Below are 72,089 nucleotides of genomic sequence, written 5' to 3'. Positions count from 1 at the left end.
ACCTAAGGCTTCATTAGGACGCATAGCTAATTTTCCACATTGTGTGACCAAATCTATAAAAGTCCGGGGAGGTTGAAATTTTCGTCGTAAGTGAGTGATCAAGTCCTTGACGGTAGGGAATCGTTTACCAGTAACGCTCACACGAGCAGAACCGACTAACTTGGCCAATACTAAAGGAACGAATTCCTGACGAGCGGCGTCCGACTAGGTAGAATAAATGTTCTCTAAATTTTCTATAAAAGGTCCCAGATCGTCGCGGGAGCCATTATAGGATGGTACGGTTTGGAGCTGGATTAATACCTCTCTTCGGGGGGAGAGCAAATTCCGTTGGAAACATTTAAATAAACGGACACATTTCCGCGGTGGCTACCATTAGCGGGTGGAAGAGGTGGAAGTCCGGGTGGTGATCGTGTAGGGGTAAAAGCCATTTTATATAGGAAGTTAGTAGAAAATTGTGAATAAAACTGTGTCAAAAAAAGCTGTTTACACCCTGAGGAAATTCTATGGGAGCAGAACTTCCTGCGAAATCCCACTGCTGTCACCAGATTTGTTACGTACTGGGTAGTAATGGCCGCCTATCGGTCGAGTTTCGGCTGACATGACACTACAGTCTGGGTCAGTAGAAACGCCGACTGAGCTTTCCGACCCACAGTACAATATACTAAAGTATTACACTCCGAGCGGTAAGAATGTAATGAGTTGGCAAGATTCGGGGTGAATGATAGTATGTATAAACATACGTTGGAACAGCAGATTTGATACAAAACTATGTATTTTCAGGTATTACAATTATACTTACAGTAAACGCTAATTATGCTGGAGCAGCATTCGCGGGCTTATTGACTATTCGTCACAACTATTAGAGAGACTAGACTCTCTTATGGTTATGGGTTACTCGCACTATTTAACTATGATCAGTTCGTAGTAGTTGTTGTTATCTTTCAGAACGGTACGTGTTAGGCACGACTGAAAGATACACACTCGCGATGATTTCTACACGACTTGGTTCGGATTTACTATTACTAGACTTAACTACCAGTACACGGCGACTGGGCAAGAGGTTTGTTAGAATACGGTGGAGTACTCTGCTCCCGTGGAACGAACACTAGAATTACGGCCTTGGAACGCGGATGATGCGGCAGCGGCTAAGCTTGCACAGAATAAGACTCGACTTGAGGGTCGCGGAACTCGCATATATGTAGGAGGCTTAATAGGTCATGTGTCGTCAGTAGCGTAATGATCTTTCGACACATGACAACCAAAAAGTCTCCACATCCACGGCCGACGCCCAAGGTTTGACGCATTTCCGGAAAAGAATTCCGGGTGTCAGCAATGTGCAATACTATCGGTATTGCACACGGACGCGTGCGATCTACTTTGGTTCGGCGAGGTGGCTGACCCCTACGTTACAATAGCTACAAATAGGGGAATAGCGTAAATATGAGAGGAAAGATTCGCAGTAAGTTTCGATGCTGGATTGGGGAAAAACATTAGCGTGAGCCATGAGAGGGGCGGAAGGCTAGCTTCCTTCCTAAAAATTTTTGGTTTTCGTCCACCTCAAAAACGCGGGACAATGGTACGGCTCTATTTCTGAACCGATTTCAATGTTTTTGGTATTGTTGGAATCGTTATGTCTGGCACCTCGTCATAAAGAAGCCCGCTTTTTTATTTGTTTTGCGTTTAAATATTATTAATGTGAATTTTTAAACAATTTTATTTTTTTTCATTTTTTGGAAAATAAGGCTTTTTATGACAAGGTGCGAGTCCTAACGGTTCCAACAAGTCTAAAGTCATTAAAATCGGTCGAAAAATAACGCTGGACAATTCTTCCTCGTTTTTCGTTCCGTAATGTTGGTTACAGAGGGCTTGAGGAATCCCGTTAAATATCAACGTAGTCGTCAGTTTAGTCGGAGAATTTTCTGGCGATGGCGCGAATCATTCGAAAAGTGGAGCAAATAGATGGTACCCAGCTCTATGTCCTATAAAAATTTTTTGTGAGGAATATGCTTTCTACCTATTCTATAAATATGACTGATCTGGTTAGTTATTCGCGCATGCGCTCAAACAAAATGAACGATTTCCAAGGTAAAGGGGCAATTTCATATTGGTTAATTGTAATGTTTATATTATGGGATTATGTCATTGTGAGCAGGTTATGATTTTTATCAAATTGATAGTCAGATAAGTATTTCATTTCAAATATTGATATAAAAGTTGCTTAATTTGAAAGAAGTTGATTCATTGTTCTACGTTTGTTGCAGATTGCTTTTATGAAACATAATTTTCAATGGAATAAAATACATCATTATTTTTATAGTCCAAGATAGATTAATCGCTAGATAGCTTTGCCATGGTTTGGTGACAAATATATAAAAAATAATTAGCTATGAAGGAGCAACGTACAAATTGAATTGCGCATTAAATAGAGTAAAATTCTGTCACCGACTTCCCTACAATATCTCAATGTCAGATAAGTATCTTATTTTGCATATAAAGTTGTAATAAAACTTTGATTTTCCAATGTAAAGAATCTTTTATGCTTTCTGCTATGTTTTTTTTGCAGATTAATCCTAATATATACGAATTGAAGATTATTTTTGACATGCATTAATTGTTTAACGGATATCATGCAAATAAATGTTTCAGAGGAGAAGGATGAAATGTATGGCAAATTAAATAAAAGCAGAATTAATCATTGTGCCTCAAGGATCTTAAAATTCTGTATCTCTGTTAGTAAGAGCGACCATTAATTATAGAGAGAGTATAAAAAGGTTACACAGAATCCTAATGTTTATGGACTCATAATAGTTTTTAGTACAAGGGTTTGCATATAAGGTAAAAATATTAGAAAGTCCAAAGTATTAAGGTAATTTTACATTTTTATTACTTATATAAATTGTTGCATAGTTTGGTGTTATTTCTAAAATAAATCAATATTATTATCCTCCTACAGGGATTGCATTAAGCTTTTCTTTAAAAGTCGATTAAAGGCCTTGAAGGAATCACAGAGAAGAGAACCAATATGATATTTAAAACATAGCTATTAGCACACACAGTAGAGCTCTAGTTACTGCTTCATAAGGACATTGGAATAGTACTATAAAAAGTATACCTGAAATAATTGCCAAATCTTACACAAAACTGGAATTTAAATGCACGTGTAGCTTATGGATTTAAAATTTCTTTTGTCAATAATCTATTCATACATGAATCTGTGAAGAAAAATTATATATATATATATATATGATCATGCAAGTGGTCAACCTCATGAGGATCTCTTAATACCTCTTTTAAACTAAATTAAGAATAAGTAATTATTTGACTTCAAAAGCTTTCCAGTGAACGTGAATTAACAGTTACATAACAGATATATTAAAATATCCGCTACTGATATGTAACTAATACCTAAAATCACAGATGACTTATCGATTACATATCTATTATATAAAATGTTTTACTTTGGATTTACCGGGTTATGTTTCAATAGTAGCAGGCATATATGAGATTCTTTTCAGAATGACAAGAAAGTTATTTTTTTGCAAGAAACTTATCTATTCTATATGCTCAGTTAAATTGCTCGGCTTTGTTGTATGGTTTAGGCATTGCCATGCACATTAGATGTTTGTACTTGTTCGCAAAGTTAAATAGTGTATAGAAAATTCATGCTTCACGTCAATTGTGATCAATCGTCACTTCGTTCGCTCTCGTGATAGATCGGAGAGTCATTAGACGACCGCCCAAGGGGGCGCCGAGAATCCGAGTGTAGCGAGAGGAGACGCTCTCTCTGGCTTGGGACACAGAAGCGAACACACTATGTATCAGGACCTTAGTTCGTAATATACATAATAAGTTGATTTGCAATAATCACTTGCCTAAGTTCGTGGGTAGATTACTATTAAATAAGCAGGATTCGATATTTCACCAAGGTAAATTGTTTTTAATTATACGTTAATATTGTATTGGTTGTTCGAGGGTTTTTCTTCTCTGCCTTGTTCGCAGGGTTTTCCCTCAGTGTGTCGGACATTAAACAAGAGTAGTTTTCCGATCAATGCGTTCTACAACAAGTTTATTTAGTACAAGATTCTCCTCTCCCATATCCTTAGATGACATAAGTTGCTTATTAAAAATCTAACAGTTGTCTTCGACTAGTGCTATTGTATGTACAATCCTTTTAGATTCTCATTCTTAATGCGAGGTGGGGCTGTTACTGGAAAAGAACAATACGATCGACTTTCTTTCAGCAATCTTTATTCGCTCCTCTTTGTACATTTGTCAGGCCCCAACTGTCGCCTTTGTCCCGCCTCCTAGCGGCCTTCGCTATTTCCCGCGAAATTGAAAATCTTGGCCCTTACAACTCGGCCTCCATGACTTAGTTCGTCCCGGACTAGCTCAATCAGCCCCATGTAACAACTCTTTTTTTTCGTATCTTCAATACGAATCGTCTTATTACCTTAATCCTACATAAGTATATACAGAATTCGTCGTAGTATAATTTTAACATTTCTTTAGGCAGACACGGGAACATTTACATTCTTTATGATAATAATCCTAAATACAACTATTTACATTTTGCTTTAAAGCTAACGCAACAACAACGCTCTCTTTTCCGGTATTTCTTCCTTATGAATGCAAGTAGCGATACTCATCACCCATCCTATCCCTAGGCACCTTTGCCACTGGTTTCGTTACTGGAAGGGCACCAAGGGCGCATATTAGCTGCTACTCATACTCCAACATATGGCCTCTGACTAATCCGGTGATCTTCGAGATCTCCAATCACATAACGATCGTTCCTTAGTACGCGGAGGACTCGATACGGACCTTCCATATACGGCAGTAGTTTCCGCGGTGCGCTCAATGTGTTGTCGAAGTTCCGAATCATTATGTAAACATCCACAGCGTATTTTCATATCTCTCGATGTTTTTGGTCAAAGTACGCCTTATTGTATTCCTGGGACTTATTAACCCATTAACGTCCAAAATGTCAAAATTTCTTGCACGTTTTCAAAGTGATTTTTTCCTATGTAATTGGCGTTGAAAAAATTCTTGAACCACATATTCTGATGTAAAATTGCATGCTCTTTCAGAATCCGTTGCCAGAATCATGATAAACCTCACAGGAAAAGAGATATGCTCGATTTAAACATAAAAAACACCTAAACTTTCGAAAAAAAAAAATTTAGGATTTTTTTTCGAAGTGTTACGGTGAATATATCACCTTGCGACCGTGATCAAAGGTGATCATGGGAGTTGAAGTTTAACAGGGAATTTTTTTGTTGACCTTGAACCATCGCTTCTTTACAAAATGGCGGAAAAAACGAATTTTTTTTTTCAATCTTCATCAACTTTTTTCTCGAAATCTATGGTCTTTAGAAAAAAATTCATAAAAACAAAAATGCCTTAGAATCGCTCGAGGAACATTCTCAAATTTTTTCAGAATTTTTTGAGACAATTTTTGATTTTCCGGGAAACTTGTGAAATGGAATTTTCAAAAATTGTCTCAAAAAATTCTGAAAAAATTTGAGAATGTTCCTCGAGCGATTCTAAGGCATTTTTGTTTTTATGAATTTTTTTCTAAAGACCATAGATTTCGAGAAAAAAGTTGATGAAGATTGAAAAAAAAAATTCGTTTTTTCCGCCATTTTGTAAAGAAGCGATGGTTCAAGGTCAACAAAAAAATTCCCTGTTAAACTTCAACTCCCATGATCACCTTTGATCACGGTCGCAAGGTGATATCTTCACCGTAACACTTCGAAAAAAAATCCTAAATTTTTTTTTTTCGAAAGTTTAGGTGTTTTTTATGTTTAAATCGAGCATATCTCTTTTCCTGTGAGGTTTATCATGATTCTGGCAACGGATTCTGAAAGAGCATGCAATTTTACATCAGAATATGTGGTTCAAGAATTTTTTCAACGCCAATTACATAGGAAAAAATCACTTTGAAAACGTGCAAGAAATTTTGACATTTTGGACGTTAATGGGTTAATTCGTCTCTCTGCCTTTGCACGAAGGTCATCGAAATCAGGAATCATGTAGGCCTTGTTTTTGTCCAAGTAATCCTTGATCGAGTCAGGAATTCTCCCTCTTTGGATGAGATCCCTCAGCAATCGCCACGGGGTATAGCCGGTAGATTTGTTGATCGAGTTGTTTAATGCGAACTCCACCTGATTTAGTACTTCATACCAATGACGACCAACCGAGTTGTCCACCAGTTTTCTTAGCATTGATCCCAATATGCGGTTCACGCGCTCTACCTGCCCATTCGCTCTGGGTCATCCAGTCGTTATTAGAATATACCTGACGTTTTCGGCTTCTAAAACTAGGATAACTTATCCGACGTGAAGCAACTACTTCGATCGGACATAACACACCTCGGCCTAACAAAATCTTGGAAGAACTACTACAGGCTTTTAATGGCCTCTTTACTATTGGTGGTTCTTGTGGCATATAATTTTGTAAGAGTAGTGTAGCTATGCCGATACTGGAACAGTGGCGAGGGGGGTGAGACGCGCGGGGGTCCCCGTCGCGAGGCGGGAGGTGTCCCCACTCCTCTGACGTCATGCCCCCCCCCCCCCCCACTTGGTTAGAATATGAGTTCCCCCACTCCGCTGACGTCACAGTAATTTTTTAATTGCTTCACGAACGTGTCACAATTTTAATATAAGTTTAGGGACTGCATTGACCCCCACCACTTATGAGTTCCCCCACTCTGATGACGTCAGGCCATATTCTTTTTAATTGCTTTAGGAACTGCTCTAATTTTTAAGAGAGAGAGTGAGTGAGTGAGAGAATAGCGGTCTCGGATGTGCTATTCGGCTGAGCACAGCGCTTCGCGCTCGCCGCGACCTACAATGGATACAATCATCTATTAAATATTTTTTCTATATACGATTGTCTTTCTTCTTCCATGGAGAGCGTTCCAGGAGAGAGAGAGAGAGAGAGAGAGAGAGAGTATAGCGTTTCACGCGTATCTGGACCTAGTCCATTGTCCTAACACGAGGTAATATATCTCAACTATACCCCCTCCTCTGATAAAACCCCCCTAAAGCAGTTTTGGTGCGATCTGCAGAGTGTGGATTGACACACCATGTGTTTGAAACTCTACTACTACTACTACTACTATTAATTTGAACCCCCTATGTAAGGATAATGGGGATGAAGGAACATAGATTGGTAGGAAAATAAAACGATAGATTTAGGGAAAAAAGCCCGAAGGCATAAAAAACCCTTTTTATTTTAAACAACATTGTTGGAGATCGGAGTGTAGGTTCGAGCGATCTGGGACTCTCAGGCCGTCTCGCTCCTGCTCACACTTTGTCTCTCTTGGTCCTACCTCCAATTAAGGCCGACAGGTGGCCCACAGCGTAGAGCTCTCTCTCGCTGTTACTATTTGGGTGTCTTGTACATATTAATACCCAAGAGTTCCGTCTTATTGCGGCTCGTTTCAGTCAGTCTAGGCTCTAGACTCTGTCAAACTTTTATATGATTAGCAGCTTAGCCATTCCTCCCTTCCTGCGACGCCACTAAGTCTCTTAGTACGCATTTCTGCTCCATCGTTGATTTCTTGGGCTCCAAGAAATCGTCTTCCTTTCTCTCTATCTTCGTTGCCTGGGAGTCTCAGGTGCGGGGAATCCTGTCCGGGGACCTGGGGACCACAGGGTTGGGATTTCGTAGTTGTAACTTTGGGTGGATTATCAATTTGCGGCTCAGTCTCCTTTGGAGCACTTTTTGATTCTTTTGTATTTTTTTGCAATCAAATAAACTGATTTTTACCAGATTTACTGAGCGTTGTTTTTGTCACCCTAGAGCTTTCCTTCCTAGACCTCCTTGCGGATATCGCCCAATCAGCTTTCAAACAAATTTCTGGTCCTTCGAACCGGATATAACCGGTACATATTCAATTGAGTTGAATTTTGATTGGTGATTCTTCGAGATGACTGGGGGAGTGTCTCTGGTGGCAAAATGGTAACGCAGGAGGAAATACTCATGTGCGCAGGTCACGTTAGTCTTTATTGCTCAGAATTAGAACGGCTACTGGTCAACACCAAAAAGCGTGGTATAGGTAATTTTACCATCCCTTATATAAATGGTCGTCTGGCTAGTGCCAAGGAAATTCTCGCGAAAATACAAACGAATCATGTGACGATTACTAATCATTTATCGGAAAAAGATTTGCAACAGTTTAACTATACGACGCAGAATACTTATGAGCGAGCTATAACGGCGTATTTGACTGCGGAAGAATACATTTTAGAGCAAATCGAGAATTTAAGCGGTGAGCAAGTCGCTCCTGTCACTGCAGGGCAGACCCATGCTCCCTCGTTGAAACTTCCTAAGTTAGATTTACCCAAGTTTAGTGGTGACTATTCTGTGTGGTCAACCTTCTATGACTCTTTCAAATCAATGATTCACGATAATTCGACATTACCAGGTGTTCAAAAGTTTCATTATTTAAAGGCATGTCTTCAAGGAGAAGCTAGCTCAGTAATTCGATCCTTAGCCGCCAGTAACGATAGTTACTTAACAGCATGGAATGCATTAGTGACTAGGTATACAAATGAACGAATTATTACGTCCAACCTTCTTAGCAAACTAACGCTCATTCCGAAAGTCTTCACTGACAATCTCATGTCCATGAAAACACTACGCGATACAACTATAATTGCGCTTGACTCGCTGAGGACATTAGGATATCCAGTTGATGGTTGAAGTGCCATATTGGTCCACATTCTCTCAAACAAGCTAGATCAAGTTATCACTGTGGAATGGGAGAAGGAAATAAGACGTGTATTGAAATATCCTTCTTTCACTCAGTTTTTAGAGTTCATCACCGAGCAGATTAATATGCTCGAATCTATTAGTAATAAATTCAAAGGTAGTAAACAAACTACTGATAAAACTTCTCGTCCTAAGTCGTTGAAATCACTTAACGCAATCGTTGATAAACCAAAATGCTTTTATTGTGACGCGGATCATCCTCTCTATCAATGCAACAGCTTTATTGCCTTGAACCCTCAAGCCAGATATAAAGCAGCGCAAAATAACTCACTTTGGATCAATTGCTTGAGACCTGGACATTCGATATCGTCTTGCCGAAGTAATTCTCGGTGTAAAAAATGTTCCAAGGCACATCATACGCTTTTGCATTTTGAGAAACAACCTAATCCGACGCCTCAACGTAATTCATCTCAAGCTGCTGCACCCACGAGTCTTCAAACCATTGATCAGTCTTCGACTTCTATTGTTGCTCATGTGAGTGCGATGGAAGAACGCACGACACTCCTTGCTACGTTTCTCGCACGTGCTACAGCACCAAATGGCCGTCAAATTATTATTAGAGGCTTAGTCGACCCAGGTTCACAAACGTCGTTCATGACGGAAAATCTAGCCCAGTTATTAAGAGTTACACGCCGCAAAGTTAATGCAACGATTTACGGAGTCAAAGGAGGTGCGGTACATAACGTCTCGAGCAAAGCTGAACTCATCTTACAGTCAGTTAAACACGATCAGGCCTCACTCAAGGTGACGGCATTAATTTTAGCAAAGATCACGAATTATAGTCCTCGGTCGTATTCACCTCTTGAATTCCCTCAATTAGGTTCTCTGGACCTAGCGGACGAATATGCTTCTGCTAAAAATCCAATTGATATTTTAATTGGTGCAGATTATTGTCCTCAGCTCTTACTGAATCAAGTAATTCATTCATCGCACCATGCGCTGAGAGCACAAGACTCGTTATTTGGCTGGGTTGTGTATGGTACACTTGGGTCGCACGTGCATGCCACAACGATAACCGCTCTTCATTGTTGTGACCTCTATAAAACACTTCGAGACTTTTGGGAGATTGAAGACGTTCCTAGCATCCATAGTTTGACCCCTGAAGATCAATTATGCGAGGACATTTTCGCGAGTAACGTTACTCAATTACCGTCAGGCCGCTATCAGGTTGCATTGCCTTTCAATACAGAGTCCTCCAAATTGGCACTGGGAGCCTCTCGCAGCATTGCCGAATCAGCCTTAAAGCGAGTTCTCTGTCGTCTTAACAAATCTCCTGAGCAGTCTGAAAGCTATGCTCAATTCATTAGAGAATACGAGCAGCTAGGACATATGGAGAAGGTCACAACAAACGCGATTGACACAGACTCCTTGGTTTACATTCCTCATCACGCCGTTTTTAAGCTCGAGAATGGAAAGCAGAAAATACGTGTCGTATTTAACGCGTCCGCTAAAACTAAGAGTGGTCCATCACTCAACGACGTACTCTTAGTAGGGCCAAACTACAAAAAGATATAACAGCTATTCTTATGAATTGGCGTGATTATCGTTTTGTTGGCGTGACAGATATTGTTAAAATGTTCCGCCAAATTCTAATTCGTCCGGAAGACAGAAAATTCCAATCGATAATTTGGAAAAATGAATCTGGTAATACTCAAACATATCAATTAAACACGGTCACATACGGTACCGCACCTGCACCGTTTTTAGCTTCACGGGTAGTGCAGGAACTCGCAAATCAATATGGTGATGACTTCCCAGATGCCAAGTCCATCTTACTTCAATCAATTTATGTTGATGACATTCTTTTTGGAGCTAACAAACTTGCGGATTTACGCGATATCCAATCTCAATTAGTTCAGTTTTTGGATAAAGGTAAATTTGAGCTCAGTAAATGGGCCTTCAATTCAGCAAGCACAGCTCTCAAAGAAATTTCTAATGATTCTAGTAACGCTAATCTTAATTTCAATAGCGAAAATCTTAACGAAACTAGCAAAGTGCTGGGCATATCATGGAATACCAGCTCTGATTCATTTCAGTTTATAATCTCGCCTTCTTCCATCACTAAGTTAACAAAGCGCATGTTACTCTCGGAAAACGCGAAGATTTACGATCCTTTAGGCTGGATCTCACCGTTCACCATTGTCTTAAAGCAAATAATGCAATCCACATGGTTGCTTAAACTTAATTGGGATGACGAGGTTCCAGAGCCTATTCAATCCAAATGGATGTCTTATTACTCGCAAATGTGCGAATTAACAAAAATCACCATCCCGCGCTGGAATGGTCAACTTAGCGAAGCAGATAAATTAGAACTCTATGGGTTCTGTGATGCTTCAAATGTATCCTACAGTGCTGTGGTGTATGCCAAATTTACCAATAATAATAGTCAAACCTCAGTCAGCCTCGTAATGGCAAAAGCCAAAGTGGCACCTCTTAAAGCAATTAGTATTGCTCGTCTTGAACTAGTCGCCGCTGCTTATTTGACTAAACTAATGGTTCATATCAAGTCATCACTTAAACGTTAAGTGCATGACATTTTTTGTTTTTCTGATTCACAAATCGTGCTGGCTTGGATTGCACAACATTCGTCCAAATGGAAAGTTTTTGTAGCCAAACGAGTCGAATATATACAATCAAGCCTACCAGAGGCTCATTGGTCTTATGTCAATATTAAGTCCAATCCTGCAGATGTCAACTCGCGAGGAATTAATCCAAGCCAATTAATACACTGTGCGCTTTGTTGGGAAGGACCCTCAATAATTCGGGAAATGTCATCGGGAAATTCTCCTTTAATTTTTGAGACTAGCGAGGAAATAAAGACCTCGTCGATCTATTCAAATCATGTCAAACGAGATTTACCGTCATTTCTTTATAACTACTCGTCGTGGACAAAACTAATCCGTGTTGTTAGCTAGTGTTGCGATTTATAGTTCGAGCGCGTAGAAAAAATGTTTGTCAACACGCGCACGTGTCAGCTCTCGAGCTACGCACTGCAACACTGCGTGTTGTGAAAATAATTCAAGCTGCTGCCTTCTTAAACGATATCTTGACGTTGCAAAGCAAAAAGTCAGTTCCGTCAAGTTCACGATTACTTTCTCTTGCACCATTTTTAGATGCGTAAGGAATTCTACGAGTAGGTGGGCGTCTGCAACACTCATTTTTGTCAGACAACCAAAAGCATCCCATTATTTTGCCAACTAATTATTTAATCGAGCTGCTCATTCGACATATACATATCACGACCTTGCACGGTGGTCTACAGCTTACGTTAACAGTATTGCGGCAAAAGTATTGGGTGATCAATGCACGAAACGCTGTGAAAAGCATAATACATAGGTGCGTCACTTGCGTTTGTCAGCGTGCCAAGCTAGGAACACAATTCATGGGATCTTTGCCTACTGCTCGAGTAAACCGTAGCTATCCGTTTGAACATACTGGCATTGATTACGCCGGGCCCTTCCTTGTAAAACTGCATCAAGGCCGAAACTCGAAATCAGTTAAGTGTTATATAGCTGTTTTTGTATGCATGGCTACTCGTGCCATCCATCTTGAGCTTGTCTCCAAATATGATACGGATGCATTTTTGGCGGCTCTAGCTCGTTTTACTTCACGTCGTGGTAAACCCGCGGTGATTTACTCTGATAACGGGTTAAATTTTCAAGGAGCAAATAAGGAATTGAAACTTGCATTCCAAAGCTCTCTGAAACATGTGCAATCTATAGATTTTGAACCTATACGCGAAATAGAATGGAAATTTATTCCCGTGGCCACTCCTCATTGGGGTGGACTATGGGAGAGCGGAGTACGGAGCGTAAAACATCATCTAAAGCGTGTTCTTAGGACTTTTCTTCCTACGTACGAGGAAATGACCACACTAATTTGTCGTATTGAAACCTGTCTAAACTCCAGACCTCTTTCTCGCTTACGCGATGACATTGAAAGTTTAGAATGTCTAACGCCAGGGAATTTCTTGGTTGGTCGCGCTTTACTCGCTCCACCCGAAATGTCCGTTCTAGATTTAAAGGAATCTACTCTAAATCGATGGCAGAAAATCACTCGGATTACCGAGCTTTTTTGGCTAACGTGGTCCGGCGAATATCTGCAATCATTACAATCTCGTCCAAAATGGCAAATCAAAAATAACGATTTTCGTGAGGGTGACATCGTTATAATTAAGACTCCAAACGCTCCACCTTGCAAATGGAACTCAGGCCGAATTATTCGTTTAATAATCGGTTCAGACTCAGTAGCAAGAGTAGCTGTGGTTCAAACAGCGAATAAACAGATTCAACGCAGCCTAACCCAGCTGTGTAGGCTCCCGGCATAAATACAAATATTGACAAACAATCCCAACGACTTTTGATCTGCCGACTCGTACATCTTAACACCTTGACGCTCTACTTATTAAATCAGTTCTCCATAATCATGGCTAGTGACAAGGTGCCTAATTTAGTCGACAACGTCGAAATGTTCTTACGTGAAGTTTGGGGCGAAGAAGCCAACGCGTCCGATGTACTGGACCTTTCCTTCAGTGACTCGAGTCTTTCGGACGATGCTCCATGTGTTGATTATCTGCTTGAACTTCCGGATTTGCTTGTGTCAACGAAGGAAGAAGAGGACTCCAGGATGCAGGTCATTTTGGATCCGCCTTGTCCACCTGAACCAGAATCAGCTGACGTGGTCATGGAACCCATAGCGGGACCTTCTTGTACACCAGCACCAGCAATTGATTTAGCTGTTTTATACGCGAGCAGTTGGGAGAATGGAATCCTGTATGATTCTACCGCAAAGGAGCTGGAGCGTACAGCAAAATACGTTACCGTCTTGGCGTTCGGGCTCACACACCGTATACCATTGCATGCGGTCTTGAAATATCGGCAGTGGAAGTCTTGGGAACCTCAAGGAAAATTGCTCTTACGTTGGACTCCAGCGCTAGAGCTGAAAACTGCCAAACTCATCGTTAAAAAATGAGTTAGTCTGTGACCATTGGTGGACATTCGGAGCTTCGCTCAAAGGTTATTTTTTTTCTCTCCACCATGGTCTTCATTTACAGTGTCTCACCATTTCATATTTTAAAAACATAAGTTTAGTTTATTTCTACATCTGCGAGATTCATCTATTGACGCAGGAACGTCAATGCGGGGGAGGATTTGTTGGAGATCGGAGTGTAGGTGCGAGCGGTCTGGGACTCTCAGGCCGTCTCGCTTCTACTCACACTTTGTCTCTCTTGGTCCTACCTCCAATTAAGGCCGACAGGTGGCCCACAGCGTAGAGCTCTCTCTCTCGCTGGTACTATTTGGGTCTCTTGTACATATTAATACCCAAGAGTTCCGTCTTACTGCGGCTCGTTTCAGTCAGTCTAGGCTCTAGACTCTGTCAAACTTTTGTATGATTAGCAGCTTAGCCATTTCTCCCTTCCTGCGACGCCACTAAGTCTCTTAGTACGCATTTCTGCTCCATCGTCGATTTCTTGGGCTCCAAGAAATCGTCTTCCTTTCTCTCTATCTTCGTTGCATGGGAGTCTCAGGTACGGGGAATCCTGTCCGGGGACCTGGGGACCACAGGGTTGGGATTTCGTAGTTGTAACTTTGGGTGGATTATCAATTTGCGGCTCAGCCTCCTTAGGAGCACTTTTTCGATTCTTTTGTATTTTTTTGCAATCAAATAAACTGATTTTTACCAGATTTCCTGGGCGTTATTTTTGTCACCCTAGAGCCTTCCTTCCTAGACCTCCTTGTGGATATCGCCCAATCAGCTTTCAAACAAACATACAAAATTATAAACATTAAAAAATCAATATCTCAACATTTATTAAAATGATTTTAATTTTTAAAATAATAATAAAATACAAATAATAATAATATTGATATAAAATATAGGGTTATCATTATTTCGCAAGTGAAGGCATGCAATCGCTGCAGCATTCTCCCATTATATTATAATCGGGAAATTTTCACCTCCATCTTTCCCCCAAACAGAAACAGCATCTATGATTAAACAGAGAAAAATTATTTATTATTTATTAATTATTATTAGTCTTGACTTTTATTAACTCTTACCGATTGGTGGTGACTGTCACACAACCCATATGCTCACATCTGTTGTATATTGCGTAGCCGTAACACAGCAGCAGCATGCTGTGGCAGCAAATGTGGTCGCCGTAGTGATTGCTGCTGCTGAGGTATCCATCGATTACCTATCTGCACTGCCTGTTGTTGATGCTGTTGTTGCTCTTCTTCAGGAGCATATGGCTTAACAATTGCCACTGGTATGGATGAATTTTTAAAATCAAATTTTTTATCTGGCAAACTGATTTTTCTGATAGAACTCATGGTGTTATACTTTTAGAATAACTACTGAAGTGATAATTGCCCCCCTCTCCGTATTCAAAGAATAAAAAACCCTACATTAGCATTATGAAACATTCTATACCTAGTAAGATAATATAAGCTGATGGTATAGAGAGAGAGAAAGGGGCTTCAACTTTGTTTTTTACTGTAAAATAATAACTACTTTAAGGTTGTAATGATACATCACCCAACAATTAGAAATTTAATATACGATCAACAAAATTTCAAAGTGTAACATAAAATTGAGATCTGTGTATGATTTAAATATTAAATTTCAATTGACTGGTTTCGCTTTCGTACGTGTATAATTTGAATTCTTTAAAGCTAAAAATAAGGTGTAATTAGCAAAACAACGATTAATTTTTTAAATTTCAGCGAAAATTGATATCTGCACACATATTTAAGATATCCCTACCATCATTATTTTTTACCTCCTCCACTACAATTTTTTATTATAAATTCAAGCAATACTGCATAAGCATTATTCTTGAAAATCATCCAACAGTGGTAACTAGTGTCACTTGTATTCAAGCTTCAGTCAACAGTATTAACTAGTATCAGTTAAAATATATACCAGATTAATTCTTTACACAAGTTTCTGTTGTGGTTCAATCGCTGATTCACGACAAACTTAAAATTCTTTTGTATAATAAGGTTTATTGAGATTTGTTTACAATGTTTCTTCTTTATACAAGTTGATAACCAGAGCTGTGAGCTAGTTAATAGTGTACTTAAGAGGCAGGAGGACTGAAGGTCCTAAAAGTTTCGACTGGTTCCTCTTAGCTGTAGACTCGAACTGAACTTTGGGGCTGCACGTTTGGGGCTCTTACCCTCAAAGTACAGCGTCAAACATTACCTTATATGGTAACATTTGCGGGTCCCAATGGTCAAATGCGTCATTGTTCTAGAACATTCGACTGCCGTCGAAGTGCATTTGCCACGTGTCGGGACTTAGCCTTGGCGACAGTGTGAACGAGCTGCGTCTGGCGCTTCGTATTACACTCAGGAATTTGTCGCTATTAGGAGTATTTCTCCTTTACAATGAGGCTATTGGTATTTTAGTATAACTATGATAGATTTAGATTTATTAATTATGTCTTCAAATGATAATAATATTAATAATATTAATTATATAATGCTTATTGTAGCAATGAGTTATGTATGTTTATTCTATGTACATAACATTTCATACATATTTTTTTGTCTTCTAAAGGTAAGAATACGTCATTTAAATCTTTGTTATTTAATAATAATAATAATAGGGGTTTTCTTTATAGTATAGAAAAAAGAATGACCTTTTTAAGTGGTGTCAATTCAATAGCTTCCGTCCCTAAGATGAATTTTATTAAATTAAACACTCTTGAAGAAAATCAAGAGTACGAAATACTTCAAATTCTGAAAGTTAACACGAAATTTGGGATGAGATTAATAGGTAAACTATTTACTGATAAATGGTTCTATTTACCGGCGCGGATGGCTGCTTAATTGGAATCGAAGGCACAGGACCAATTTGCAGAGCTGCAGAAAGCAGCAAATGAAAATATATTAATAATGAGATATTTGGGAGGAAAATACAATAATCTGGAATTTAAATTGAAAGAATAATGTTTTTGTGTAATAACAGTAATAATGTGTAAATTAATAAATACTTTTATATATGTTTTAAAAAACAATGTTTTATTTTTTCTAAACCATACATTTCTAATTTACATTTCTCACAATATTCGTAAGTGGATTACAGTCTACAATTTTATCATGTATAATTAAACAATACGCTGTAGTATTACTCCGAATGGTTTTTCAACACTCTATCTCAATTTTAACATCAACCGTTCCAGTTTTAATAGATTCATTTTGATGTGAACAATCAATTACAAAAAGTGGACCATATTTTAAAAAGTTTAGATAATCGAGCATTGGTTTCGACAGTTTTTCTCCAGCATAATATGAATTGAAGAACTTTACATACATGTCATATAGTACGGAATAGCGAGATTTTGTGAAATCTGTATCGAGACGATCGTACGGATAAAATTCAGAATTCAGATAGACTTTAACGTCACGTACATCACAATCGCTAAATTTAAGTACATCCGAGTATTGATCGTTCTTTTTATTTCTTCTAAACGTGAGTATCACATATCTAGGCTTCTCCAATTGTGTAGCTGCTTTCATAGCCCACGTATGTAGCTGTGTTTCAGGGAGAAGCGGATATTCGTAGAGCTCCCAGGAACGAAAAGCCAACGTGAGGTTTTTATTCTGCTCGATAATACGTAGAAATTGTAGTTTGGTAAATTCATTCAAAGTCACATGAGGTATTCTCCATTGCACTCGGTACAGTTCGATTCTTGAATCGGTAAACTTATTCCATGAAAATATTGAATTGATATCATTACGTGCTAGTATCAGAATAAGCTCATGGCGAGCATTGATGATGACACGTTTGCAATCTTCGCAGAATCCTAACAGCATATGCAGGGGAACGCAAAAGCTGAAATTGTTAGTGACATTTTCACGGTCTTGAGTCTCGATAAACCAACCAGAATGACGTAGACTCATACTCTATTCAGTGCTTAAGGATATGAGATTCTTAATACTGGTAGTAATGCCGACGTTTTTACAACGATCGATTTCAATACCATTCAATTCATACCGAATTTCATCGAATAAGAATGCCATAGAATTAGCGTCGAGCATAACTTTATCCAACAAAGGTGTATCAACAGCACGAGTACCTTCAATCAGTTTCCCTTCTATATAGAGGTAACTTCCGCTCGGTAAAAGAATCAAATCTTGTTGTTGTATAGGTATACAAATTTCATCACTATTTCCCAATGATGCATTCGCATATGGATTATAGGCGTGTATTTCCAATTTACTTATGCGATTGTCGTATACAGGCTGTGCGGTAACGTTCAACGGATCCATGATTTTTTTTTCTTCACAGTCAAACCCAATGAGTGTAGAAAATCTATATTTTTTTTCGTTAACACTTTCTTATTACTAATTCCAATTTTATTATTTTCAATACTACTCTGTAATGATGATGATGATGATTATGTATTCAATTCAACTGCAGCTGATTGACTGATTGGTTCATCGAGTAATGTTGGTTTATAATCGTCGGTATTCTTATAAATCAACATCTTCTAATGTGTAATCGTATGGTGATTTCCTCCTTTCCAAAATTTACAGGACGATTGTTTTGATCGAGAATACGTAATGTGAGACGATCGATTACCCTTGCAATGACTGGCATGTAAATGACGTTCTTCGGTGTTTCAGAGATTTTATAACCTAGTGGAACGCTTGGGAAAAATTCGTGGATGACATGTCGTGGTCTACCGTTCGTATATGCACCAGCGGTAATGTTACATTCGATACGTAGAATATTTACATTTAAAATATTCACAGTTTCGTCCGATTCAGCCCAAGTGTTTGGTAGGATTACGCGGTCTGACGAAAATCCTAGCAGAAAACCAATATTATTAATTTTTGTAAAATCAATAGAATATTTACACATTATTTCACTTTTCAGTGTGTTATTATTGGCACGCAGAATAATAATATTATCATCATACGGTAACTCCAACCGCATACGCAAGTATTCATTTATCGCACTCAACTCATAGCAGCCTGTAGGTATGGTTATTAGTTTATTTTTACCAAAGTAAAAATTATTATTCGTCTCATCTACATTGGCGAGCGAGTAGAAACTTTGAAAATCTACGAGTTCCAGCCCATAGTGACCGTCGTCCAGATTGATCGGTGGGAAAAAATTTGATTCCAACACATGACCGTGTCCTGATAGCGTAAATGTTAAAGACATTTCGTCTGTTCTCTTAGAAATTTAACACACAACTGACCACAAATGCTCGTATCATACGACTGATATTGGTCATGATTGTAATAAATTGTACTAAGCGGGCCGAAGTACCGAACAAGTTCAGTCGGCGGTTTCAGATTACCGAAAGAATCGAAATACTTTAAAAGATTATTGCATTTAACGTAGGCAACCCGGTGAGTGCCTAGACCATTAGAACCGTCAAGGTTAACGATTGCACATTCATTAGACCATGGACCGTTTCGTGGTAGACTTGTACGCATAAAGACTCCACGGTAAATTGGTATATCACGACATACGTGGGATAATTGAATATTACTTATAGCACTAGATCTTGGTAGACCGTGTACAGTTACTTTTTTGTTCGCTTCTTTGACATTGATTTTTTTGCTACCCCTCCTCCGCTTCGTTTGAACGGTGCGAGATACAGCCCCCGTCCGCCTCTTGCAGTTGCTTCTATCATACGATTGTGACGCTGCATTTCTTCCAACTGTTTTTTTGCAACTTTGGCATCGTTTACAGCTTTTGCTTAACCTGATGCTCCACCTGCTAGTGCTCCCACCGCACCTAGCAGTGGGAGCAGAGGCAACAAGCCGCCCCGTTTTTTAGGCACTCGATTTTTCCGTTTTTTTTACAGCACTATTTCCAGTTTTTCTCACTGCTGCTTTCCTCACCATATCTGTTTGTAATCCTAAACCAAGTTTACGCTTTGCGTTCATAGATGCCCAGACAGCTGTTGCTGCAGCACGCTCACCCAAGGTTGCGTCACCAGCTTTCATACGCCTACGTGCACGTTTTGCGAGCACTTCATCAACTTGATGACGCTGCGACAGGTCTTTGTATTGCGAATATGCGATATCGTGTTGTAAACAGGCTTCGTCCAACTGATTCACACCTCGAACACCGCGTGCTAATCGTTCTTGAAGTCGAGTTCCTGGTCCACAGTAATTGTATCCCGGTAAATGAAGCTCAAACGGTAGTTTGTTTATTGTTTCATTGAGGAATGATCCACGTCAAACGCACGACATGTATAACAATCTTTTATCAACTGTGGTAGTCCATCCACATGAGTAGTATTAGGTAGATTGAAATGTTGTAAACAATAGCGATATTTTTGAACATCAGGATCTGCACCAATGTGCTAGGGTAATTTATTCCAATATCTGTCAATACTGTGTGAAAAGTATTTTAAAAGTACAATTTTCGGTACGTATTCCAATTGATCACTGCTTAACTCCTCCAAGCTTGTAACATCCAACACAAATGCAGGCATAATGAAAACTGATTGAATTCTCCGATTTCATGCCTATAAATAGTTCATGCAATTACGATTTAACCTCACAGTCGTTTGAGAATGCATTTCGTAAAGCAACCATTAAGTATCAATATCTCTAATACCGATTATCACACTGCCACCGTTAGTGATATGAAACGTCATGGATCTTTGCTACCGTCAACTATACGCTGTATAGTTTACGGACCCTCAAATTGTGGTAAATAAACATATTGCTAAGTCTTATTGAGAGTCCTCACGGTGTAAGATTTGACAACCTGTATGTTTACTCGAAATCGTTGCAGCAACCGAAGTACCGTTACTTGGAACAACTATTGACAGTTATGGAGGAAATTGGTTATCATCAATTTTCAAATAATAGTGAGGTTATAAATGTGACAGATGCATTACCAAATTCAATCTTTATATTTGATGATGTGGCAAGCGATAAGCAGGACAATATAAGAGACTACTTTTCAATGGGTCGGCACTCGAGCATCGATTGCTTCTATCTTTGTCAAACCTATGCTCAGATCCCAAAACATCTGATTCGTGACAATGCAAATATGTTAATCATTTTGAAGCAGGATGGGACTAACTTGAAGCATGTTTACAAAGATCATGTAAACACTGATATGACATTTGAAAAATGTTGTGAATTGTGTTCAAAGTGTTAGCAGGAAGATTATGGATTTTTGTAATTGATAAGGACAGTGGTATGCAAAATGGTCGATATCGGAAGGGTTTCGATGAATATGCAACCATCGAATAGCATAAAGCACCATATCAGTGCTGGAAAGTGTTAGTTTAACGTAGAGCATTGAACAGTGTAAAGCTTTTAATTATACAAACGGACCGGTTACATTATTAAGCAAATCAGTTATAAAGACAAACGGGTCAATTGAATCGCTAAACAAGTTGGTCGTACCGCTAAACCGGTCGATTGAACCGCTGAACTGGTCGGTTGAACCGCTGAACCTGTCGGTCAAACTGCTAAACTAGTTGATTGAACAGCTATAATGATCGATTGAACTAGTACATTGACTCGTTAAACAATTAAAAGTTTACAATAAAAATGGATGAAAAGTCACTACTTAAGAAGATTGCTGAAACGAGTGAGGTGATTCGTGAAAAACATCGCGCACTGAAATTGGAAAGATCAATGGTCGAAAGTAGATTGAATGTAACTTTTAAACCAATAGTCGATCCACTGAAAAAACTAGTGATGCAAACAGATAAAAACAATGAAGAATCTTATGACTTAAACATTGATATAAATCATGACAAGAAGCGGAAGCGTTATCATACTTCAACCCCCAATGAGTATATTATCAAGAAAAAAAAGAAATTACATAACAATGACGGCACTCTTACAAATAAATCATTGGTGATCTATGATGATGATGATAATGATGAAAAATCTACTTTTGATAAATCAGTATTACCAATTAAATCAATGGAAGAATCTACATCATTACATTCAGAGCCTGGACAAGAATCTGCATCATCACATTCAACATCAAGACAGGAAACCTTAGGAATGCTCAAAAAACAAATGAATCATTCCATAGATGGGAGATCTTTTCCACCTATTGCACGTCATTATATGCAGTTGTTTCTTTTCGGTAGTAAAGATCAAATCGATCATGGTTTCGGAGTTACATTAGATGAAAGGAACCAATATGTGATAGGAAGATGTACATTTGATATTAGTCATGAAGGTGATATTTTAATTGATAAAATGCGCTATATTGGTACGAGAGGTCTTTTTGAATTAATCTTCATGAAAGAGCCTGATAGAAAGCTCTACACCATTGATGACAAGATCATATACAGGGTTAGAGATTATAGGGTGACAGTAGTGTGGCTAGGAGGATTCTATGATCGGGTGGCGAGGGGGTCGGGGTTTCCGCGGGGGAAGAGGAGGTAGGGGAAATACTCCCACTCCTTAGCGGAGGGGTGAGGGGGGATTGCCCCACTCCAAGGTGGTGAGGGAAAATTAATCACGTGACACCCGGGTGGTGGGGGAGAATTAATCACGTGACATCCCGGTGGTGGGAGAAACTTAAGCACGTGACACTCCTGGTGGTGGAGGAAAATAAAGCACGTGACTGCCCTGGCGGAGGGGGAAAATAGTGACACTCCTGGTGGAGGGGGGAAAATTGAGCACGTGACAGCCTCTTGATCCCCCCCACCCAAACGTCCCAGCCCTTTACGCGAGAGATATAAGAGAGAGAGAGAGAGAGAGAGAGAGAACACATATTTTAAAATTAATTTATTATGAAAGGAATTGAGGGAACGTATAAATACACGTAGATTTTGGGAAAAAGCCTTGCGGCATAAAAAACCCACTTTATTATTATTATTTGAAATACATATTTTTCAAAATATTCATTTTTTTTTTTTTTCTAATAATCTGCAGCGAAATAGCTGGGCTCTGCGTGTTGTTATTCTCGTTGCTGCTGCTGCTGCTGCTAATCGTACCATTTTGATTAGTTCTTCCATCTAGAATCAAAATGGTCCACTTTGCCTCGTCGAAGTAAGTTCTACCTCAGGCTCCATTTGCGCAGCTTGTGTTCCCGTGACGAAAGTCTCTGATTGCGTAGCCAATATTTCTCACATTAGACATAATTGAAATCATGTTGTTACTTTTCGCATAGTAATAGCTCTATTTTTTAACAAAGCAAGTATACTTACAAAAATTCAGCACGCTATTTTTAAGGTTCCGCCGCCTCTTCATCTCCTTTCTCTCGGTAGTTTTTTTCTGTTCTTCCTCCTCTTGCTCCTCTTCCTCCATTTCTTCTTCCTCCTCTTTCTCTTCTCCCTCCATTTGTTCATCCATTTCATTCGTTATCTCCATAAGCTGCTCAACTAAGGCGGCAAAATCTGGATCATACTCAATGTCTTGCACCACCTCCACATTCTCCCATAAATCGTCTTCTTGCTTCTTCGGTATATCACACAACATTGTTCTTTACACTACCGTTGCTAGCGTTAAAATGATCTCAAGATTTTTCGTCACTAGTCGCTCAGATGCAAAACGATCTTCCAATGAAATATGAACTGACCGATTACGCACGTATTTTTTAGTTAATCTGATGCCTTTCTTTCCTCTTTATCAATACATATTAGTCTTCTCTTTATCAAAACGTATTAGCTTCCTTTCCGAGAAGTGGAACGCAGTCAAAGAGAATGTCAATAGAGACCTACTAGCATCCTCGTATATTTTTATTTGTACCTCTAAAAGCAAATTCTAATTTGTAAGGTTGAAAAAAAAGGAAGCATAATTTTTTATTTTGAAGGTTTTATTTATACATTAAATAAATACTGGGAAAAAATGTTGACATCATTGTTGATTGGTTATTCTAAGTAAATAGCGGCAGATGGTAGTGACAGTAGCAGTAGGAGCGGTATCATCTACGAGAAAAAAGTAAGGAAAAATATTTATTATACTACTTATCCAAGCACTCGATGCTAAAAAATTGTTTTTTTTTTCATCGATTCTTACCGATTATGGGTGGTCTCCGTAGATGAATCGGACAGTAGCTGGAGAACGTCAGCATCCTCGTCGAACCGTATTATGTTTTCTGAATATAGTTCTTGTTCCATATCAATACCCTCCCACTCCATTTCACTACTAAAATCTGATAGACGATCATCATCATTATCGTCATTATTCCCATCGGACTGTGAGGATTGTTGCCGCTGAAGCTTCTTCCTCAACATTTTCACAATTGCGGTCAACACGTTGTTATCCTCGTCTTCAATTTCACCCCAATCTCCTTCCAAATCTACTTCTTCTTCTTCTTCTTCCTCCACTGATTCATCCATATTTAGAATGTTATTAATATTTTGTTCAGTAAATAATCTGTACAATTTAATTACACCCATTTTTTTTTTTTTTTGTAGGAACTATCACGTTAAGCAAACTCGGTAGACTGAGAATGGAATAGATGTAAGCTCAATACGAAATATATTAACAATACGTATTATTTTCTCTATCAATACGTATTAGCTTTCGCCACCTCACAATAGCTATCAACACGTTATTATCCTCCTCTTCCATCTCACTACAATCTTCCACTACCTCGTCCATACTTTGGATGATCTTAATATTTTAACTAGCATCCTGATACGACGAACGTTAATAATATTGTTTTATCATTTTTCGCGTGATTTCAAGGGTGAGGAGAAGGGAGATGGGGGTTGCGAGTTGAACCATCGTTGGAGTTTTTAATTAAAATTTATATATTTTTAATAATAATAATAATATTATACACATCATAATAATAATAACTTTGCTCCTAAACTGTAGCAGCAGCAGCATCTGCGATTAAAAAATTGAAAATGATTTATTGTTAGTCTTAAATTTTAATTTCATGAAGTACTTAATTTTAGAAGAGTTTAAACTTTCCTTACCGATTCGTGATAGTGGCTGTTAAACGCAATCACGACCCCTATGCTCACGTAGACCGCATATTGCACAGCTTACAATACGTGGTATAGGTTGATGATCGGTATCACCAGCAGCATCAGGTTGCAGCGGTGCATTTAAAGGTCTACGGAGTGGTTGATGCTGCTGCAGAAGTCACAATCTATTTGGTACAACTAACTGCGGTGTTGGCTATTGTACAATCCTAAATGGCTTTACGATTGCTACAGGCTTTCCTGTTTGTTGATAATTCAATAATGTCATTTTTTTGTCTGGCAAACTGATTTTTTTTTGTTTAAATCCATTTCGTCTACTGTCAGAAACACTAATGAAGTCGAGATTGCTCTCCAGTACGAATAATCCTTATCTATCTCTACTCTAGATTGAGTTACATCTCTTAATCAAAACGTATTAGATTTCTTTCCGTTTACTCCTGATGAAATAGGAAGGGGAATATTTACAATAATATTTTTTCAATAATTTTTTATTTAACCTCTACTTTTTTTCTTATGTTTTTAAAAAAAAACTATTCTATAAAAAATTTAATAGTAAAAGAAATAGAAATGTGGTGGTTCCTCTTCTTCTTCCCTCTTAGTCTGTTTTGACTCAATATCCTCCTCCTCTACTTTTTTCTCCTCTTCTTCCTTCTTCGTTTGCTTTGACTCAATATCTTTTTCCTCCTCCTCCTCTTCCTTCTTCGTCTCCTTTGACTCAATATCTTTTTCCTCAGCCTGTTTCTCTTCGTCTTTCTTCACTTTATTTTTAAAAAAAACAAACAAACAATAATTATGAAAAAATGTAAAAAGTAAATACTTACAGTTTTTATGCAAATAAAGATGCAGTTTCCGTTCATACTCTTCGAAGAAACGATTGAAAAAATCGTTAATTCGATTGACGTATTCCTCTGTCAATTCTCTGGGAAGAGTGGGTGAAAGAGGAACAATATCCTCTTGAATCATGATTAATTTACACTTTTCGCAGCTCATTTTTTTTCTTGTGTGCAGCACTGACGACGGTATAAGATTGAATGAAGATTTGAGGACTTGTGTTCTCCTCTTTATTTCTCTAAATAGTTTTTAAAGAATCACATATTTGCTTTTATCCACTTGGCAAAAACTGACACCTCCTCGTAAGGACAGTGGATACGTTCATTGTCCAAGTTGGTCTCTCGAACGTGTAAATTACACGGTATTTTTTCAAAATCATATAATTTAATTAAATCCTTAAACTTAGAACAACCATACACTTCTAAATTGATATTTTCCACATTCATCATATTCAATATATTTTTTTCCATATTCCCTCCCTTGTAGGCTACTACGGGATTCTCGCAGGTTAAGCAATCTCCAATAAAATCTTCTACATCCTCCTGCTCGTATTTCTCGAATCCCCTATCACTGTATTTTATTCCATGCACCATATTGAGCAAATACCACACAGTTTTTTGTCTTTCTTACTAAGGTTCTTTATAGTGTCACGCAAACGAAAAGATGCGTAAGAAATTTGGTTACTTTTTAAATCAATTATAGCTATATCTTTATATTTAAGTTCTTTTTTATAAACTAAGAAACCTTCTATATCCATTATGTGAGTTATTCTATGCATTGTTGCGCTTGCGCTATTCTCGACGAAGAAAAGAACTGAAATGAAGCATCCGAAGAAATATCTTCGTCGAGAGAAAGACTTTATCGTTTCTTTAAAATATAAAGTTACATTTGATAAGGAGTCCATTCTTTCTTAATCACAATGGGAAAAAATCTTAGAAATTATCCCCTCCAAAAAAAAACATTGAATTTTAATACGTTTAGCATATTTGTTCCCCTGATGGAGGGGGAAAAGAAATTTCTTAAATGCGATAAAAAAAAAAGATCGTTCAGTATTGCATCGAGCGACTGACGACAATGACACCGACATTCGGTGATTTTCAAGGTTTTGTATTGACCGACAAAAGTTTTATAGTTAAAGAGTTTGCGGTGTTGCGTGATAATGAATTGTATCACAATGTATTTTCACCGCCATTTCAAGATGCTTGGTTGAGCGATCTCTAGAGAGAACAGAATGAGTAAGTATTTTTTCAAAATCGATAAAAAAATATAATGTTCTGTATATAATTTTTTGCTTAAAGTTGGCTTTATTTTAATCGCCATGGATTCAATTGGACCGACGGATATTCACCTAGTAGAGTAGCTAAGGGGATTCTATGACCGGGTGACGAGGGGGTCGGGGTCCCGCGGGGGCAAGGGAAGTAGGGGAATTGCCCCCTCTCCTCGAGCGGTTGTGCGCATGCGCATCCTCCTCCCCCGACGTTAAACTCGTAGGGTACACACGTGGCCTCCCCCCCCCCTCTTACGTTAAGCAGTGGACGCAGAGAAAGAGAGAAAGAGAGAAAGAGAGAGAGAGAGAGATTCCATCGATGATTGTCGGTATCGCTAACTACCGATAGTTGTCGCGTGTATCCCCCCTCTGACTTCTTTGGAGGGGGGGGGGGGGGGGGGTACAAATGTAGCCTCCCCCTTTTACCTTAAATTCCTTAAAGAGCGGTGCCCAAGCGAATCTTGACGCTCCTGGGATGAGAGTTGGGGGGTGCCCAACCAAGTCTTTACGCTCCTGGGTGCCCGCGCGACCGACTTCTTTTAAGGCGAATAGTGTAGACGCTTTGGAGAAAGAGAGAGAGAGAGAGAGAATACTCGTAGAGAGCGATCCAGTGATCGCTCCCCCATATTTTTTTTTTTTCGTAAGTTAGAAAAAAGGGAATCTTTTTTTTTTTTTTTTAATTATAATTTATTGAAATATTAAAAAGGTTTTATTTACAATGCTTTTTTAGAAATTTTTTTTACATTCAATTGCATGATGTATATATTTATGACAAATGCTACACCACTCTGGTAGTGAACAATTGATGCGTAGGTGACCATATTTTGTACAATTTGTACACCAGTAATGTGGTGTGAGATCTATCTGAGGCTCCATTTGCGTAGCCTCAGTTCTTGTAGCAATGGACTCCGTTTGTGTGGCCATATTTTTCACCTGGGACATATTTGAAAAACATTTTGTTATTTTTTTTTTTTTTTGATATTGTAATAACTATTTTACAAAGCAATTATACTTACAAAAATCACAAACTCTTCTTCTTCTTCTTCTTCTTCCTCTTCTTCCACCATCTCCTCTTCTTCCACCATCTCCTCTTCTTCCACCATCTCCTCTTCTTCCTCCCTCTCCTCTAAAGCAATGGCTGGTAAAAAATAAAAGAAAAAAATTTTTTTCGTAATTCTTCGTTTTGAATAATAATAATAAAAAAAAAAAAAATTGGTCAAATAGTGGGATTGTTAACAGTTTTCAAATATATGTGTCGTAAAATTCTTTTATGATTCTATTTATTGAAATAAACAATCTGTATGGATGGGTAGGGTTTTTTTTCTTTAAAAGAAATTAAAATAAGTACTTACAGTTCATGTGCATATTATGATGAAGCATTGCTTCATATTCTTCAAAATAACGATTATGAGAATCGTTAATTCTTTTGATGTAATCAGACATCGATTCTGCTTGATTTTTATCCTCCTCCTCCTCTACTAGATTTATTGTCACTAAACAACGTTCACTTTCCATTTCTTTAATTTTCTACTTTACTATCCGCACTGATGAACGTTCGAGGACTGAATGCAGCCTCTGAAGAAATCCCGTCGAGAGAGAGAGAGAGTCTTTATCGTTTATGTTTTCAATATGAAGTTACATTTGATAACAATTAGAAGTGCATTCTTTCTTAATCAAGAAGGATACCCTCTGAATAATCCCCGTATAGAGATATCCATAGATATTTTTTCCTATTGTTTTCAATATGAAGTTACATTTGATAACAATTAGAAGTCCATTCTTTCTTTCTTTCTTAATCAAGAAGGATACACTATACCCTCTGAATAATTCCAATATAGTGATATCTATAGATATTTTTTCCAAACATTGAAATTAAATACGCTTAACATACGATAATATCGTTTGCAAAGAAGTCAAGTGAACAGCAGAAGAAGAAAAAGCTTCAGTCCATAAAACGTACTCTGCAAAGCAGTCACAGTAAAAGCGCTTCAGTCTGTAAAAACGTATTCTGCAAAGCAGTTTTTGTGTCAGGTGTATTGAGAGAAAAGAGTTTAAAACGCATTAAAAAGAAACTTGTTCTTGTTTGTTAGTTTGTTACATAAATAAGGTAAGGATATATTTTCTTTTTTTAACTCTAATGAGACTAATCATTTTTTTTTTTTTTTTTTTTCATAAAGATAAAAATGCATTATTTAATTGATTTTTTAACTCTAATGAGACTAATTATTTTTTTCTTTTTTTCATAGAGATAATAATGAATTTCAATAAAATTAATGAATTGGGAAGCGTAATTCCAAAGAATTTCGTTAAATTAAATAGCTTGACGGAAAATAAAGAGTATGATATTTTAGAAGTGGACAAAATTATGACAAAATATGGAATAAAAATAATTGTTAAGCTGTCAGTTGGAGATTGGATGTTCTTGCCTGGCAGAATGGCAAAATTGGCGGAGGATACGGAGCAGTTGCAGCAGCTGCAAAAGGCTGCAACAGCCAAAAATTTAATAATGCTATACAAAGGAGGAAAATATCACAATGTGGAATTTAAATCTAAAGTTTGATTGGTATTTTGTATTCAAAAATAATGAATAAATTTGATACTTATTTATTTAATAAAACAATTGTTTCCTTATTTTTAACTTACATTTCTAACAATATTCGTAAGAGGATTATATTGTACAATTTTATCGTGTATGATTAAACAATAGGCTGTAGTATTATCCGGAATGATTTCCATACACTCGATCTCGAGTTTAACGTCGACCATGCCGGTTTTTATGGACTCGTTCTGATGCGAGCAGTCGATGACGAAGAGCGGCCCGTACGTCAAAAAGTCCGTATAGTCGAGCATGGGTCTCCCGAGTTTCTCACCAGCGTAATAGGAGGTGAAAAACTTTACATACATGTCGTAGAGGACGGAGTAGCGGGATTTCGTGAAATCAGTGTCGAGACGATCGTACGGATAGGATTCGGAATTCAGATAGAGTTTGACATCGAGGACTTTGCAATGATTAAATCTCAGCACATCCTCGTGCTGATTACTCTTCTTGTTCGTTCTGAACGCCAGAATGACGTATCGCGGCTTCTCCAATTGCGTGGACGCTTTCACGGACCACGTGTGTCGCTGCGACTTGGGCAGAAGGGGATACTCGTAAAGTTCCCAGGCGCGAAAAGCGAGTGACAGACTCTTGTCCTGCTCGACGATACCGAGAAATTGGAGTTTCGTAATTTCGTTCAGGGTCACATGGGGTATTCTCCATTGCACTCGTAGCAGCTTGATCGACGAATCGGTGATTTTCACCGCCGAGTAAATGGCGTTTGTATCGTCGCGCGCGCGAATGAGAACGAGCTCGTGACGCGCGTTAACGACGACTCGCCGATAATCCTCGCAGAATCCCAGCAGCATTTTCAGGGGCACGCAAAAGCTGAAATTCTTAACAGCCGCCTCCTTTTTGAGCCGGTCTCTGGCCGTAGCGACGAACCATCCGGAATGACGTAGACTGGCGCTCTCCTCGGTGCTCAGGGAAACGAGATTCTTCAGAGTGCTGGTAATACCGACGTTTCTGCATCGGTCGATCTCGATACCGTTCAATTCATAACGAATCTCGTCGAAGAGGAAAGCCGCGGAATTGCAGTCGAGCGTAACTGTATCATCGTTGGTGGCGCTCGCGTCACGCGTACCCTCCACCAGCTGGCCCTCGACGTAGAGATAACTCTCGCACGGCAGGAGTATCAAATCTTGCTGCTGTATGGGAATGCGAATCTCGTCGCTGTTCGCCAACGAGGCGTTCGCATACGGATTGTAGGCATGCATCTCCATTTTCGTGATGCGATTGTCGTAGGTCAGCGGTGCGGTGACGTTCAAGGGATCTGCCATTGTTCCACTATGTACTACCTTCGCCCAATCTCTTCACGGTGAATCCCAATGATTGTAAAAATTCGATATTTCTTCTCGTTAGCAGGAAGCTCCTCTTGTCGCGATTTTCACTCCGAGCCGGTGTTTTCGACTCCACGTAGGACGAACGACTAGCGAACGTTTCATCCAGTTTCACCGCTTTATAATCCTCGCTACTACTACTTTTGTAAATTAACATTTCTTAATGTGTAATCTTATGGTAATTTCTTCACGTCCAAAGTCTACGAGACGATCGTCCTGATCGAGGATACGTAACGTGAGACGGTCGATTACTCTGACGATGACCGGTAGATAAATGACGGTTTTCGGTGCCTCCGAGATTTTATAGCCCGGTGGTACGCTGGGAAAGAACTCGTGAATAATGTGTCGTGGTCTACCGTTGGTGTACGCACCACCCGCAATGTTGCACTCGATGCGTAGAATATTTGTTTTCACAATGTCCACGGTATCGTCGGATTCAGCCTGGACGTTCGGCTCGATCACGCGATTCGACGAGAAGCCCAGTAGCGAGCCAATGTTATTCGGTTTTCCAAAGTCAATCGAATATTTACAGAATATTTCACTCTTCAGTGTATTGTTATTCGCTCGTAGAAGAATGACGCTGTCAATGTTGTCTTTAATTTCATGTCTCGCAGAAATTTCAGACTGGAAAAATTCATTTATGGCACTCAACTCGTAACAGCCTCTGGGTATCGTCAGTACCTTATCGTTATCGTAGTAAAACTTATTATTCGTCTCGTCCACATTGGCTATCGAGTTGAACGTTTGCATGTCCACGAGACCGATCTCGTAGCGATCGTCTTGCAGATTGATGGGGGGGAAGAAATCTGAATTTAATACTGATTTACGATCCGATAATGTCACGGTGAAAGACATTTTTGTTTCAAAGTATCTGTTCTCGCAGGAATTTCACGCACAACTGACCGCAATTGCTTTTATCGTACGATTGATATCGATCATGATTGTAGTAGATTGTAACGTTAGGGCCAAAGTAACGCACACATTCTTTCGGCGGTTTCAAATTTCCGAAGGAATCAAAGTATAGGACGATGTCGTTACGCTTGACGTAGGCTACCCAGTGGGTACCAGGACCGCATTGATCGTCGAGATTCACGATCGCGCACTCGTTGCACCGCGGTCCGTCTAGCGGCAGAGATGTGCGCATAAAGACTCCACGGAAGTATGGTATGCGTCGGCAGATGAGTGCCAATTGTACGTTACTAGTAGGACCTGAATCCGGGAGAGCATCGCGACGACGACGAAATTTTCCCTCATTCATTTTCTTCCTCGACCGTTTTTTTGTTGTTTTTTTTTTGTTTTTTTTTTCCACGGATACCCTCTCCGACGACTCGCTTGTACGGTTTCAGATAAAGACCTCGGCCTCTCTCGCGCGACGCTTCCATCGCGCGATTGTGACGTTGCATTTCCCGCAATCGTTCTCTCTCAGCTTTTGCACGGTTTACAGCACTCGCTATACCCGATGCTCCATCTGCCAATGCTCCGACTGCACCTAGTAGTGGAAGTATAGGTATTATACCACCCCGTTTCCTCGGCATTCGAATTCTTCTCTTCCTCGTAATACCAATTTTTTTCTTGTTGTTGTTCTTTTTTTCAGCCGCTTCTGCTTTCTTCATCGCAACAATATTATTATGTAATCCCAAGCCAAATTTACGCTTAGCATTCATCGATGCCCATACGGCTGCGGCGACCGCGCGTTCACCCAAGGTCGCGTCTCTTGCGTTAATACGTTCACGCGCTCTCCTCGCTAGCACTTTATCGGCCTGATGACGCTCCGGTAGATCCTCGTTGTGCCAATATGCTAAGTCGTGATCGAGGCAGGCCTCGTCCAGCGGATTTATACCACGATCGCCGCGCTCCAATCTTTCGCGAAGTCGAGTGCCGGGTCCGCAATAATTGTAACCGGGCACGTGCAGCTCAAATGGCAATTTTTTCAAGACTTTATTGAAGAACGATCCAGACATTTAGAGCAACTGCTTCTCTTGCTGACAAACGTAACAGTCTTTTATCCGTCTCGGTGGTCCGTCGTGGTGAGTGGTATCAGGTAGATTGTAGTGTTGCAAACAATATTGATATTGCTGCACATCCGAGTCCGCGCGAATGTGCCGAGGTAATCTTTCCCACACACTCGCGATACTGTCTGGAAAGTACTCGAGCAATACGATCTTCGGTATGTGTTCGAGCTGATGATTCGTCAAGTTCTGCAGGGAATCGACGACGACTAGCATGAACGCCATCGTAATGGCAACTGACCGAATAGTTCCGTGAATCGCGAAATATAAATGAACGATACGGCTGTTGCCGAAGGTCAATAGCGAGGATGCATTTCGTGAAGCACGTGCCGACTATTCGCGTGACAAATTTGGATGCTCACAATGCTACCGCGCAAATAAAAAAAAAACGTCACGGATCGCTATTACCATCTACGATACGCTGCATAGTTTGCGGTCCGTCGAATTGCGGTAAGACAAACGTGCTGCTGAGCCTCATAGAGAGTCCGCACGGTGTGAGATTCGAGAACCTGTACGTCTACTCGAAATCGCTCCAGCAACCGAAGTATCGATATCTGGAGCAGCTTCTGCAGGAAACGGAGGAAATCGGTTACTTTCAATTTTCCAACAATTGCGAGGTTGTGAACGTCGCGGATGCAAAGCCGAATTCCATTTTCATATTCGACGATGTGGCCAACGACAAGCAGGACAATATAAGGGACTACTTTTGCATGGGTAGACATTCCAACATCGATTGTTTCTACCTCTGTCAGACTTATGCGAAAATACCGAAGCATCTGATACGAGATAACGCAAACTTGCTAATAATATTTAAGCAGGATGGAACTAATCTGAAGCATATTTTCAACGATCACGTCAACAGTGATATGTCGTATGAGAAATTTCTCACATTGTGTTCGACCTGTTGGAGTCGCGATTACGGTTTCTTAGTAATAGACAAGGATAGCTCTCTGAGGAACGGTCGTTATCGCAAAGGTTTCAACGAGTACGCCACGATCGAGTGAACGGCCTTGTCAGGCCGGTAAGGTTTCGACCTTGCCGGTAAGGTTTCGGCCTTGTGAATGTCGATAATCATGCCGGTAAGGTTTCACGATCACGGCCTTGAGTGTCAGTTTGATACTGGAGCGCAGGCTGTTCGGATCACCGTGTCAGGTCGGTTAAAACCCGTGTCGGTTCGGGGAGAATACAGCATCGCAACAGGTCGGTTAAAAACCGTTCAATTCGGGGGAAAGCTGTTTTATACAGCATCGCGATGGATGAAAAATCGCTTCTGAAGGGGATCGCCAAGACGAGCGAGGTCATTCGCGACAAGCATCGTGCCTTGAAATCGGAGAAGGCGATAATGGAGAGCAGTTTGAATGAGACATTCAAGCCGATAGTCGAACCATTGAAGAAACTCGTTTCGCAAACGGAGGATAACACAAATAATAATAATAGTTCGTTTGTCAAATACAACGATAAATTGAAGAGGGGAGCCTATTTCACATCGACACCGCATAAACGAGCAAAGAATCTTAGTAGTAGTAATATTAGTGAAACTATTACGAATCCATTGGATTTCATGACCGACGACGACAACGACGAGTCTTCTATAACCGATCAACCGTCGCCCGATTCAAAAAAAAGTTTGCTAGAAAAATTAAATATTGATGAAAAAAAGGAACCAGGCTTGTTTCAACATGTCTTTCAACATATTCAATTACATCCGATCCCTGGCAAGTATATTAAATTACTTCTGACTGATAGGGATAACTTGATTGATCGTGCTTTTGGACCTCGTTATGAAGATGATGAACTGACGCTTGGTAAATGTAAATTTGAAATAAGTCATGAGGGAGATATTATTCTCGATAAGACGTTATACACCGGTACAATGGGTACTTATGAACTAATTTTCATGAGAGAACCCAATCGAGCCATTATAAAACCCGACGATTTGGAACAATACAAGAGTATTCTCAATCAAACTAAAGCGCATAAACTGTTAAACGATAGTCTAAAACAAATCAAAGGTAATAGAGGTGCTAAATATACAGAAATTATGAAACCATTGCTATTGGGAAAACCTATTTTACCGCCTTATCGGTTACCATCAACACCACGCGCAAGAAAATCGTCAACTTCTGACGCGTCAACATCGGGCGCAAGTAAACCGTCGGGCGCAAGTAAACCGTCGAGCGCAAGTAAACCGTCATCAGCATCATCGAAAAAAAAGGGTAAAGGTCTTATGCGTGTCACCGAGGGACCAATCAACTACGTACATTGGAACGATCCGAATGAATTGATCGAACGTTTGAGACTTTTGATCGCGTCGGTGGCTGCCGGTAATACCAGAGATGAAACGGGAGATTGCTCATGCGAGGTCCCGAGGCAATCCCTACCGGTAGGCGGCGCTGGTGTTGGCAAACGCGTGTCTCAGGTCCATCTAACCCCTAACGCCATCTATCGGAAGAGACCACGAAGCACGAGCGTTAAGCTTAGAATAGGGTAAAACATATATGCATTGTTGCCAGAAAGCGGAATAAAGAGAGAGCGGAGATATTTTCTCGGACCTCTCTGTCTTTCTCGCTGTTAGCTTCTAGCAGAAGAGTCGAGGCAAAATCTTTCCGTTTCGCTTTGCCGAAAATCTACCAATATTCGATGTCATTTATATTTGCAGGCCAATGCCTTTATACATGATTTTTTCAGCATATTTATTTATCAGCATTGATTTATTTAAATCAATAATAAATTAAGGAAATGCGTATTTGATATATAATAATTATTTTAACTATAATTTCATCGTTATATTTCGCTTATTTCCGTAAAATCTGAATTTCTTTAGTTTATTATTGATTATTGTAAGTCAATGGCCATTAAAAAAAATTTAATCTTAAAAAAAAAAAGAAAAGTACCGTTCAGGAATCGAACCCGGACCCACAAATCGCCACGCTATTACCTTACCGCCTAGACCACGAGGCTTCTTCAGTGCACCGTAAACAGATAGTTTTTTTAAGGGCTTGAAATCTTCTTTTAAACCATATAAATAAACGAGCAACCGACAGCTTTATTCATTATTATTCTGTCATAATGGTACACAAATTAAGGAATAATTATATTTTGAATAGTTTTCAAAAGCTTTTCCAATAGCCAAGAACGAAGATAAATAATCAACGCTCGCAGTTTCCGTTCTTGGTTATTGGAAAAGCTTTTGAAAATCTACATTATATAATTATTCTTTAATTTGTGTACCATTATGATAGAATAATAATGAATAAAGATGTCGGTTCTTCGTTTATTTATATGGTTCAATAGAAGATTTCAAGCCCTTAAAAAGACTATCTGTTTACGGTGCACTGAAGAAGCTCGTGGTCTAAGAGGTAAGGTAATCGCGTGGCGATTCGTGGGTCCGGGTTCGATTCCTGATCGGTACTTTTCTTTTTTTTTTAAGATTAAATTTTTTTAAATTGCCATTGACTTACAATAATCAATAATAAACTAAAGAAATGCAGATTTTACGGAAATAGGCGAAATATAACGATGAAATTATAGTTAAAATAATTATTATATATCAAATACGCATTTCCTTAATTTATTATTGATTTAAATAAGTCAATGCTGATAAATAAATATGCTGAAAAAATCATGTATAAAGGCATTGGCCTGCAAATATAAATGACATCGAATATTGGTAGATTTTCGGCAAAGCGAAACGGAAAGATTTTGCCTCGACTCTTCTGCTAGAAGCTAACAGCGAGAAAGACAGAGAGGTCCGAGAAAATATCTCCGCTCTCTCTTTATTCCGCTTTCTGGCAACAATGCATATATGTTTTACCCTATTCTAAGCTTAACGCTCGTGCTTCGTGGTCTCTTCCGATAGATGGCGTTAGGGGTTAGATGGACCTGAGACACGCGTTTGCCAACACCAGCGCCGCCTACCGGTAGGGATTGCCTCGGGACCTCGCATGAGCAATCTCCCGTTTCATCTCTGGTAATACGAGTCATCACAACGAGATACAGTCGATAATCGAGGAGTTGCGCGACGAGGATCTCATCGTATAAAGACAGTTGCACGTTACACTCTTACCTCAGTGTAATATCAACGTCTTTCGGTAGTACGAGGTAAAAAAAAAAAAAATGTCTGACTCCTGCTGCTGTGAAATTTGCATTTGTTTAACATACATCGTAGACTGTATACTGTCGACATTACGAGCCATCAAAAAGAGGAATAATAACGAGGAACAGGAGACTGATTTTTGAAATGTCGATAAATAAATTTGGAATTGGACTGGATGGTGAGAGTAGGAAACACGAACCAAATTTAGAACATTTACTGCATGAATTCAAACAATATCTGACAATGACATTGAATAAACATAATGAACAATTTGAGAAAAAGATGGACCAAATTTTTCAAACAATTTGTGAAAAATTGGATGATAAAGTGAGTAAAAGAGATCTGGAAAGAGCAATACTTAGCAACACTTTTCATTAGGAATTTCTAAGAATCTGTCTATTTTTTGAAAAAAAAAAAAAAAAAAAATGAGCAAAGAAAAGATACAGTTGGTGGAGGAGCTCCATGCACCGGCGAGGATAAATTTTCCACGCAGAAGAGTCATCGTGCGCGGCTTCGACGATCTCTGGCAGGCCGATCTTGTTGATATGCGCAATTACGTCGATGCAGGTTACCAGTACATTCTCACTGTAATCGATACCCTCTCAAAATACGCTTGGTCGGTGGCATTGAAGACCAAGAGCGGCGGAGAAGTGACGACGGCAATGACGAGAATCCTACTGAAGGACGGCAGATGTCCGAAAAATTTACAGACCGACAACGGCAAGGAGTTTTACAACAGTGACTTTCGGGCGTTGATGAAGAAACGCGGGATAAATCACTACTCGACCTACAGCGTGATGAAAGCGTCGATAGTCGAGCGCTGGAATCGTACGTTGAAGACGGAAATGTGGAAACGATTTACGTTGAACGGTAATTACAAGTGGCGCGCTATGCTGCAAGAGTTGGTGGACGCGTACAATGCGCGAAAGCATCGTACCACGGGAATGCGTCCCGTGAATGTGAAACCCGAGCATGCAGATAAGCTACTCAAGACAGTATACAGCCACATCAAGGTCGCAGGTCTTGCCAAGTTCAAAGTCGGTGATTTCGTACGAATCAGTAAATACAAGCAGATGTTCGCCAAAGGCTACACGCCTAATTGGACTACCGAAATATTCGATGTGGCGAAAGTGCAGAGGACCAATCCCGCTACGTATCTCCTCAAGGATTCCAGGGGTACGGAACTGTTGGGTGGATTTTACGAATACGAGCTTTCGAAAACCATCAATCCCGATGTGTATCTGGTGGAGAGAGTATTGCGTAGAAAGGGCGATAAAGTGTTCGTTAAGTGGCTGGGATTCGACAGGACGCACAATTCCTGGATAAATAAGAGCAATGTTTTATAATAACTTTTATTAAGATGTATCAAAATATAGAATAAATAAATAAATAAATAAACAAATTATTTTAGACTATAATGTCCCCAGGGTAGAGTCGCCGCGGTGCCGGGTGTAACGAAACGCTTGTCGTCGTACGGACTGAGGGCGACCTTTCTCTGACTGATCGAGAAAACCTGGTGCAGCCTCGATTGAATCAAATTTTGACTGCGAGACTGTACGGTGAAATTATCCAAGCAATCCTTGTAGTCGTCAAATGTTATATTTCTATCGATAACGTAACCTTTGACACCTTTGGCTTTTTTGGTAATTCTCGCACAGTCCTGCACCTTGAAAGTATACATTTTTGCCCTCAGTCCTACGAACTCGGTCATGACACGACCATTGTTCTCGTCCTTCATCAGACCGGGTATCTTTTTGTTGACGCGTGGCAAGTCATACCGATTATCGTCAGGATAATCGCTGGTGTCGAATCGCGCGAGATCGCGTTTCATGACCGAGTAAACGTCGTCGCACTCGACACTGTATATCAGACTGTCCGTGTCGGTATACATCGCTCTACATTTACCGCCGAATGTAGGAAGCATATAGTCATAGTGGAATTCATACAAGCAAATTTTTGAAATATCTAAAATACTCATTCCCACGTAGATGGGTTTATCAAATTTCGCGGACAATTTCGACAATTGAATCGCGACCAAATTCTCGTTGAAAATCGCGAGACTGTAAAAATTCGGTTTGGAAATCAGGCTTTCCGCCCCGTATCTTCCCTCCCACTTGGTTGCGAGCCTCACGTCAACTCTATTCCTCACGTTCTCCATTGTTTTACCGAAAACCGCGTTGTTCATCAACTTGAAGAGATTCCTCTCAAATTCGTTGGTGGACGCGGTGCGCAAACGCGTGTTCAGCTCGATGTAATCGCGTAGCCAGGTGGACTGCTGAAACTTTAAACCGCGATGTATACGCTTCAGTACGAGTCCATTACGCATACATTGTTGCAGAGCGCGATAATGTATTACGTAACGGGTCTTATCGTTTAAAGTGGCCAGCAGCTTCTCCTGGCTCGCGCCCGGCGGCTTCTCGCGCACCATGCAGAACGGTAGGTCCGCGTGTTTGTCGTGAAGCTCGCGCGGATACTCCAAATCGACCTCCAAAATATAACCCTCGTGATGATCCGTGGGTATAGCGGAGACATCGAGGTTGGCAGCGTCCTCGATCCATTGGAATCCATGGGTGGGCAGCGGCTGACACATTGCCCACCCATACAGATTGTTTACGTCGTAATACATGAGATATTTCGACGGTTCCGCCGGATCGTAGTCCCGCATATACCGATTGTTGGCCCTCTCGTAACGATGGGAGCACTGACTCAAACCACCGCGTATACCGCGCTCCACGAACAGCAACATATCCACGTCCGTGAAAAGCTCCAGCCTGATTCCCGTATGCTTCAACATCGCGTCCCAGGTGAAGCCCGGTAGCGTATAATAATGGGCTGGATCCAACTCATAATTTAGCATGCAACTATCGCGAAAACTTTCGAAAACATCGGTCAACAATAGGACATCGGTCTTCAGGTACAGGTCACTGTACTCCCCAAGTGTGCGCATGTGGAATTTGGTCCATACCTCTACGGCATGATTGTATGCTTCCTCGCTGATATCGCTGTCGGTCAGTCTGTTGCGAAACGACTGTCGCGGTGGTAAAGCCGTCTCTTCCAATCTAGCCGCGCTATCTATATAGTCGTAAGGAAAAATACCTTCCTCGTAAGCAAATTCAACTGTTCGACGCTCAATTCCGAAAATTGTGACATCAAATTTGTCAGCTGAGATTCCGCCAAGTACGAGCTCAATTTGTCCAAACTGGAGGCCATGAATTTGAACGAATCGATAAATCTCAGCCGTATATTATAATTTCGCAGATATTTGGTGAATGAAATGTATTTTTCCTTATGCACAGGCAGCAGATATACCGATCCCTCGTACAAATTAGCGATCGTCTCGAAAATGAAATGTGAATCATAGCCGGAAAAATTGTGGAAAATGACTGGAATGACATGCGAATCTTTGAAATTTAAATTACAATTATTGTGAGCCGGTCCTCTGTATCTGCCGGTCAGATGATCGTGATCGCGAATTCGTAGTTGATTCGGAAGAAACGGCTTTTTGCATATATGACAATTGGGATCATTATAGTGACGCGATCGTTCGCTAATACTAAGATTATGCATGGGCACGACAGTCCCCAGTTTCTCGCTCGCGATGCGCGCAATGACCTCGAGCTCGCGTACGAACCATTCGATGCAGTCGGCTCCCCGATGAGCATCGTATTTCGAGAGTGACGCATCGCGAGCACTTTTTAAATAATAGCCTACACTCATAGGTTCATGCTTCTGATAAATATCACTACTGTTCGATTGTTCAACTTTTGATAATATGCACTCCAGATCCGCGTATACGACGAATGGCACTCGTTCCCCATTTTTGATGTTCTTGAAGGAAACCCAGCGATCCTCGGACTCTCTCGGTAACATCAATCGGAGATTATCGTTGAGCTGCGAGCAATCCTGCTCATGCGACTCCAGCCTCTCCACTGTGCGAAAGTAGAGGAGACATCTAAAAAAAAAAAAAAAAAAAAAAAAAATAAATAAATAAAACATATGCAGTTATATTTGTATCATTATTAATACATACCGATCGCATATATAATGCGCATTTTTGCTCTTGGTGAATTGACTTCGCACCAATCTCGACAGATTCCTTATGCACATGAAATGTCCTGCCCCCTGTTCATCGTTGACGAGAAGAAGATTAGCATGCCTCGATCTCTTCTTCTTCGTCACCTGAAGCGGTACGATTTTTGCGTCGATATTTGGCTCTTCATTCTCCAAGGTAAAGATGTTAACCGACACGTCATTATCCGTCTCGAAATTCGGAATCTGTTTTAGCGTAGTCGGAAAGGTTAGGCTACCGACGTCTAAAACCGTCCGAAAATGTGGATAAGAGGACGTGCGTTTGGATTAGCCGTAGGTTTTGCCGGATAGAGTGCCGCCGTCACGGACCACGCGAAACATGCATTATCACTGGTTTCTAAATTTATCAGAGCTTTCCTACTCGTGATAGCGGATAGTATATTAATTCTACAACCCGCGTGCAACGGGTTAAAACGATTAATGTTAACTATTAAATAATGAATTTTGTGCAAAGCCCATCCACTATCACGCTCTTGAAATTCACTTAATTTTTTCATTATAACGTCTAAAATGTTTTTCCTATACCAATCACTAAAATTATCAGTCTTATACAATGTAGCATTAGTCGTACTAATGTTTTTATCATCACTCTGGTCCTTAGAGATGAATTGTCCGTTAAATACACAATTAACCTTAACACTATTTGCACTAACAAATACCTTATCTATACGCGTACGCACTAATACTTCCGCGTCTACTAAAAAATCCTTAGGCTCTATATAATTACTATTAACTACCTTGCCGCTGCATATTCGACTTCGAAACGCCGAATCAAGCTCCTCCCAGGTAAGTCCTTGTACGTCATTGCTACAACCAGCCCCTGATTTAATATAATTCAATTCCCTCTGCGCTCGTAGCAACAGACACTTTATACACGCGATTTCGGCAAAATTCTTCTGACGCGTTCCAACGGGTAAAGCTCGATCCGCGTTGCTCAATCGTCGAATATGCTCGCGACATTCCAGTACCCACGCATCGTACTCATTCGCACTATTAATTGTAAAAAATTTTCTTCGCAATTCAGTCGACATTTTATGTTTTTTCTTAAAGAAATGACTCTGTCATACGGTGAACAACAACAATAAATTAATAATTGCGAATGCGTCTCTCCCGAAGAGTAACGCTTTTATATATCGAATAGAGAATGGAAGTAGGGGTATCTACACATCCCATTGTTTCGTCCGAGATGCATACTGACATTGATATACATTGTTTTTTTTTCAGAAGTCTTTTATTCCTTTATATATTGATCATATACAGATTTCATAAAGTAAACATTTTGCAGTGAACATATACCATAATGATTCATACACTTGGGTAACGGTGGTTCGAAATTTTTACTCCATCCAAGACTAAATTTACCCCACTCACACTCCTTCGCATTGTATATATTTTCTAAGTTGCAAATTTTTCTCAACCAATCATATTTCTCCCGTCCTTTCACGAAAATCCAATCTTCATCGTACGACGTTACATACTTTCTTATTACATCTTTATGCTTGTAATAAGGTGAATGACCGTCGGTCCAATTGAATCCATGTCGATTAAAATAAAGCCAACTTTAAAAAAAAAATAAAATTATATACAAAACATTACATTCAAAAAAAAAAAAAAAATACTTACTCATTCTGTTCTCTCTCGAGATCGCTCAACCAAGCTTCTTGAAATGGTGGTGAAAATACATTGTGATACACTTCATTATCACGCAACACCGCAAATTCTTTAACTATAAAACTCTTGTCGGTCAATACAAAACCTTGAAAATCAACGAATGTCGGTGTCATTATCGTCATCGTCAGTCGCTCGATGCAATACTGAACGATCTTTTTTTTGTTGCATTTAAGAAAATATTAAAATTTAATGTTTTTTTTTTAGGAGGGGATATTTTCTAAGAATGGACTCCTTATCGAATGTAACTTTATTTTTTTCCCATTGTTAGTTTCTTCGGAAAAAAAAAAAAAAAATATCTTACGGAGATTAAGAAAGAATGGACTCCTTATCGAATGTAACTTTATATTTTAAAGAAACGATAAAGACTTTCTCTCTACGGAGATATTTCTTCGAATGTCTCATTTCAGTTTTTTTCTTCATCGAGAATAGCACGAGCGCAACAATGCATAGAATAACTCACATAATGGATATAGAAGCTTTCTTAGTTTATAAAAAAGAACTTAAATATAAAGATATAGCTATAATTGATTTAAAAAGTAACCAAATTTCTTACGCATCTTTTCGTTTGCGTGACAGTATGCAAAACCTTAGTGAGAAAGACAAAAAAACTGTGTGGTATTTGGTCAATATGGTGCATGGTATAAAATATAGTGATACGGGATTCGAGAAATACGAGCAAGAGGATGTGGAAGATTTTATTAGAGGTTGCCTAACGTGCGAGAATCCCGTAGTAGCCTACAAGGGAGGGAACATTGAAAAAAATCTATTGAATAGGATGAATGTGGATAATATCAATTTAGAAGTGTATGGTTGCCCTAAGTTTAAGGATTTAATTAAATTATATGATTTTGAAAAAACTCCGTGCAATTTACACGTTCGAGAGAAGAACTTGAACAATGAACGTATCCACTGTCCGTACGAGGAGGTGTCAGTTTTTGCCAAATGGATAAAAGCAAAAATGTAATTTTTACAAACTTATAGAGGGAGTGGAAAAAAAAAAACTATATTGAGAAATAAATAGGGTAAAACAAATCCTCGCAGCCTCATTCAATCTTACAACATCGTCGGTGCTGGACATACAGTAAGAAAAAATGAGCTGCGAAAAGTGTAAATTAATCATGATTCAAGAGGATATTGTTCCTCTTCCACCCACTCCTCCCAGAGAATTGACAGAGGAATACGTCAATCGAATTAACGATTTCTTCAATCGTTACTTCGAAGAGTATGAACGGAAACTGCATCATTATTTGCATAAAAACTGTAAGTATTTATTTAATAATATAATATTTTTACATTTCCATAATTATTATTATTATTATTATTATTATTATTATTTGTATATTTTTCTTAAAAAAATAAAGTGAAGAAAGACGAAGAGACTGAGGAAGAAGATAAAGAGCAGAAAAAAAAATAGAGGAGGAGGAGGAGGAAAAATATATTGAGACGAAGAAGGAAGAAGAAGATAAAGAGCAGAAAAAAAAATAGAGGAGGAGGAGGAGGAGGAGGAGGAGGAAAAAGATATTGAGACGAAGAAGGAAGAAGAAGATAAAGAGGAGGAAGAATGTAAGTATTAACTTTATCTTTTTTACCTTTTCATAATTATTATCTGTTTGTATTTTTAAATAAAAGTGAAGAAAGACGAAGAGAAACAGACCGTGGAAGATATTGAGTCTAAGGAGATGAAGAAGGAAGAAGAAGAAGAGGAGAAAAAAATAGAGGAGGAGAAGGAGAAAAAAGTAGTGGAGGTGGAGGAGGAGGAGGAGGAGGAAAAAGATATTGCGTCAAAGCAGACTAAGAAGGAAGAGGAACCACCACATTTCTTTTTCTTTTACTATTAAATTATTTTATAGAAACATATTCCTTTATCAAATAAATGGAAAAATATTATTATTATTTCTGTTATCATTAAATTAAAAACTACAACGATCGTTCAACCCCCCTCCCCCTGATCCTCAACCTTTGAATTACGCGAAAAAATGATTAAACAATATTATTATTATTATTATTATTAACGTTCGTCGTATCAGGTCTCTATTGAAATTCTCTTTGACTGCGTTCCGCTTCTCGGATAGGAGGCTAATACGTTTTGATAAAGAGTAGACTAATATGTATGTATTGATAAAGAAGAAGAAAGAAAGGTATCAGATTAACTACAAAAGACGTGTGTAATCAGTAAGTTCATATTTCATTGGAAGATCGTTTTGCATCTGAGCGACTAGTGACGAAAAATCTTGAGATCATTTTAACGCTAGCAACGACAGTGACAATGTTCTGTGATACACCTAAAAAACGAGACATTTTTGAGGATAATCCTGATTTTGATGCCTTGATTGAAGACCTTGTGGGGATAATAAGTGAAATAGAGGAACAAATAGAGGAAGAGGACGAAGATTTGTTGAGGAATCCGGAGGATAATCCTGAATTTAGCGCCTTGGTTAAAGAACTTGTGGAAATAATGGGTGAAATGGAGGAAGAAGTGCAAGAGGACGAAGATTTGTTGGGTGACGATCCTGATTTGATAGTACTAGTTGAAAAACTAGTGGAGCTCAGAAATCGAATACAAGAAGGGCTACAGCAAGCGGAGCAAGAGCAGGTGGAATAAGAGGAAGAAGAAGAAGAAGAAGAAGAGCATGAGGAGGAGGAGGAGGAGGAGGAGGAGGAAAACGAAGGAGAAGCAGCGAAAGCCTAAAAATCGCATTGTGATTTTTGTAAGTATATTTGCTTTGTTAAAAAAAAAAAAAAAAATTGAGCTATTACTTTGCGATAAAGAAAAGTAACAACATTAATTCAAATATGTTTGAAGTGAGAAATATTGGGGGCTGCGCAATCTGAGACTTTCGTCACGGGGGAACACAAGTTACGAGCCTGAGGTACAACTTACTTCGACGATGAAAAGTACTATGGAGCCTAGCTGTCTCAATGCCGATTGTTTTCAATACCAATTGTTAAAAAAAAAAAAAAAAAAAAAAAATGTAATAATTGTAAATAATAAAGTGGGTTTTTATCAAAATCTACGTGTACTTATACGTTCCCTTAGTTTCTCTCTCTCTCTATTACGATCGGTAAGTAAAATTTAAACGTTCGAAAGTGTGACTGCATGAGAATGTAGCGGCGCGAAAGAAATTCAATATGTTTAGATTAAGATATGTAATTCAATCTAAAGTAGAGATAGCTAAAAATTAAGAGCAACCTAGACCTCAGTAGTGTTTCCCACAGTGAACGAAATGGATTCAAACCAACAGAAAAAAATCAGTTTGCCTGACGAAATGGATTCAAACCAAAAGAAAAAAATAAGTTTACCAGAAAAAAAATTTACATTAGAAGATATTGGAAAATGTGGAAAGCCTGTAGCTATTGTGAAGCCATTTAGAATTGTACAACAGCCAACACCGCAGGTAGTTGTGCCAAATAGATGGAGACTTCTGCAGCAGCAGGAGCAGCAACCACTTCGCAGACCTTTAAATGCACCGCTGCTGCCTGCTGCTGCTGCAGATGCTGGTGCTGCTGATGCTGATCATCAACCTGCGCCATTGTAAGTATAATTTCATTTAAAAAATAGCTTTTACTATTTTGAAAAAGAAGAAGAAGAGTAACAACATGTTTTCAAATATGTCTCAGGTGATTATGCAAACCACAATGGAAGTACAAGCAGTAGCAACAAGCAGAATCCCACGAAGAAGAAGAAGAAGAAGTTTGCAGTGTGTGTGTGTGTGTGTGTGTGTGTGTGTGCATGTGCGTGTGTGTGTTAGTTAAAAACATGTATTTTAAATAATAAAGTGAGTTTTTTATACCGAAAGGCTTTTTTCCCATAATCTGCGTGTATTTATAATTAACCGTTCCCTTAATTCCTTTCATAAATAAAAAATTATTTTAAACAATATTTGTTCTCTCTCTCTCTCTTGTATGACTTAACGTAAGGGGGATGGGGGGCTCTCTCTCTCTCTCTCTCTCTCTCTTGTACGGATTAACGTAAGGGGGGCTACGTGTGTACCCTACGAGTTTAACGTCGGGGGAGGAGGATGCGTATGCGCACAACCGCTCGAGGAGAGGGGGCAATTCCCCTACTTCCCTTGCCCCCGCGGGACCCCGACCCCCTCGTCACCCGGTCATAGAATCCCCTTAGCTACTCTACTTCACCTTATTACAATTATAAAGATGTAATAAGAAAATATGTAACGTCATACGGGGAGGATTGGATTTTCGTGAAAAGACGGGAGAAATATGATTGGTTGAGAAAAATTTGCAACTTCCAAAATATATACAATGTTAAGGAGTGTGAGTGGGGTAAGTTCAGTCTTAGAGGGAGTAAAAATTTCCAACCACCGTTACCCAAGTGTATGACTCGTAATGGTATATGTTCACTGCAAAATGTCTACTATATGAAATCTGTATATGATGAAAGAAATAAATGAATAATGTGAAAAAATTGATAACAATGTATATCTAAGAATATCGATTGCATCTCGGACGAAACAATTGGATGTGTATATCACCCCTACTCCCATTTTCTATTCGCTATATATGAGCGTTACTCTTCGCGAAAGAAACATTTACAATTATTAATTTATTGTTACCTACCGTATGACAGAATCTTAAATTTTTTAAAGAAACAAAAATGTCTATTGAATTGCGAAGAAAGTTTTTTACAATCAATAGCGCGAACGAATACGATGCATGGGTATTGGAATGTCGCGAGCATATTCGACGATTGAGCAACGCGGATCGAGCTTTGCCCGTTGGAACGCGTCAAAAGAATTTCGCCGAAATCGCGTCTATAAAGTGTCTATTGCTACGAGCGCAGAGAGAACTGAGTCATATTAAATCAGGCGCTGGTTTTAGCAACGACGTTCAAGGACTTATCTGGGAGGAGCCTGATTCGGCGTTTCGAAGTCGAATATGCAGCGGTATTGTAGTTAACAGTAATTATATAGAGCCGAAGGATTTTTTAGTAGACGCGGAAGAATTAATGCGTGTGCGTATAGATAAGGTATTTGTTATTGCAAATAGTGTTAAGGTTAATTGTGTATTTAACGAACAATTCGTCTCCAAGGACAATAGTGATGAAAAAAACATTAGTACGACTAACGCAACATTGTATAAAACTGATAATTTTAGTGATTGGTATAGGAAAAATATTTTAGACGTTGTTATGAAAAAATTAAGTGAATTTCAAGAGAGTGAAAGTGGATAGGCTTTACAAAAAATCCATTATTTACTGGTTAACATTAATCGTTTTAACCCGTTGCACGCGGGTTGTAGAATTACACTGCCACCTGCTATCGCAAGTAGGAAATCTCTGATAAATTTGGAAACCAACGAGAATGCATGTTTCGCGTGGTCTGTGACGGCGGCACTCTATCCGGCAAAACCTACGGCTAATCCAAAGCGCACGTCCTCTTATCCACATTTTCGGATGGTTTTAGACGTCGGTAGCATAACCTTTCCGACTACGCTAAAACAGATCCCGAAATTCGAGACGGATAATGACGTGTCGGTCAACATCTTCACCTTGGAGAATGAAGAGCAAGATATCGACGCAAAAATCGTATCTCTTCAGGTGACGAAGAAGAAGAGATCGAGGCATGCTAATCTTCTTCTCATTAACGATGAACAGGGAGCTGCACATTTTATGTGAATAAGGAATCTCTCGAGACTGGTGCGAAGCCAATTCACCAAGAAAAAAAATGCGCATTATATATGCGATCGGTATGTATTAATAATGATACAAATATAACTGCATATGTTTTATTTTATTTTTGTTTTTTGTAGATGTCTCCACTACTTTCGCACAGTGGAGAGGCTGAAGTCGCATGAGCAGGACTGCGCGCAGCTCAACGATAATCTCCGCTTGATGCTACCGAGAGAGTCCGAGGATCGCTGGGTTTCCTTCAAGAACATCAAAAATGGGGAACGAGTGCCATTCCTCGTATACGCGGATCTCGAGTGCATTTTCTTAAAAGTTGAACAATCGAACAGTGTAGTGATATTTATCAGAAACATGAACCTATAAGTGTTGGTTATTATTTGAAAAGTGCTCGCGATGCGTCACTCTCGAGATACGATGCTCATTGGGGTGCCGACTGCATCGAATGGTTCGTACGCGAGCTCGAGGTGATTGCGGGCATCGCGAGCGAGAAACTGGGGACTATCGTGCCCATGAGTAATCTTAGTATTAGCGAACGATCGCGTCACTATAATGACCCCAATTGTCATATATGCAAAAAGCCGTTTCTTCCGAATCAACTTCGAATTCACGATCACGATCATCTGACCGGCAGATACAGAGGACCGGCTCACAATATTTGTAATTTAAATTTTAAAGATTCGCATGTCATTCCAGTCATTTTCCACAATTTTTCCGACTATGATTCAAATTTTATTCTCGAGACGATCGCTAATTTGTACGAGGGATCGGTATATCTGCTGCCTGTACATAAGGAAAAATACATTTCATTCACCAAATATTTGCGAAATTATAATATATGGCTGAGATTTATCGATTCGTTAAAATTTATGATTTATTTTAAGAATACATATATTTTTTGTAATGATACATCTTAATAAAAGTTCCTTTAAGACATTGTTCTTATTTATCCAGGAATTATGCGTCCTGTCGAATCCCAGCGACTTAACGAACACTTTATCGCCCTTTCTGCGCAATACTCTCTCCACTAGATACACATCCGGATTGATAGTTTTCGAATGCTCGTATTCGTAAAATCCACCCAACAGTTCCGTACCACTGGAATCCTTGAGGAGATACGTAGCGGGATTGGTCCTCTGCACTTTCGCCACCTCGAATATTTCGGTCGTCCAATTTGGCGTGTAGCCTTTGGCGAACATCTGCTTGTATTTACTAATTCGTACGAAATCGCCGACTTAGAACTTGGCACGACCTGCGACCTTGATGTTGCTGTATACTGTCTTGAGTAGCTTATCTGCATGCTCGGGTTTCACATCCACGGGACGCATTCCCGTGGTACGATGCCTTCGTGTATTGTACGCATCCACCAACTCTTGCAGTATAGCGCGCCACTTGTAATTGCCGTTCAGCGTAAATCGTTTCCACATTTCCGTCTTCAACGTACGATTGCAGCGCTCGACTATCGACGCTTTCATCACGCTGTAAGTCGAGTAGTGATTTATTCCGCGTTTCTTCATCAACGCCTGAAAGTCACTTTTGTAAAACTCCTTGCCGTTGTCGGTCTGTAAATTTTTCGGACATCTGCTGGTCTTTAGGATTCTCGCCATTGCCGTCGTCACTTCTCTGCCACTCTTGGTCTTTAATGCAACCGACCAAGCGTATTTCGAGAGGGTATCGATTACAAGTGAGAATGTACTGGTGACCCGCATCGACGTAATTGCGCATATCAACAAGATCGGCCTTCCAGAGATCGTCGAAGCCGCGCACGATGACTCTTCTGCGTGGAAAATTTATCCTCGCCGGTGCATGGAGCTCCTCCAACAACCGTATCTTTTCTTTGCTCATTTTTATTTTCAAAAAAATGGACAGATTCCTAGAATATATTATTGATAAGTGTTTCAAGTATCAGATCTTTCCCACTCACTTTCTCACCAAATTTTTCACTCATTGCTTACAAAGTTTGATTCATTTTTTTCTCAAATTGTTCATTATGTTTATTCAATGTTATTGTCAAATATTTTTTAAATTCAAGCAGTAAATATTCAAAATTTGGTTCGTGAAAGTGTTTCCTACTCCCACCATCCAGTCCAATTCCAAATTTATTTATCGACATTTTAAAATAAATAAACTGCTATCACTTTTTTTTCAAAAAACAGTCACTTGTTTCTCGTTATTATTATTATTCCTCTTTTTGATGGCTCGTAATGTCGAGAGTATACAGTCTACGACATATATTAAACAAATGCAAATTTCACAACAGCAGGATTCAGATATTTAATTTTTTTTCATCGTGCCACCGAAAGACGTTGATATTACACTGAGGTAAAAATATAACGTGCAACTTTCTTTATACGATAAGATCCTCCCCGCGCAACTCTTCGATTATCGACTGTATCTCGTTGTGATGACTCGTATTACCGGCAGCCACCGATGCGATCAAAAGTCTCAAACTTTCGATCAATTCATTCGGATCGTTCCAATGTACGTAGTTGATTGGTCCCTCGGTGACACACATAAGACCTTTGTCCCTTTTTCTTTTTGATGATGTTGACGCTTTACTGGCGCCTGATGTTGACGCGTCAGACGTTGACGATTTTCTTGCGCCTGATGTTGATGGTAACCGGTTACGGGGTAACATTGGTTTTCCCAATAGCAATGGTTTCATATTTTCTGTATATTTTACACCTTTATTACCCTTTGTTTGTTTTAGACTATCGTTTAACAATTTATGCGCCTTAGTTTGATTGAGAATACTCTTGTATTGTTCCAAATCATCGGGTTTTATAATAGCTCGATTGAGTTCTCTCATGAAAACTAGTTCATATGTACCTACTGTATCGGTGAATGGCGTCTTATCGAGAATAATATCTCCTTCATGACTTATTTCAAATTTACATCTACCAAGCGTCAGTTGATTATTTTTATAAAGAGGTCCAAAAGCACGATCAATCAAGTTATCCCTATTGGTCAGAAGTAATGTAAATACTTGACAGGGATCGGATGTAATGGATTACGTTGAAAGGCAAATTGTAACAAGCCTGGTTCCTTTTTTTCATCAATATTTAATTTATCTATCAAACTTTTTTTTTAATCGGGCAATGATTGATCGATTATAGAAGACTCGTCATCGGTCATGAAATCCGATGGATTCGTAATAGTTTCATCACTACTACTAAGATTCTTTGCTCTTTTAGCAACTCGATGCGGTGTCGATGTGAAGTAGGCTCTCCTTCTCAATTTATCGTTGTATTTGACAAACGAATTATTTGTGTTATCACTATCCTCCGTTTGCGAAACGAGTTTCTTCAATGGATCGACTATCGGCTTGAATGTCTCATTCAAACTGCTCTCCATTATCGCCTTCTCCGATTTCAAGGCACGATGCTTGTCGCGAATGACCTCGTTCGTCTTGGCGATCCTCTTCAGAAGCGATTTTTCATCCATCGCGATGGTGTTTTGGGTGGTATAGAATAGCTTTCCCCGACCTGCTTTTGTTTAAAACAGTTATAAACCGATCTAATTGACACGGTTTTTAACAGATCCGATCATCAACCGACCTGTTCGTCGATAAACTGGCATTCAAGTCTGCACTTCGTTCACTCGATTATCAACCGATCAAACTGACGCAGTTTCTTAACAGATCCGATCATCAACTGACATGTTCGTCGATCAAAACTGACACTATTACCACTCAAGTCTGCACTTCGTTCACTCGATCGTGGCGTAGGGTAGACTGGGTACGGTTGAAACAATTTCACTTTGATTACTTGTACTATTTTCATTTTTAACAATAATAGTAACGTAATGCAACCAAATTAAAGGAAAAATATCTGTCTTTAAGATATCATCACAATCAGATGCCTAAAATTCATAATTTCTTAATGCTATACATTTTAACTAAATCTGTGCTATTGTTACAACCATCCCCATACCAGGGACGGTTGTAACACTCATTGGGGTCGTTTGTAACACATGAAAATAATATGTTATAAATTAATGTTAATAGTTTTTATTATTTTTTCGTAAATAATAAAAATTATGCATTATTATTAAAAATAAACAAATTGAAAACATAAATAAATGCAATACTTTTGCTCACATAAACATAAAAATATTTATGAAACACATCCGTTTATAATTCTTTTTATAACTATTTTAATAGAATATTATGTTATTCCGAATCGTCACAATAGTGGCAAATATAGGTACGACTACTTCCTGCACATCGTAGATGAGCCCAGAGCTTACATTTGCCTTGACATTGAATCCATTCTTCTCCTGGTTTACTATTATTAAATGTTTCAAGACATATTAAGCAAACATTTTCTTCATTAGAGTTTGTTGCTATAATTGTTTTATTTTGTTTTGCTTTGCTTTCCTCTTCTTTCTTTTGATTCGTTCAGCAATTTTTCTTTTTTCTGCTTAACTATTTTTCGTTTTTCCGAAGCTTCACATTCTTGCCTGATTATTTCCATCTGGAGAGTGTCTGTATAAATAGCAGACCTTTTGGTTCTTTTACTTCTAGTACACATTTTTCTTGGAGGAGCTTTTGGATATGGTCGTACCGAAGTCGGCGAGAACGCATAAGACGTGCTTGTAGTAGGTTGATTTAAAGGGCAATAAGCAGAGGAAGCAGTTGGTTGCTGATGAATTTCTGTACGCGGCGTAATCATTTCAGCATAGTTTATAACAATTTCTGCTGTAGATGCTGGTCCGGACGGAATGTCTTGTTGTTCCAAAAAGGTAACATCTTTTTCTGATTGAATAACATCAGTCTCCGAAGCATGATTTGAAGGTGAAACATAGAGTGTTTTGTCTTCGGGTCTGAGGGACTGAGGATTTGAGTTACGGGTAAGCTTTTGAGCAGGCCGATGAGCTACTTCTTTGGCTTGCTGAATGGCAGATTCAGAGTTAGCTTGTGGCCTATCAGTTATAAATGAAGGTGCGAAATCAACTTCCGAAAATATGTCCCGATTAAATGGGTAAATTCCTGTATTCCGGAATCCAGCCTGAATATTTGATTGTGTTAGGGCAACAGACATAATGGATTTTATGATTTGCGGTATATGATATATCGTCATCGTTTTTCCTGGGTTATTGCGCATCTAGGCATCAAAGGCACCATTAACAACTTTTTTTAACGGTCCGAATACTGACCGATCTAATGGCTGCAGTTTATGCGAACAATGCGGTGGAAACGAAAGTAACACAATACCATTTTCTTTGCAGAAGTCTAATGAATTTATATGAATATGAGATGAGTGGTTGTCTAGAAGCAGTAAAACCTTGTGCAAAGGAGAAGCACTGGTGTGCTTTTGAAAATGCTTCAAAAATTCAATGAATCCCTCATCCTGCATCCACCCGGAAGGATTGCTTATACCTATTGAACCCAATGGTCTATCTCTCAGAAAGTGTTCATGGTATCGAACTCTTGGAAATACAAACATGGGAGGTATTGCATTTCCTAAGGCATTTACAGCGGAAGCTAATGTTACCAAGGTACCACGTTCTGCTGAAGTTAAGGCACCCACTTGTCGAGCCCCACGTCTTGCTACGATTCTGTTAGGTTTTTGGACAGTAGTTACACCTGTCTCGTCAACATTATATATATTGCCTGGTTCAAAATAATCTCGACCCATGACAGTCTCAAGATTGTCGTAAAATTCATTGACATTTGTTTTATTGAAGCTTGTTGCTCTTGCCAAGCTTGTTGCTTGGGCAACGCGCACAGACAAATTAGGATTTCTTTTCATAAATGACCTAAGCCATTCTTCTCCGGCCATCTTATTTTCTTCCCATGTAGGTGGTTTATTTAAATTATATTTTATTGCGAGCTCGTATGCCAACTTCTTAACTTCTTTTGTAGAGAGCCCACAATATATATCAGAACATCGAATTAAGTATTTACCTAAAATAGATTCTTGTTCATCAGAAAAGACTCTGTTATGAGCATTATAGCCCATACGAACATCAGATCCATCAATTTCATTTGCTGCGTCTCGCTTTCGAATATATCGCAGCAGCGAAACATAATTTATTTGAAAATATTCTGCTGCTTTCCTTAAAGATGTGCCTTTTTTCACTGCGTCATAAGCATCTTGGAAATACGAGATGTCGTTTTGACCTCTGGTTGTCTTTCTGACTCGCTGTCTTGGCATCTTAAACGATTAATGTAAAAAAAATTATTGTTACAACCGACCCCACGAGAAGTGTTACAATTGTACCCACCCTCCCATTTCAGACTTTGAAAGCTTTTACAAATTTATCAAATAACCTATAATAAGTTTTAATATACCAAATAAAACTCAAATATACAATAATTATGAAAAATCAACCGTAATAGCCCTAAAGATTACGTATATTTAGATATTAACAAAATGAATTGACCAAAAATACTTACTTTTCGCGTTTGAAATATAATGGACCCCTCTATTTTTGAGATTTTTGCAAGGAGACCGACGTGAGGCTATGAAACAACTTCGGACTATCTCCCACTATCTTCTCACCAAGACTTATTAGTTTCATATTAATAGTTTTTTAGATATTGCAGTTGTTTCAACCGTACCCCGTTACAATCGTACCCAATCTACCCTACTCGTTGAAACCTTTGCGATATCGACCGTTCTTCAGAGAGCTATCCTTGTCTATTACTAAGAAACCGTAATCGCGACTCCAACAGGTGGAACACAATTTAAGAAATTTCTCATACGACATATCACTGTAGACGTGATCGGTGAAAATATGCTTCAGATTAGTTCCATCTTGCTTAAATATTATTAGCAAGTTTTCATTATCTCGTATCAGATGCTTTGGGATATTTGCATATGCCTGACAGAGATAGAAGCAATCGATGTTGGAATGTCTACCCATGCAAAAGTAGTCCCTTATATTGTCCTGCTTGTCGTTGGCCACATCGTCGAATATGAAAATGGAATTCGGCTTTGCATCCGCGACATTCACAACCTCGCAATTGTTTGAAAATTGAAAGTAACCAATTTCCTCCGTGTCTTGCAAAAGCTGTTCCAGACATCGATACTTCGGTTGCTGCAGCGACTTCGAGTAGACGTACATGTTTTCGAATCTCACACCGTGCGGACTCTCTATGAGGCTCAGCAGCTCATTTGTCTTACCGCAATTCGACGGAGCGCAAACTATGCAGCGTATCGTAGATGGTAATAGCGATCCGTGACGTTTTTTTATTTGCGTGTTAGCATTGTGAACGTGACTATCCAAATTTTACACGCGAATAGTCGGCACATGCTTCACGAAATGCATCCTCGCTATTAACTTTCTGACATAGCTGTATCGTTAATTTATATTTCGCGAATTACGGAACTATTCGGTCAGTTGCCATTATGATGGCGTTCATGCTAGTCGTCGTCGTCGATTCCCTGCATAACTTGACGAATCATCAGCTCGAACACATACCGAAGATCGTATTGCTCGAGTACTTTCCAGATAGTATCGCGAGTGTGTGGGAAAGATTACCTCGGCACATTCACGCGGACTCGGATGTGCAGCACTATCAATATTGCTTGCAACACTACAATCTACCTAATACTACTCACCACAACGGAACACCGAAACGGATGAAAGACTGTTACGTTTGTCAGCAAGAAGAGAGAGAGACAAAATATAGCACTTGCTTTAAATGTCTGGATCGTTCTTCAATAAAGTCTTTAAAAAATTGCCATTTGAGCTGCACGTGCCCGGTAACAATTATTGCGGGCCCGGCACTCGACTACGCGAAAGATTGGTGCGCGGCGATCGTGGTATAAATCCGCTGGACGAGGCCTGCCTCGATCATGAATTAGCATATTGGCACAACGAGGATCTACCGGAGCGTCATCAGGCCGATAAAGTGCTAGCGAAGAGAGCGCGTGAACGTATTACCGCAAGAGAGGCGACCTCGGGTGAACACGCGGTCGCCACAGCCGTATGGGCATCGATGAATGCTAAGCGTAAACTTGGCTTGGGATTACATAATAATAATATTGTCGCGATGAAGAAAGCAGTAGCGGCTAAAAAAAAGAACAAGAAAAAAATTGGTACTACTACTACTACGAGGATTAGAAGAATTCGAGTGCCGAGGAAACGGGGCGGTATAATACCTATACTCCCACTGCTAGGTACAGTCGGAGTACTGGCAGGTGGAGCATCGGGTATAGCGACGGCTGTAAACTGTGCAAAAGCTGAGAGAGAACGGTTACAGGAAATGCAACGTCACAATCGCGCGATGGAAGCGTCGGCGAAGCGCGAGAGAGGCCGAAATCTTTATCTGAAACCGTAGAAGCGAATCGTTGGAGGTGGGAATCGTAGAGGTATAAAAAAAAACAACGAAAAAAAAGGTCGGAGAAGAAGAGCGGGAAGAAAATGAATGAGGGGAAATTTCGTCGCAATGTACAAGCTCTCCCAGATTCTGGTGTTACTAGTAACATACAATTGGCACGCATCTGCTGACGCATACCAAATTTCCGTGGAGTCTTTATGCGAACATCTCTGCCGCTCGACAGGCCGCGGTGCAACGAGTGCGCGATCGTGAATCTCGACGATCTATGCGGCCCTGGTACCCACTGGGTAGCTTACGTTAAGCGTAACGACATCGTCGTATATTTCGATTCCTTTGGAATTTTGAAACCGATGTAAGAATGTGTGCGTTACTTTGGTCCAAACGTTACAATCTACTAAAATCATGATCAATATCAATAGTATGATAAAAGCAATTGCGGTCAGTTGTGCGTTAAATTCCTGCGAGAACAGATACTTTGAAAAAAAAAAATCTTTCACCGTGAAATTATCGGATCGTAAATCAGTATTAAATTCAGATTTCTTTCCCCCGATCAATCTGCAAGACGATCGCTACGAGATCGGTCTCGTGGAGATGCAAACGTTCAACTCGATAGCCAATGTGGACGAGAAGAATAATAAGTTTCACTACGGTAACGATAAGGTACTGACGATACCCAGAGGCTGTTACGAATTGAGTGCAATAAATGAGGTTTTGCAGTATCAAATATCTATGAGACACGAAATTAAAGACGACATTAACAGCGTTATTCTTGTACGAGCGAATAATAATACACTGAAGAGTGAAATATTGTATAAATATTGGATTGACTTTGGAAAACCAAATAATATTGGCTCCCAATGGGGGTTCTCGTCGAATTGTGTGATCGAACCGAACGCCCAGGTTGAATCCGACGAAACCGTGAACATTGTGAAGACAACTATTCTACGCATCGAGGGCAACATTGCGGGTGGTGCGTACACCAACGGTAGATACCGACACATTATTCACGAGTTCTTTCCCAGCGTACCACCGGGCTATATCTCGGAGGCACCGAAAACCGTCATTCATCTACCGGTCATCGTCAGAGAAATCGACCGTCTCAAGTTACGTATCCTCGATCAGGACGATCGTCTCGCAGATTTTAGACGTGAAGAAATTACAATAAGATTACACATTAAGAAATGTTAATTTTCAAACGTAACGAGGATTATAAAACGGTGAAACTGGATGAAACGTTCGCTAGTCGTTCGTCCTGCGTGGAGTCGAATACACCGGTTCAGAGTGAAAGCAGGAATCGCGACAAGAGGAGCTTCTTGCTAACGAGAAGAAATATAGAATTTTTATAATCATTGGGATTCACCGTCAAGAGATTGGGTGGAAGAACATAGTGGAACAATGGCAGATCCCTTGAACGTCACCGCACCGCTGACCTACGACAATCGCATCACCAAAATGGAGGTGCATGCCTACAATCCGTATGCGAACGCCTCGTTGGCGAACAGCGACGAGATTCGCATTCCCATACACCAGCAAGATTTGATACTCCTGCCGTGCGAGAGTTATCTCTATGTCGAGGGCCAGCTGGTGGAGGGCACGCGTGACGCGAGCGCCAACAACGAGGATATAGTTACGCTCGACTGCAATTCCGCGGCTTTTCTCTTCGACGAGATCCGTTATGAATTGAACGGTATCGAGATCGACTGATGCAGAAATGTCGGTATTACCAGCACTCTGAAGAATCTCGTTTCCCTGAGCACCGAGGAGAGCGCCAGTCTACGTCGTTCCGGATGGTTCGTCGCAACGGGCAAAGACCGGCTGAAAAAGGAGGCGGCTGTTAAGAATTTCAGCTTTTGCATGCCCCTGAAAATGCTGCTGGGATTCTGCGAGGATTATTGGCGAGTCGTCGTTAACGCGCGTCACGAGCTCGTTCTCATTTGCGCGCGCAACGATACAAACGCCATTTACTCATCGGTGAAAATCACCGATTCGTCGATCAAGCTGCTACGAGTGCAATGGAGAATACCCCATGTGACCCTGAACGAAATTACAAAACTCCAATTTCTCAGTATCGTCGAGCAGGACAAGAGCCTGTCACTCGCTTTTCGCGCCTGGGAACTTTACGAGTATCCGCTTCTGCCAAAGTCGCAGCGACACACGTGGTCCGTGAAAGCGTCCACGCAATTGGAGAAGCCGCGATACGTCATTCTGGCGTTCAGAACGAACAAGAAGAGTAATCAGTACGAGGATGTGCTCAAATTCAGTCATTGCAAAGTACTCGATGTCAAACTCTATCTGAATTCCGAATCTTATCCGTACGATCGTCTCGACACTGATTTCACGTAATCCCGCTACTCCGTCCTCTACGACATGTATGTAAAGTTTTTCACCTCCTATTACGCTGGTGAGAAACTCGGGAGACCCATGCTCGACTATACGGACTTTTTGACGTACGGGCCGCTCTTCGTCATAGACTGCTCGCATCAGAACGAGTCCATAAAAACCGGCACGGTCGACGTCAAACTCGAGATCGAGTGTATGGAAATCATTCCGGATAATACTACAGCCTATTGTCTAATTATACACGATAAAATTATACAATATAATCCTCTTACGAATATTGTTAGAAATCTAAGGTAATAAAGATTATTGTTAGAAATATAAGTTTATAAAAAAAATAAAATACTTTTTTAAAGTTCTTAATCTTTTATTCCTAAATTCTACATTACAGGAGATGAGACGTGGGGAATAAATAAATAAATATTAATAAATATAAGCAGCAATTAAGTTTTTTTCTTAAATTCTACATTGTGGTATTTACCACCTTTATATATCATTATTAAATTATTTGCTACCGCAGCGTTTTGCAGCTGCTTCAATTCCTCCAAGTCATCTGCCAGTTTTGCCATTCTTCCAGGCAAGAATAGCCATTCATCACTTGCCAATTTTACAATTATTTTCACCCCATATTTTGTTTTAATTTTCTCAACTTCTAAAATTTCATAATTTTGATCCTCCTTTAAACTATCTAATTTAACAAATTGTTTAGGTATTATGTTTCCCAGATTATTAACTTTTGTAAAATTCATTTTTATTTTATTGATCTCTCTATAAAAAAAAATGATTAGCCTTATTATAGTTAAAAAAATCATTTTTTTTTTAAAATGCATTCACTAATTAAATGAAAAAAAATGTTTCCTTAACTTTATTTTTTTATTATATAAAAACAAAAGAAGTTTTTTTTTTCTAACACACTTAATCTCTTTCTTTTCTTCGATACGTCTGACACTACTGCTATGCAGAATACGTCTGACACTAATGGATCTGCTTTGCAGAATAAGTTTTACAGACTGAAGCTTTTTCTTCTGCTGTTCACTTGACTTCTTTGAAAACGATATTATCGTATGTTAAGCGTATTTAATTTCAATGTTTTGGAAGGGGTAATTTTCTTTTCTTTCTTGCAATGCATTTCCATTGTGATTGACCTATAGGTTTATAACACAATAGAATGAAATATCAATACGGGGATTATTCAGAGGGTATAGTGTATCCTTTTTGATTAAGAAAGAATGTACTCCTAAGTGTTATCAAATGTAACTTTATATTTAACAAATGAACGACAAAGACTTTCTATCGACGAGATTTCTTCAGAGGCTTCATTCAGTCGTCGAATATTCATCAGTGCGGATATTACAATAGTAAAAAAAAAAGAAAAAAAAAATGGAAAGTGAACGGTGTTTAGTGACAATAAATCCAGTAGAGGAGGAGGATGAAAATCCAGCAGAATCGATGTCTGATTACATTAAGAGAATTAACGATTCTCATAATCGTTATTTCGAAGAATATGAAGCTATGCTTCAACATAATATGCACATGAAATGTAAGTACTTATTTTATTTTCTTTTAAAAGAAAAAACCCACCCATCTATACAGATTGTTTATGTCGTAATACATGACATAATTATAATGTCAATAAATTGAATCATGAAAGAATTTTACGACACACATATTTTTGAAAACTGTTAACAATCCCACTATTTGATCAATTGTTTTTTTATTCAAAACGAATAATAACGAAAAAAAAAATTTTATTTTTTCCTTTTATTTTTTACCAGCCATTGATTTAGAGGAGGAAGAAGAGGAGAGAGAGGAAAAAGAAGAAGAGGAAAGGGAGGAGGAGGAGGAGGGGGAGGAGGAAGAAGGAGAGGAGGTGATTTTTGTAAGTATACTTGCTTTGTAAAAAAAATAACAAAATGTTTTCAAATATGTCCCAGGTGAAAAATAGTAGCACACAAACGGAGCCTATTATCGCAAGAACAGAGGCTATGCAAATGGAGCCTGAGATAGATGTAACACCACATCATTGGTGTACTAATTGTAAAAAGTATGGTCACCTACACATTAATTGTCCACTTCCAGAGTGGTGTTCAATCTGCAAAACATACATTCATCATGCTATAGAATGTATGAAAAACTTTTAAAAAATAAGCATTGTAAATAAAACCAATAAATTTGTATTTCAATAAAGAGAGTTTTTCCCTTACCGTATTCAAAGAATAAAAAACCCTACATTAGCATTATGAAACACTCTATACCTAGTAAGATAATATAAGCTCTCTCCCTCTCTCTCTAAGGCGTCCACTGCTTAACGTAAGAGGGGGGAGGTTACTTGTGTACCCCACACCATTCTCTCTTTCTCTCTTTCTCTCTTTCTCTGCGTCCACTGCTTAACGTAAGAGGGGGGAGGCCACTTGTGTACCCTACGAGTTTAACGTCGGGGGAGGAGGCCGTGATAATGGAGGGGGAAGGTCACGTGTGTACCCTACGAGTTTAACGTCGGGGGGGAAGCGATAATGCGCACAACCGCAGAGGGGGCAATTCCCCTACTTCCCCTACCCCCGCGGGACCCCGACCCCCTCGCCACCCGGTCCCAGAATCCTTACAGCTACTCTACTACTACCATACCGCTACATATTCGGTTTTTAAATGCTGAATCAAGATTCTCCCAAATAAGTTTATCATTAACCGCAACAGTAGCAACATTGTTACCACCACCGAATTTTATTAAACTTTTATCCCTTGCTGCTCGGTGGAGAAGACACTTGATACGTGCGATTTCGGTAAAATGCTTCTGTCGCGTACCCGGAAGTGTATTCTGTTTAACATTTCTCAATTCCTGAATACGATCGCGGATCTCGATGACCCACGCACGATAATCACTCTCAGTTTTCACCAAACTGAACTTCTTCTGAATAGTGTTATTCATTTTGAACTTCGATAATTTCCGAACAAAAAAAAGATTTAAAATGGATAAGTATAAGAACGTTGGATAACTATCTTGTAACAAAGTGTTAAATGACAATGAAACTTTATTTTCGAATGTGCACGTTTTTATATAAATGAGATGTGATGAGAATGAAACCTGATATATGCTTAGTCTTCATTTTTACACAAGTGATAGAAAATAATTTATTACAAATTCATCTAAATTGATTTATGGTAGAAAAATATTTATATGTGCTATAAATAAAGTTTTTTAATCAATTTTTATTTTTTTTATCTATGAAATTTATCATACATAAACTGCATGAAATACACATTTCTCATTGCACATAGTGAGGTGGCCAATCCTACGCGGTTGGGTGGCGTCACAAACTTAATGGCTGGAACCCTCCTCTCGCTCTCGAATACACCTTCGAGATTGACTTTTTTAAAATTAAGCTGGAAATCGGCAACTAAGCGATTTTATAAGCATGTTAGACTAAGCTTTTCAGCCCAAGGTCAGGGGAGACTCCAGGATCACGGCGGAATCCCGCCTCCACTAAAGGTCAGAAGTTTCATTTAACCATTATATGACTTTTATTTGTCGCGTAACCAGGTGGTGATATTTAGTCATCTATCGCGTTTGCGCTTTTTGGCTTTCTTTTTTGACATAGTACCCCTTCTACTTTATAACTGCTTGTACGACATGCCGACCTGAGTGGAGGCCTTGCCTCTCCACTTTTCTACCACCCTGCCGGCGCTAAATTGTCGTCGCATATCCACCCCAACAGGATCTAGACTGGAGAAGATTCCCCGAGGTCACGGTACGGGAAGAAGCATAACGGAGCCATCCTGGAACCTTGCTGGGAATATTCGGTAGACAAAGAATAATTGCCGTGGGATGGATTAGTTGTCGCCTGCTCATGCTCTCCGGTGACGCGTAACCATGGCTGATTCCCGCATAGCAGCGGCCTATACCACCCGCTATCGCTACCGTAGACGACAATATTTAGAGTCGTCCCGGACGAAACTGATTTCGGGAGAAAGAAAGAAGAGAAAAGGGCTAGCGAAGAGGATTGCCTGTTACCGCGGATCCTCGTGAGTCTCCGGTCATCCGATCAATACCCGAATCTATCAATCCCGAGGTGGGGATGATCGAGAAGTACCGAGAGGACTTTACCGCTCGGGAGTCGAAATTTGGCACTAATTGGAGTCTGACGTGAACTTGGAGCTTCTCGAACCTGACCTGCGACCGCGTCCAGGGGCCCAGTCAAATCTACCGGACCAACGCTGTCCTGGGAAACTACCGTAGTCGAGAGGAGGAGTTTGAGGTGAAGAATAAGGAAAGTTGAGCGGATCGGTGAGTGCCTCCCTCCGGTCGACCATGCCAGTAAATTCCTAACTTGTTTTATATCGAGCCATTTCTCGTAGTTGCCAGAAAGCCCTTAATGTTAGCGTTGTGTATGATCATGGCCGGGAATCCGATAACGATACTTTGAAGTCATTATTTAAGTAGATTGTCGAGGAGTAAGCTGGGAGGAAACGAATTATTTTCCCTATTATTGTAGTTAATTATCGTTGGCGGTGTCGCGCGCGCGTCGAGGCCTGCCTGTTGTAGGCTCGACATAATTTTCGATATCATAATAGATTTTCCCCGGGACGAAATTGCCCGAGTTTCCGTATCGTTTCACGGATTGATAGTCCCAGATTGAGAGTCGCCGGACATCAATTCCGTATCCAGCTCACTCTCAGTTTGAAGAATATGTTCTCCGCTTTTGAGGCGTGTGAGATTTGTAGAGCTCTGTTGGGATGAATATTTGCGTTTAATAATTGTCGGTATAGGTGATTGGCCGTGATCATAGGCGATATTCACCACCTTTTCTGTAACGCTTACGGTATATCCCTGTTGTATCTCCACCTTACGTTATCTTGTGTTGGCAGGATATAGTTTGTACTTTACTAGCCTTTCGCTTGTATGTGTCCGTAAAGAGTGGATACTTATAATCATGTAATAAATTATTATAAAGTGTACTAGAATGTGGCGGGCCAATCGATTTACGAATTTCAATTTCTAGCTCTTATGATTTGAATCTGAGGTGTTATCGATCGTTTTAAATAGCTTATTTTGTGAATAAACCTCAGAATTTTCCTAGGTAAATCGTGCATTTTCCTTTATTCGAATTTTACCGCATTAGTTAAGAATAGTAGAGTAGCTGTAAGGATTCTGGGACCGGGTGGCGAGGGGGTCGGGGTCCCGCGGGGGTAGGGGAATTAGGGGAATTGCCCCCTCTCCTCGTGTGGTTGTGCGCATTCGGTTGTGCGCATTATCGCGTTCCCCCGACGTTAAACTCGTAGGGTACACAAGTGGCCTCCCCCCCCCCCCCCCCCCTCTTACGTTAAGCAGTGAACGCAGAGAAGGAGAGAAAGAGAAAGAGAAAGAGAAGGAGAAGGAGAAATAGAATTTTGAGGTTATGAAATGAACGATATTTGGAATTTTTAATAAAAATTTATAAATATATTTTTAATAATATACACATAAAAATTATAATTGAATATAATAATATATATTTTTTGCTTTTTTTAAAAGTTTTTCATACATTCTATAGCATGATGAATATATGTTTTGCAGATTGAACACCACTCTGGAAGTGGACACTTAATGTGTAGGTGACCATAATTTTTGCAATTTGTACACCAATAATGTGGCGTTAGATCTATCGCAGGTTCCATTTGTGTAGCCTCTGTTATTACGGAAATAGGTTCCGTTTGTGTACCACTATTTTTCACCTGGGACATATTTGAAAACATTTTGTTATTTTTTTATATTGTAACAACTATTTTACAAAGCAAGTATACTTACAAAAATCACCTCCTCTTCTTCTTCTTCCTCCTCCTCCATCTCCTCTTCTTCTTCTTCTTCTTCCTCCTCCCTCTCCTCTTCTTTCTCTCTCTCCTCCTCTTCCTCCCTCTCCTCTAAATCAATGGCTGGTATAAAATAAAATAAAAAAATAAATTTTTTTTCGTTATTCTTCGTTTTGAATAAAAAACAATTGGTCAAATAGTAAGATAGTTAAAAGTTTTCAAAAATATGTGTCGTAAAATTCTTTTATGATTCTATTTATTGACAATATCTCTGGGTTTTTATCTTTAAAAGAAATAAAAATAATTACTTACGGTTGAAGTGCATATTATGATGAAGCATCTCTTCATATTCTTCAAAATAACGATTATGAGAATCGTTAATTCTTTTGATGTATTCCTGCATCGATTCTGCAGGATTTTCATCCTCCTCTACTAGATTTTTTTTCACAAAACCCCGTTCACTTTCCATTTTTTTTTTTTTTTTAATTTTCTATTGTACAATCTGTACTGATGGTGGTTCGAAGACTGAATGAAGCCTCTGAAGAAATTTCGTCAAGAGAAACTCTTTGTCGTTCAATTTTTAAATATAAAGTTACATTTGATAACACTTAGGAGTCCATTCTTTCTTCATCGAGAAGGGATACACTATACCCTCTGAATAATCACCGTATTGTGATATTTTTTCCTATTGTGTTATATTGTGATAAACCTATAGGTCAATCACAATGGAAATTCATCGCAAGTAAGAAAAAACAAAAATTACCCCTTCCAAATATTGCAATTAAATACGCTTAATATACGATAATATCGTTCATATAAAAAGTCAGTCTGTTAAACGAGAGCTGCATAGTCGTACCACGCGTACTTGAACTATTAAGAAAAAATAAGTGTGTGATTAAACACATTAAAAAGAAACTTGTTTGTTACATAAAAAAAGGTAAGGATATTTTTTTTTTCATTCGATTAGTACATGCATTATTTAATTGAGTTTTTAACTTTAATGAGACTATTTTTTTTTTTTTTTTTTTTTTTTTTCATAGAGATAAAAATGAATTTCAATAAAATCAATGAATTGGGAAGCGTCATTCCAAAAAATTTTGTGAAATTAAATAGCTTGACGGAAAATCAAAAGTACGATATTTCCGAAGTGGACAAAATTATGACAAAATATGGAATGAAAATCATTGTAAAGCTGTCAACAACCGATTGGGTATTCTTGCCAGGGAGAATGGCAAAATTGGCGGAAGATACGGAGCAGTTGCAGTACCTACAAAAGGCTGCAGCAGCCAATAATTTAATAATGTTATATAAAGGAGGAAAATATCACAACGTGGAATTTAAGTCTAAAGTTTGATAGGTATTTTGTATCAAAAAAATAATGAATAAATTTGTTGTTTATTATATATTTATTTAATAAAAATTGTTTTCTTATTTTTTAACTTACATTTCTAACAATATTCGTAAGAGGATTATATTGTACAATTTTATCGTGTATAATTAGACAATAGGCTGTAGTATTATCCGGAATGGTTTCCATACACTCGATCTCGAGTTTGACGTCGACCGTGCCGGTTTTTAAGGACTCGTTCTGATGCGAGCAGTCGATGACGAAGAGCGGCCCGTACGTCAAAAAGTCCGTATAGTCGAGCATGGGTCTCCCGAGTTTCTCACCAGCGTAATAGGAGGTGAAAAATTTTACATACATGTCTTAGAGGACGGAGTAGCGGGATTTGGTGAAATCAGTGTCGAGACCATCGTACGGATAAGATTCGGAATTCAGATAGAGTTTGACATCGAGTACATTGCAATGACTGAATTTGAGCACATCCTCGTGCTGATTACTCTTCTTGTTCGTTCTGAACGCCAGAATGACGTATCGCGGCTTCTCCAATTGCGTGGACGCTTTCACGGACCACGTGTGTCGCTGCGACTTGGGCAGAAGCGGATACTCGTAAAGTTCCCAGGCGCGAAAAGCGAGTGACAGACTCTTGTCCTGCTCGACGATACTGAGAAATTGGAGTTTCGTAATTTCGTTCAGGGTCACATGGAGTATTCTCCATTGCACTCGTAGCAGCTTGATCGACGAATCGGTGATTTTCACCGATGAGTAAATGGCGTTTGTATCGTCGCGCGCGCGAATTAGAACGAGCTCGTGACGCGCGTTAACGACGACTCGTCGATAATCCTCGCAGAATCCCAGCAGCATTTTCAGGGGCATGCAAAAGCTGAAATTCTTAACAGCCGCCTCCTTTTTCAGCCGGTCTTTGCCCGTTGCGACGAACCATTCGGAATGACGTAGACTGGCGCTCTCCTCGGTGCTCAGGGAAACCAGATTCTTCAGAGTGCTGGTAATAACGACGTTTCTGTATCGGTCGATCTCGATACCGTTCAATTCATAACGGATCTCGTCGAAGAGAAAAGCCGCGGAATTGCAGTCGAGCGTAACTATATCCTCGTTGTTGGCGCTCGCGTCACGCGTGCCCTCCACCAGCTGGCCCTCGAGGTAGAGATAACTCTCGCACGGCAGGAGTATCAAATCTTGCTGCTGTATGGGAATGCGAATCTCGTCGCTGTTCGCCAACGAGGCGTTCGCATACGGATTGTAGGCATGCATCTCCATTTTGGTGATGCGATTGTCGTAGGTCAGCGGTGCGGTGACGTTCAAGGGATCTGCCATTGTTCCACTATGTACCTTCGCCCAATCTCTTCACGGTGAATCCCAATGATTGTAAAAATTCTATATTTCTTCTCGTTAGCAAGAAGCTCCTCTTGCCGCGATTTTCACTCCGATGAACCGGTGTATTCGACTCCACGTAGGACGAACGACTAGCGAACGTTTCATCCAGTTTCACCGCTTTATAATCCTCGTTACTTTTGTAAATTAACATTTTTCTTAATGTGCAATCTTATGGTAATTTCTTCACGTCCAAAGTCTACGAGACGATCGTCCTGATCGAGGATACGTAACGTGAGACGGTCGATTACTCTGACGATGACCGGTAGATAAATGACGGTTTTCGGTGTCTCCGAGATTTTATAGCCCGGTGGTACGCTGGGAAAGAACTCGTGAATAATGTGTCGGGGTTTACCGTTGGTGTACGCACCACCCGCAATGTTGCACTCGATGCGTAGAATATTTGTTTTCACAATGTTCACGGTTTCGTCGGATCAGCCTGGGCGTTCGGTTCGATCACGCGATTCGACGAGAAGCCCAGTAGTGAGCCAATGTTATTCGGTTTTCCAAAGTCAATCGAAGATTTACAGAATATTTCACTCTTCAGTGTATTGTTATTCGCTCGTAGAAGAATAACGCTGTCAATGTCGTCTTGAATTTCGTGTCTCGCAGAAATTTGAGCCTGCAAATACTCATTTATCGCACTCAATTCGTAACAGCCTCTGGGTATCGTCAGTACCTTATCGTTATCGTAGTAGAACTTATTATTCGTCTCGTCCACATTGGCTATCGAGTTGTACGTTTGCATGTCCACGAGACCGATCTCGTACCGATCGTCTTGCAGATTGATCGGGGGAAAGAAATCTGAATTTAATACTGATTTACGATCCGATAATGTCACGGTGAAAGACATTTTTTTTTTTTTTTTTTCAAAGTATCTGTTCTCGCAGGAATTTCACGCACAACTGACCGCAATTGCTTTTATCGTACGATTGATATCGATCATGATTGTAGTAGATTATAACGTTAGGACCAAAGTAACGCACACATTCTTTCGGCGGTTTCAAATTTCCAAAGGAATCGAAATATACGACGATGTCGTTACGCTTGACGTAGGCTACCCAGCGGGTACCAGGGCCGCATTGATCGTCGAGATTCACAAATCGCGCACTCGTTGCACCGCGGCCCGTCGAGCGGCAGAGATGTGCGCATAAAGACTCCACGGAAGTATGGTATGCGTCGGCAGATGCGTGCCAATTGTATGTTACTAGTAGCACCAGAATCCGAAAGGAGAGCTTCTACATTGCGACGAAATTTCCCCTCATTCATTTTCTTCCTCTTATTCGACCGTTTTTTTTTGTTGTTTTTTTTTCCACCTCCACGGTTTCCCTCTCCGACGACTCGCTTGTACGGTCTCAGATAAAGACCTCGGCCTCTCTCGCGCGACGCTTCCATCGCGCGATTGTGACGTTGCATTTCCCGCAATCGTTCTCTCTCAGCTTTTGCATGGTTTACAGCCGTCGCTATACCCGATGCTCCACCTGCCAGTGCTCCGACTGCACCTAGCAGTGGGAGTATAGGTATTATACCGCCCCGTTTCCTCGGCACTCGAATTCTTCTCTTCCTCGTAGTAGTACCAATTTTTTTCTTGTTGTTGTTGTTCTTTTTTTTAGCCGTTACTGCTTTCTTCATCGCGACAATATTATGTAATCCCAAGCCAAGTTTACGCTTAGCATTCATCGATGCCCATACGGCTGCGGCGACCCCGCGTTCACCCAAGGTCGCGTCTCTTGCGGTAATACGTTCACGCGCTCTCCTCGCTAGCACTTTATCTGCCTGATGACGCTCCGGTAGATCCTCGTTGTGCCAATATGCTAAGTCGTGATCGAGGCAGGCCTCGTCCAGCGGATTTATACCACGATCGCCGCGCTCCAATCTTTCGCGAAGTCGAGTGCCGGGCCCGCAATAATTGTAACCGGGCACGTGCAGCTCAAATGGCAATTTTTTCAAGACTTTATTGAAGAACGATCCAGACATTTAGAGCAACTGCTTCTCTTGCTGACAAACGTAACAGTCTTTCATCCGTCTCGGTGGTCCGTCGTGGTGAGTGGTATTAGGTAGATTGTAGTGTTGCAAGCAATATTGATATTGCTGCACATCAGAGTCCGCGCACGAAGCTGAAGCTAGCGGCCGATTGCTAGCGGCCGATGCGAGCATTATTGTCATAACTGTACACGTACCATGTTATGCGCAGCGTAAGTAGAAACCGTATATTCTCGCTAGCGCGCCGTATGTAGTCAGACACACTCTACGTGTCCCAGCACGATGCGAGCAAAAAAATACAACTCTATACCAACTAAACCGAACACTTGATGAAAATAAAAAAATATGGATCTTCTTCGTTATTTAATAGCGAAGAGACCCATATATGTTAAAAACTGGAATCGCCCAAGGAACTTGCCGAAAAAAATTAACAAAACTTACAATGCGCGACCTTTTTGCAGATTTCTCTACGTATTGGCTAAGTTTTACTCCGCAGCTATCCACAGGAAATTCCTCAGCCAATTTAAACCATATGCATCTTCTTCGTTATTTCATAACGAAGAGATCCATGTAGGTTAAAAAGTGGAAGCGACCAGGGAAATAGCCGAAAAAAATTATAGAAGCTTACAATGCGCGACCTTTTTGCAGATTTCTCTACGTATTGGCTAAGTTTTACTCCGCTGCTAGCCACAGGAAATTCCTCAGCCAATTTAAACCTTATGCATCTTCTTCGTTATTTCATAACGAAGAGATCCATATAGGTTAAAAAGTGGAAGCGACCAGGGAAATAGCCGAAAAAAATTATAGAAGCTTACAATGCGGGACCTTTTTGCAGATTTCTCTACGTTTCTCCTAAGTTTTACCCCGCTGCTAGCCACAGGAAATTCCTCAGCCAATTTAAACCATATGCATCTTCTTCGTTATTTCATAACGAATAGATCCATATAGGTTAAAAAGTGAAAGCGACCAGGGAAATAGCCGAAAAAAATTATAGAAGCTTACAATGCGGGACCTTTTTGCAGATTTCTCTACGTTTCTCCTAAGTTTTACTCCGCTGCTAGTCACAGGAAATTCCTCAGCCAATTTAAACCTTATGCATCTTCTTCGTTATTTCATAACGAACAGATCCATATAGGTTAAAAAGTGGAAGCGACCAGGCAAATAGCTGAAAAAAATTATAGAAGCTTACAATGCGGGACCTTTTTGCAGATTTCTCTACGTTTCTTCTAAGTTTTACCCCGCTGCTAGCCACAGGAAATTCCTAAGATTATGAGAAATATTTTAATTAACAATAATTTGTTTAGGGAGTTATATTCTTTCCTTTTATTTAATAGGCTTCATATATTCTTTTATTATTTATAGATACTTCTAATTGAAATAGAAGATATAAGAGGGGAATTACATTCAGGGAGGGAGTTAGTCAGATAGAGAGAGAGTTGGGTAGGGAATGGAAGAGAGTGTGGGGGATAGAGAGAGAGAGAGAGAGAGAGGGAGAGAGAGAAACTTAAGCACCAACAAGCGAACAGTTTACTCGTAACGTTAGATGCGGTTGGTATCAGTTGCAGGATAATAGTATATGAAAAAGCTTAAATAAGTAAGTGGTGTGTTGTATTAATGTGAAGACAAGTATCAACACGTTGGATGATATTTATTATATGTAGTGCAGATATTAGTTAGTGTGAAAAAGCGGATAGTGGTGAGTTCATTACAGGTTTCTTGAAGGATCAGAATCTCTTTTACTTCATCTGATTATTACGCATTAGCTGTGATTGATGTCAATAACAATCAATAATAGCGGATCTATGTGGGCTACATAAGTCATTATTGGATATTGTTATTTTAGGACGAACAACGCAACATTGAAGGATACTTATTGCGTAGTGCAAATTATAGGAAGTGCATACAAAGTAGATATCGGTGAGTTTATTACAGTTTTACTGAAACGTCTGAATCTCTCATATTTCATGTAAACATTACACAGTGGTAGCGATTGGCGTCAATACCATTAAAATAGCAAAACAAAATATGCAGCATTAATTATTGTATACCTATATCATACTAATGTAAGAAGATAAATCGATGCATGCAAGAATACGTAATCTCTACTAGTGTTAATAGTATTTTCATTTTTTTTATCTATTGATAGTAAAGTTATGAAAGTTTTCATGTGTTTCAAAGATATGAAGAATCAGTCTTGTATAATTAATTTGTACAATGTTTTTCTTCATCCGTTTTTCTATCCTATATGTCAGTCACATTAATATTTACATTACAGGTAATTACGTCTGAAAAGCAATTTTTTGCATATTGAACTATTATTAAGTGTTCAATTCTTATATAAAATGGCGAAAAAGGATTATGGAATAGCGGAAGCGTTACTTCAACTACTACCAAACATCAATTTTGAGGATTTCATAAAATCAGAGGAATGTCGCTCATGGAGGAAAGAAAATTGTCTTTGGTATAGAGTCAGTAAAATAATAAAAAAAAATAGTCATGAAAAGACAATAAAGAATTATACACGTAAACTGTATGTATATTTCTTTTCTCATAAGGACGAAATAAAGAATGAAATCTATAAATTGAAACATCCTAACGCAATAGAGGGATATGGAAATAGCTGTGTTAAAGGAAATAAATCAACTAAAAATTATATTAACGGTAATAATAATATAAATGAATATGATTTCAATAATAATAATGATAATAATGATAAATATTGTTATGAAATAAATTCTAATGAAA

At 39.4% G+C, this 72,089-nt stretch overlaps 5 protein-coding genes across 5 annotated transcripts in view; 3 read left to right on the top strand and 2 right to left on the bottom strand.

The window, feature by feature from the left end:
• The first annotated feature begins 7,962 nt into the window (after positions 1 to 7,962).
• On the top strand, positions 7,963 to 10,293 carry LOC136774965 (uncharacterized). Its single transcript, XM_066729440.1, has 2 exons — positions 7,963 to 8,704; positions 8,747 to 10,293. Exons 1-2 carry the CDS (start codon positions 7,963 to 7,965, stop codon positions 10,291 to 10,293), a joined length of 2,289 nt encoding a protein of 762 aa, XP_066585537.1.
• Positions 10,294 to 10,304: 11 nt separating this feature from the next.
• Positions 10,305 to 13,105, top strand: LOC136774964 (uncharacterized). Its single transcript, XM_066729439.1, has 4 exons — positions 10,305 to 11,298; positions 11,389 to 11,621; positions 11,690 to 11,858; positions 11,916 to 13,105. Exons 1-4 carry the CDS (start codon positions 10,305 to 10,307, stop codon positions 13,103 to 13,105), a joined length of 2,586 nt encoding a protein of 861 aa, XP_066585536.1.
• A 3,724-nt stretch (positions 13,106 to 16,829) lies between these two features.
• LOC136774963 (uncharacterized) lies at positions 16,830 to 17,687 on the bottom strand. Its single transcript, XM_066729437.1, has 2 exons — positions 16,934 to 17,687; positions 16,830 to 16,870 (listed from the first exon to the last, which is right to left on the bottom strand). Exons 1-2 carry the CDS (start codon positions 17,685 to 17,687, stop codon positions 16,830 to 16,832), a joined length of 795 nt encoding a protein of 264 aa, XP_066585534.1.
• Positions 17,688 to 52,571: 34,884 nt separating this feature from the next.
• LOC136774962 (uncharacterized) lies at positions 52,572 to 54,374 on the bottom strand. Its single transcript, XM_066729436.1, has 2 exons — positions 53,426 to 54,374; positions 52,572 to 53,269 (listed from the first exon to the last, which is right to left on the bottom strand). Exons 1-2 carry the CDS (start codon positions 54,372 to 54,374, stop codon positions 52,572 to 52,574), a joined length of 1,647 nt encoding a protein of 548 aa, XP_066585533.1.
• A 16,513-nt stretch (positions 54,375 to 70,887) lies between these two features.
• LOC136774961 (metacaspase-2-like) overlaps positions 70,888 to 72,089 on the top strand; it is a 4,561-nt gene continuing 3,359 nt past the window's right edge. The window contains exons 1-5 of the mRNA XM_066729435.1: positions 70,888 to 70,892; positions 71,188 to 71,310; positions 71,491 to 71,553; positions 71,668 to 71,812; positions 71,900 to 72,089. The exon at positions 71,900 to 72,089 is cut by the window's right edge and continues 1,086 nt beyond it. Of these exons, the coding sequence (XP_066585532.1) occupies positions 70,888 to 70,892; positions 71,188 to 71,310; positions 71,491 to 71,553; positions 71,668 to 71,812; positions 71,900 to 72,089 (526 nt within the window). The remainder of the gene's footprint in view (positions 70,893 to 71,187; positions 71,311 to 71,490; positions 71,554 to 71,667; positions 71,813 to 71,899) is intronic.

This window comes from Prorops nasuta, unplaced genomic scaffold, assembly GCF_024137725.1.
Source record: "Prorops nasuta isolate Cenicafe-Biocafe unplaced genomic scaffold, Cenicafe_Pnas_1.2 PNAS00007, whole genome shotgun sequence".
In the NCBI taxonomy this organism is placed as follows: Eukaryota; Metazoa; Arthropoda; class Insecta; order Hymenoptera; family Bethylidae; genus Prorops; species Prorops nasuta.
The sequence above is the reverse complement of the archived record's forward strand: the minus strand, read 5'-3'. Positions and strand labels throughout refer to the sequence as shown.

Coding starts and splice junctions, on each gene's coding strand:
- LOC136774962 (XM_066729436.1), bottom strand. CDS start 54,374: ATGCCAAGACAGCGAGTCAGAAAGACAACCAGAGGTCAAAACGACATC. Junction 53,270..53,425: donor CTGCAAAGAAAATGGTATTG/TGTTACTTTCGT, acceptor TACCGCAAATCA/TAAAATCCATTATGTCTGTT.
- LOC136774963 (XM_066729437.1), bottom strand. CDS start 17,687: ATGAGTCTACGTCATTCTGGTTGGTTTATCGAGACTCAAGACCGTGAA. Junction 16,871..16,933: donor TGTTAAAATTGAGATAGAGT/GTTGAAAAACCA, acceptor ATAAAATTGTAG/ACTGTAATCCACTTACGAAT.
- LOC136774965 (XM_066729440.1), top strand. CDS start 7,963: ATGGTAACGCAGGAGGAAATACTCATGTGCGCAGGTCACGTTAGTCTT. Junction 8,705..8,746: donor ATTAGGATATCCAGTTGATG/GTTGAAGTGCCA, acceptor CAAACAAGCTAG/ATCAAGTTATCACTGTGGAA.
- LOC136774964 (XM_066729439.1), top strand. CDS start 10,305: ATGAATTGGCGTGATTATCGTTTTGTTGGCGTGACAGATATTGTTAAA. Junction 11,299..11,388: donor TATCAAGTCATCACTTAAAC/GTTAAGTGCATG, acceptor AAGTTTTTGTAG/CCAAACGAGTCGAATATATA. Junction 11,859..11,915: donor CAAAAAGTCAGTTCCGTCAA/GTTCACGATTAC, acceptor TTCTACGAGTAG/GTGGGCGTCTGCAACACTCA.